Here is a 71,729-nt window from a genome sequence, read left to right on the forward strand (position 1 = left end):
CCCACTTTTTTCTATTCTCGTGGGAAGAAGTTTAGGGGTGACCTAATTCCTATGAGAGAAATCTCAAAACTCACAAGCTATAATCTTGACTACTTGTCCTAAGCGATGCTATAAGCCCAAGAAATGTTTCAAGAGTGTTTTAGCCTGAATTGTTGCAATCTGATAAACCCTTGGACAGGCCTAAAAACCTGACTCAACTCAAAACAGCAAACTTAAGGTATATTCTCAAAAGCTTGGAAACCTCAGAAGTGTTGGGAAGGATTAAGGGTAGAAGGAGGGCAGACTAAGATATACAGATGATGGGGAAGTGGCGATAACATCGTGTTGGAGCCCTCTGAAATCTCAGTAAATCTGGGCCTCTGAGACCCCTTAGCCTGTGGAGATTCTGCCTCTCTCTCTTCTTTGTCTGTGTGTGTGTGTGTGTGTCTCTCTGTCTGTCTCTCTCCCCCTTGCCACATGAACTCTGCCAGCATCAAGTCTCCTGTCTGCTCAGCAGAGCAATCTTGGAGTATGGGCCTCCCCCAGAGTTTCACTCCACACATACCGAATTCCCATGGAGGACGTGTAAGCAGGAGCTCCCTGGGGAGCTCCAGAGGGCTCTGATGCTCTGCCTCCCCTTCATAGCTCTAGCACTGGGCATTAGAAGGGGAAGCAGCCGGCTTTAGAGACAGGAAGACTTGAATTTGAATTCTACCTTTGCCATCCAGTAGGGTTGACCCTGGGCCAGTCGCTCACCTCTCTTAGCCTATTTCTTTATCCACAGAGTGGGCAGACTCGAATGAGCGTGTGAAGAGCACTCTGATACAGGGATGACTGAGCCAACACTTAGGAAGCAGAGGATGGGCCCAGTGCCGGGACACAGAGGGGAGCTGCCCCCCCCCTCCTTTTTCATGTATGGGGGGAGGGCAGCTGTAGAGAAGAGCCCTAAAGGCCTTTCCTTCTCTTTGCTGGCCTCCACGTGCCCCACAGATGTTCGCCATGGCCATGGCGCCGAGTTGTGCGCTTTACGTCTATGCTGGAGCTTCTAGGATTGTAAGGACGATCCTAATTACTACTGCCAGCAATGGGGAATCCCTTGGGCAGCTGGCTAGGGGCTCTGATACCACCGAGCCTCTCACTGGCTCAGTTTCTCCATCTGAAAAGAGGACAAGAATCCTGTTCTTCCCAGCACTATCTCGAAGATTATATAAAAGAATAAATGTGAAACACACTTTTTTTAGAACTCTTCCCTTCCCTCTTAGAATTAATGCTGTGCAATGGGCTCCAAGGCAGAAGAGCAGGAAGGGCTGGGCCATAAGGGTTAAGCGACTTGCCCAGGGTCACCCAGCAGGGAAGTGTCGGGAGGCCAGATTGGAACCCAGGACCTCCCGTCTCTGGGCCTGACTCTGCATCCATGAGCCACCCAGCTGGCCCCTGAAACATACTTTCAAAACGCCTCATGTGTCATTCGAACTTTAAGATCTGTTATTCTCGTTACTGAAAAGGATACGTGACTGGAGAAGTATTTCCAATGATCCAGTATATGGACAGATTGACCAGGAAGGCGATGACTCCAGAGAGCAGCACCATGAGCTGGGAAACAAAGAGAAAGGCATTCAGGCTCCTCTTCTGGGCTCCTCTCAGAGAGGACTCCCAGAGAGAAGGAAGCCAGGTGAGGCCGCCCACAGGTAAACAGGAAGGAGGAGCGATGTCTCCTAGAAAACACTCCCACTCCGATGCCCTCAGCGTGGCTCCCCTCTGGGTGCTCCCTCCTCAGCCAGGATCCCACACAGCCGCGGGGTGACCCTGGGCCAGTCCCTTCCTCCCTGTGGCCTTGGAACCCAGACGCGGCACTGATTCTGAAAGGGAAGGTGGGGTTTGAAAAAAAGGAACCAGGCTTCTGCGGCCAGCCTTGTGGGGAGGCTTCCCCAGCGCCTCCTGTGACCAAAGCCTCTGCAGCATCCACGGCGGCCTCGGGGCCCAAGCCACCCTCCAAGGCCGGAGCCACCCTCCAAGGCCGGAGCCACCCTCTGGGCTAGAGAGGTGGCAGAATGGAAATGTTTTCTGTGCAGAACTCCAGCTGTTTGGAAGGTTCCCCTTGTGCTGTCTGGGAGGCCCTGGCGCGGCTGCTCCGGTTCCTCTCTTGGCTCTCCGTCCCGTCCCGTCTCTCCCCCGAGTGACTGGCAGACACGGCGAGCCTGGCCCTTCTCGTTTAAACATGTAGCCTCGGAGAGGAGGAGGATGCGCTTCGACATGCCCAGAACTCGCCGATGTTGGGTGGGAACCCAAGTACCCCCAAATAAAGGCGCGACTCACCAGGGCAGAGAAGGACCAGGGCCCCAAGATGCCGCCTTTGCCAAACACGGGCTCGAAGAAGGGCACAACCACGAGCAGCATGGCCGACGACATCGGGGCCTGGTAGTAGAGCAGCTGCATGGAGTTCACCTGCAGCTCGTGCTGCTTGGCCCCGACCCACTGAAAAGGAGCAGAGAAAACCCATCAAAGCCAGAAACAAAGAGGGCCCGCCTGGCCCCCTCAGGAGGCCACGGAGACATGTATCATATAGGAAAGCAAGGCGAGTCTTCTGGAGGAAGGAATCTAGAGAAGGCTTGGGCAGTGGCCTATTTTTAGTTTCTAAAGGACAAAAAAGGGGCTTCCGATTCAAACGCTCGTTCTACTCCCTCATCTTCCAAAAGAAAGGGAAGGGCCATGCTGGGACCAAGGATCATTGGAGTTCATGGAAGGAGATGCCAAGACAATGGCAGGGCCAGGATGCCCTTCATTCCTTTCTAAAAATGTCATGGGGGGGCGGGCTCAGTGGGTCAGGAGGACCTGGGTACAAATCTGACCCTGTATGACCCTGGCTAAGTCCCTTTACCCCAAATGCCTTGCCCTTATTGCTTTTCTGCACCAGAACCAACACTAAGTACAGATTCTAAGACAGAAGGGAAGGGTTTAAAAACAAAAAATAATAAAAATGGCACAGGACAGGAGGCAAGAAGAGAGAGCCTGACAACAAATCCATTTCTTAGATCTCCAATGATGGGCTTCTCAATACCATTAGCTGAATAGGATGGAAACAATTTTTTTTCCCCAGGTTTCTACTGTCCCTGCCCTTTCATTATGTAACTTCCTAAGGCACTGGCTGATGAAATAAGATGTTGGAAGTCACTAGCACGTATCTGAGGCACAATTTTAACCCAAGCCTTCCTGGTTCCACGTCCAGGGCCCTACCCACTGGGCCACCCTACTGTCTCCTGCACAAAGTTTATTCAGCCAGGGAGGACCTGCCTGAGCTTGTGTATCTGATCTAGAGATGCTGGTCACCTTTGTGCCACAATGAGGCATCAGAGGAGAGCCTGAGGGGAGGGAAAATCTGCTATGATCATATAAATAAGATCACTTATAGCCCACAAGCTTCTAATGTTCACGGATGCTAAGGCAAATGCTAGTTTGTTTTGGTTGTTATGGAAGCATGTGCTCATAGGAATTGTTTACCTACAGAAAATCACAGGATGAGAAATAGAAAGGTAGGAAACAAATCTGAAATAGGATCTCAAAAGACCTTAACTAATGAACAGAATAACATAAAAGATTCATTCCCTAGCTGTCTGCCAGTTGCTCCATGGTGCTCTGGCTCCTTCCCCTCACCTCCACACCAGCCTTAGCTCCTAGGGGACACCCACATCTCCCATCCTCCCCTCTCAGAAATTATAATGGGATTCAAGACAATTGCCCAATCTTGATTTACACTGAGTTTTACAGGATTATCCCTAGGCTGTAAAAAAGGCAACTTCACCAGGAGGCATTAACTTTTCCCCAGCAAATCGCCCAAGGATTAGCCCTTCCTTAATCTCATCTCAAATCTCCTAACCAGTGTTTTGGCTCCAGGGTCCTAGATAAGCAGAATTCCCGCTACAAACTACCTTTTATAAAATTTAGTTGTAGCCAGTGGCAACTGAGTCACATGAGCAGAAGGATTCTTTAGAAGAAGGACTTGGAAGATAATATTTGGAAGCAGGACTGCATTTTCTATTGGAACAAGGAATGGAAATACTATAGTAAATAAATTTCAGTATTTTTAGCAGATGCTAGAAAGCTTGTTTCATCTTTTAAAATAAATGGCAGAAGTTAAGTAGCTCAGGGGTTAGAGCTAAACCAGGGTTCCAATCTGGTTTCAGACACTTCCTAGCTGTGTAACCCTGGGCAAGTCACTTAACCTCAACTGCCTAGCCCTTACTGCTCTTCTGCCTTGGAACTAATACTAAATATCAATTCTAAGGTTAGTTTTTTAAAAATAAAACAAAAATGAAGATTAAATTCCTAATAGAATTCAATTTACTAGAAGAACAGAATTACCACTCAAATATTTCCAAAATATTATTGTTTTTAAATAATAAAACCAAGCCTCTCTTTAGCAATTGGTACTATACTATAAAGTGCAGAGGAGACAATTAGTAAAAGTATGTAGATGGACTAAAATAAAGAAGTCTGAATTGTACTATCCACTCTGCTTGAGCCCTGGTTTTAAAACAGATCTGCCCCTTTGGGTCCTGGCTATCACACAGCAGTGCCTCGGAAACAATCATCACTAAAAAGGGCATCATTTTAGGTTGATCTCAATAAAGTCTGAACTACAAAAAATGAGCCCATGAGAGCAGGACAAATGATTTCACCAGTAATGGAACTTCCTATATCAATGCTGGCATCTTGGCCCCCTTACCCTGAGGGCCCAGAAGTTAAATGACTCACCCAGGGTCACAGTAAAGACAGTCAAGGAAGGGACTTGAGCCTAGGTGCTGCCTCTTACAAAACTGAAGCTGAGCATTCACTTCAATGTTACACGTTTTGAATCGGGTCCCTTAAACCAGCACACTCATTAATTCCTCTGCCAGTTCTGAGCACAGACACACTTCTATTTCACAGGACACTCCCCCACCCAAAATTCAGCCACTACCCTGTTGATGGAGTGCCTGCTATTACTCAGCATGGAAAAAGTGCCTCCTTCCCCTGCCCTAGCATCTTTCCCAATAAATGCTGCCCAGATACTAGCAGATAGTGGGTAGTCCATATCCTCGTCAGTTTCTAGGCTCTGACAGCTGCCATCCCGGAAGGTGGTCCTGAATCTGAAATGTCACACTATGTGAAATAGACAAAAGCTCGCTCCTTCTGTCTGAGCTGCACCAGCACATCTAGCAATGGGACCTTCCTGCTCAGGTCTCTCTTGGTCTCTTTTCTGGTTTTCACTTTGCATCCGACAATCTTTAAAATTAGAATAGTCTAATCTATTCCCCATCCCTGGAGCTCATAGCTTCAAATAGTAGACTCCGTTAAAAGGGCATGAAAGAAAAAAAATTTACCAACCACTTGATAAAGGGATGTCACTAAGACCCCGAGGGCAGCAAACACCATTCCAAGAAAATTAAACTTCACATCATAATAAGAATTTAGGATGACACCTAAAGTTATGGGAATCTGCAAAGAAAAAGATGGAAATGTTATTTAGGCAAAATCCAAGAGCTTCAAGGTTCATCTTTTTACAGTCTTGTTAGGCTTTAAACGTGTGTATATGAATGCTCAGACACAGAAAATTTAGAACCTCCTTAAATATTTGTCTGAAAAAATGGCCATTTTAATCACCTCGCTTCTTCAAATTAAAATATGCTTCCCACATGTTTTTACTTTTATATATTTTTATTCTCCGCCCCTTTTTAAAACATAAAGTAGAAAGACAGGGCATTACTAAAAACACTTAAAAACAAACAAACAATGGCCAGAGGGAGGGGGGTCACTATAAGGTCCACAGAGACAACTCCGAAAATTCTCAAAGGTCCAAGATATTCCTTTCAGTCCCCATGGAAGGGGAATTCGATGAAGTCCCACACATCATAATTATAAAGCTTGATTCTTGTAGAGGGTGTATGTTATCGCCAAGCTTTGGGAAGCCCCTAACTAACCACTGAGCCGCTCCAACCCCTACTCCCTCCTCAGGAGGTGCTGACAAAGGGAAGATCCATTAGGTGACCCAAGGTCTGAACCTCAATTTCTCAGGTCCAAGTGAGGGGGGAGAGGAGGGAGGCGGGGAGACGATAAAGGAGGTGGGGCAGGGCGAGCCCCCTCAGCCACCCCCGGCTGGAGCTGTAGCTACTCACCAGGGTGAGCTGGATTTTGGCAGAGAAGGTTTTCTTGTAAAACAGGGTCTGGATGGCTATGATCACGGGGGTGGTCATGGCCTTGGCCAACTGATAGGTGCCTATCGTGTTGCTCTGGAGAGAGAGGTTGGTGAAGACCACGAAGCCACAGAAGCTGAGGGCCAGGAGCAGCAGCCGGGACGGCTGCAGGCTTTTAGGGGCAAAAATGTTCAGTTTCTGACAAATGTACAAGCCCAGCCCGGTCACCACGAAGTGCACCAGGGTCAGGCTCATGTTGGGGAAGCCGTGGTGCACATAGATCCACTTATTCAGGAAGACGATGCAGATGGACACCAGCAGGTTGAGCAGGAGCCCGGCCGCTATGCGCCCATTCTCTTGGACCATGTGCACCAGTGATGCCATGATCGCCCGGCTCAGGGCACCGTGGCCCAAGAGCAGCAGCAGCAGCAGCAGCAGCAGCTCCTCTCTGGCCCGCGCCCTTCCCCCCTCCCCTCCCGCTCCTCACCACCCAGCGCCTCTGCGTGCTACCGGGAAGAGGCAGCACCGGCTGCGGCCCGGACCCGGCCGCGCAGCTCACTCATGCCTCTGCCTCTGCCGCGGCTGCCCATTCAGCGGAGCCCAGGACGCCGCACACTGGGCCTCCGGCCCGCCCCTTGCCACGTTCCTGCTCCGCCACCACGTGACTGGGGCGCCGCCGCTTCCGCTCGCTCAGGACCGGCGTTCCCTCCGCTGGACGGAAAGCCCCGCCGCCTAGTCCGCTGCCTGGAGAGCGAGAGCCCCGGGGCTTCTAACTGTCCAGGAGGGGCCCCCGTGATAGATAACTGCCTGGGCGTTCTCCGTGAAGCTGAGGCCGGTCTAGGGAGGCCCCCCGGGCTTCGCCGGGCAGCTCCACGGGGCAGCGCCAACCGAGATCCAGGAGAAAGCAAGAACTGTGGCCCACCACACTGCTGCCAAGTCTTCTGGGCCAGCCAACCTGCAGAGGGTCAGCCATTAACCAGACTTCTACCCGGCATGCTCCGCGCATGCCAGGTTCTACCCACAAAATCCAGCTGCCCTGCCCACAGGGAGCTTCTGATCGGAGTGGGAGACAGTCCTGCATGCTTAGCCCCGGGGGACCTCGGCTGGAAGAAAATCAGTAGTGAGAAGGGTCAGGATGGACGTGGGGAGAACCCGGGGCCTGAATTCAGAGGGCTGTTATTTTCCCAATGACACGATCATTCCCCACAAACGTTTAACAAAATTACAAGATCCAAACCGTGTCCCTCCGTTCCCCCCACTCAGAGATGGGAAACAGTTGGGTCTGGACCTGTTTCCATACTGGCCATTGTTGTAAGAGACACTCTTGCACCACTTGAACCCCCGAATAAAACCCTAAATATCTGCTGGGGAAGACAGTCGGATTCCATCCACTTCCATCTGCCTGCAGCCTTGCTGAATCACAATACCAGACAGGCCTTTCAGGATTATCCCAGATCATTGCACTGCTGGGCATTTGATCGTTCCCCGATATTGCTGTTCCTGTGTATGATGTTCTCTGGGGTCTGCTTCTTTCCCTACAGTTCTTGCAGCTCTTTCTGAAGTCATCCTAGTCATCTTTTCTTACAGCTGTCCTATACCACAACTTGTTCAGCCATTCCCCAACCGAGACACAGCCCTTTTGGTTCCAATACATGGCCACCACAAAAAGCACAGCTCTACATATCTCTGTACCAGTGGGTCCTTTCCCCTTTTCTAGATCTCTTTGGAAATCATTTACACCCTCCTGGGCACCTTTCCTATCAGTTGCCCTTTCTGAATTTTTTGTTAATCCCTACTTTCCATCTTAGAATCAATATGAATTGGCTCCAATTACAGAAGAGTGGAAGGGCGAGGCAGTGGGGGATAAGTAACTTGTCCAGGGTCACACAGGAAATGGCTGAGGCCAGATTTGAACCCAGGAACTCCTGTCTCCAGGCGTGGCTCTTGCATGTAGAAGCTGGTTCCTGAAGTAAACCTGGGATTCCAATTGATTAGAATAAGGAGTGTGTTCTAGGAATGGGAAATAGCCCATAAAAGATGCAGGGTCACGTGGGTAATGGCTGGAAAGATAATCTGTGTAATAAGACTAGAAAGGTAGGATGGAGCCAGGCTATAAAAAAGCAGTAAATGCCAAATATTTGATCCTAGAGGTAATAGGAACCACTGGAGTTTATTGAGTGTGTGTGTGTGGGGGGGGGGAAGGGGGAAGTACCACGCTTACTTTAGGAATATCACTTTGGCACTTCAGTGGAGGATAGACTGGCATGGATTGGCCTAGAAACCATCTATGAGCTGTATTCAGATTTCTTTGCTTCCATCTCTGTAAGTGGAGTCTGAGTGGTCCAGGCAGTGAGCAGCAGAGCCCCAGTGCTAAGCGAGGGGCACAGACAGTGTCTGCCCTTGAGGAGCTGGCCTGGGCAGGCTGGTGGAATGTGCTTGGGAAGTCCTGGTCAAGTGAGAGCCCGAGATGGGTCTAGAGGTGGCAGGGTCCTTGGAGACTCTCTAGTCCCATCCTCTCATTTTACAGAAAAGAACACTGAAGGGGGCAGCTGGGTAGCTCAGTGGATTGAGAGCCAGATCTAGAGACAGGAGGTCCTAGGTTCAAATGTGGCCTCAGATACCTTCTAGCTGTGTGACCCTGGGCAAGTCACTTGACCCCCATTGCCTAACCCGTACCCTTCTTCTGCCTTGGAGCCAATGCACAGTATTGACTCCAAGACAGAAGGTAAGGGTTTAAAAAAAAAAAAAAAAAGAACACTGAAGGCCAAAAGGATTTCTTCAAGGCATTATGTAGTGGAGTCAGAATTTGACTCATTTCCTCTGCCTCTAAATACAGTGAATTTCCCACGACATCACACTGATTTTCAAAGGATGGGCTGTCTTGCCAGGAGAATAAGGAAAATGAAGGACATGGAAGGAACTGAAGAGATGATCTTATTTTCTAGATGAGAAAGCTGAGGCCAAGGGAATGGCTTGTCTAACGTCTCCCAGCTAGTAATCTTGGTACACCTCATCCACCGTCTCTCTCCTCACAGGGGCAATCCAGTGCTCTTCACACCATAATGCCTGTTGTAGACAACAAAACATTCATTCCTTAGTCTTATAATTTAAGGATTTTCTTCATGTACCTCAGCAACTGCCCAACATTAATTCTGTGTTTTATAGGCCTCTCCAGAATGGACAGTGGTTCTAGTGTTTGTTGAATGGAATGGAGTTTTGGCCTTTTCCATTCAGTTTGGGGAAGGATGTTGGCCTAGATAACTTCTAACTCCTTTTCAATATTTGTTGGCTGATTAATCTCCCATTAATGTGTTGTGTGAGCCAGCAAGGTCCACTTTTTCTTAAAATGCAAAGACTGTTCTCCAAGTCCAGAATTTTCTTTCCTCTTTCATCTACTTATCTATGCAAAAGGAAATTTCCCCTCCCTTCTTTTCACTATGTACCTGGAGTGAGTTTCCGGGCATGATCCCAGAAGCAAGGACTGTGTTAGGGAAATCATTGGATAAATTTAGTTATGAGGGCAGAACAACAGCCAGAAAAATGGAGCATGGAAGCCAAGAATATCATGAGACAACAGAGCAATTCCCAGGCACTGCCCTCTGGGTGGCCCAGAAGAATTAGAAAACTAGGGTTGGCTCCTGAGACCTCATTTGTGAGAGTTGTGGGAGGAAAATAGGCTTCATAAATGGAAGCGGGAGCAGAGCACGGGGTCTGGACTTCTGTGGTTGCTGGTGACTGCTCTCCTGAGCATCAGTGTGAGGGGGGGGGGGGGCAAAATGGCGGCCACAGATTAGGGAACTAAGTAACTTTTATATCTCCTATTTTTTCCCTCTTTTTCCTGCTACTACTTTTGATTTAATAAAATTACTAATGCTAAGGACCAATCTCTTAAATTTAATTCTTACCTTCCAAATATTATCCATTTCCAAAGTCCAACAACAGTATTCCCCTCTCCAAGAGTCCTTCTCTGTCTCAGAGAGAAATGTGTTGGTCAATGTTGAACAGTCAACTCTATGGAAAGGAAAGGGTACGCAACATATTTAAAAGTTTAACCTGAATTAGTATTTTATCACTTTCTTAGGGCAAGGCAGTTAATAAAAAAATAAATTACGTCCTGATTTGGAGCATTTGCCAGTCTCCAAGGTGTAAAATACACCGAATATTTAGCAACTGGTCTCAGCTCACATTTGACCTCCCATTCTGTGAACTCCGCTCAGCCCTTCCTGCCTATGTTACTCAGTTGGTGCTCAATTATATCCTGCTTCTTGTTGTTATTTAGCTGTTTAATGTCTATATTTCCTGTCACCCCCATCATATTCATAAGAGCTTGAAGGAAACCTCCAGGAGCCTCTGGCCCAACCCTATAATTCTGAAAATTAGAAAAATGTAAATACCCGACAGTGGAGGACATGCATATCAGAGAATTTGAGAGCTGGAAGGAGCTTCAGTAGCCATCTAGTCTAACTCATGCCAAAAACAAAACCCCTGCTAATAACACACCCAGTGACTGGTCACCTGGGCCCTGCTCAAAGGCCCCTGAGGAACAGGAACCCATTACCTCAAGACAGCCCATGCTATTTTCGAAGAGCTTTAATTGTTTGGAAGCTTAACTGATCTCAAGCTTACATCTACCATTTGGAAATGTCCATTATTGTTCCTGGTTTTGCCCTCCAAGAACAAACTGAACAAATCTAATTTCTCCTCCATATGCCAACTCTTCAAATACTTGATGACTTCTATCAGAGCCTTCCCAAATTGTCTTTTTTTCCCCTAAGGATTAAACTCTCTCCAGCCTCTGATAGAGACTGTCTCATTGACCCTCTCTGTTAGTTGACTCCACCCCTCTCCTGCCTTCTCCAGCAGATTGTTCCCTTTGTCTCTTGCTCCAGTATCCAATCTCTTCCTATCTACTGATTCCTTCTCTTTGACAAACCCTCATTAGTCCAAACCCAAACCCTTCTCCATTTCTCATCCAAACTTCTAGAAGTCAGTACTCATGGTTTCCATTCAATCTTTTCTATTCTGGTTTCTAGCCTCATTATCCCACTGATGATTATTTTCCCAGTGACTATATTTTTATTCCTTGCAAAGTCTGCTGGTCTTTTTTTGTTGCCATCCCTATGGACCTCTTTGGGTCATTTAACACAGGTGACCACTTTCTCCTCCTGAAGACACTTGGGATTTTTTTTGGACACTTCTCACCTGCATTACCTCCTTTCCCCCACCAAAATGTGGTGTCGCTGACCAGCAGTTACAAAATATTCCAACAGTGGGTTGACCCCCTGAAAGGGAAGTTGAGGATTGAGGGACTTTGGGTTGAAGGGTTTAAAGATTAAGGAAGGGAGGGCATAGAGGAGGAATAGAGACACAGAGACGCAGGATATTTCAGCACAGCATTCAGCCTGATGGAATGAGAGGGCGAATTACAGGTTAATACAATTTTTATTGAAGTTCCAAGGAATGGGGAGTGGGAGATAGTTAATCAAACATGCGACATGGTAGAGAATTTAACATCAGCTTGGCAAACCACAACAAGATGAAAGAGATGGAGGCTAAGACAATGTAGTGGCCAGCTCCCAGCCCAGAGGTTCATTTGACCTTTGAACTGCAGGCATGGGGAAGGGTCAAAATACATAAAATTTGAGTCCAAATTCAAGTATCCAGAAATCGATGATTTGAAATATAGTCTGGCTCGGGTGCATCCTGCTCTTAAGAGTCAGCTACTGAATGCATCTAACCCTTTCATGATTGGTAATATCCCTGGAACCCTTCACAGCAATGCTGTGCTGGGATCTCTTCTATGTACTCTGACCTCATCAACTGAGATGGTGGATTTAATGATCATCTCTATATAGAATAGTGATGACTTTGCTTAATTGGATTTATCAAGCTTTCTGAAAATTGGTTTTACCCTCCACTAATTCTAATCAACATTAGCTTTCCTCACAAGACTTTACAAATGAGTTTCTACACCCTGGCTTAGTGTTCCCTTTGGCTCCTCTCCATCTCTCTCTCAGGAAGGAAGCTGAAGGGTGCAAGACTAAAGGTGCTTCTTAGATTCTGCTTCCTTGTTTTGGCCATTGATTTACATTGGTTTCACATGTGTATAAAACTTTTCATCAGTGCTGCCATTTTTTCTGTAAGCTATTTAAAAAAAAAATCAATGATTTGTTTAAATCGTTCTGGATTGGGAGATTTCAGGTGCAGAGCCTATCTTTTGCATCCCAATGAATTTCTCAAAAAAGTATGACATAAAACTCTAAGACTTCTATACAATTTATAATTTCTTCATAGGATGTCTCCAACTCTAACCAATGTTGGCATGTAAGCTACAATCACTTTCACAGTGACCTATTTGAAAATCCTTGCAATATGAGGCGGGATAATCAAATATCTTTTGAAATAATATTTATTGCCTTTGAGCATGTGATAAAAATTAACCCTTGTCAACACCTTTGTTTGACTCTCCAAGAAACAGGAAGACATCCTTCCATTTAGCCACGACTTCCTTTATTTTGGCTTTATTTAAATGAAAAAAATTATGATCAAGTATCCTTCAGTTCCTCCAACAGGATGTTGACAATTGGTGACATGGAAGGAACAAATGCCGAAGTTTGTAGGTCATCTAAGTGTAGGCGCCTCAGCACTATTGTTGCTTTTTCTTACAGTCTCTAGCTACACTGTCACTGTAGAAGGAAGGGACGGGAGAGGATTGAGCACCATTTTGCATGTTTCTTTATTTCATGGGATGCCAAAGCCAAATGTTTTATCAGCAAGTTGATGGGTCAGTGATATTAGCATTGAGCCTTTGTGTACTTGAATAGGCTGGTCCTTGGAAGCAGCCTCAGTTTGTTGGCAGGGCAATGATGGTACCCTTTCTACCATGCTAGACATACACAGCAGAGCTTGCTTTTCTGGAATAGCTTTCCAGCTTTAGACTGATCCTAAAATGTATATTTAGGATAGAAGAATGACAAAGTAAATATTGCTTGAGAAGAGTATCCTGTCGTTCACTTTGCTTTACAAAAATTGTGCTCTCTAAGCACTTAGGACAAAGGGGAAATCACGTGATAGTTTTTAATCCTAAATATGGTGGTGCTCTTTTCCAGTCCCTTTCAACTAACTTTGAAATGCTAACATTTTGACAGTTATAAAATAGAGGAGTGGGAAGGAACTAATTCACTTACGAAGCTTCATCTCTTCAACATACAACTGAGAACGAGACCTTTAACTTTAATTTTCACTGTGGCAATCTGAAGAAAAAATTTTAAACTTTATTAATATACATAATTCAAGAAATACTGTTCTATCACAACTTGCAAAAGACCCCTGCCATAATTTTTATTACAAGTACAAAAAATCCAAATATTAAATTTTACATAATTGTTTCCTAAAAAAGACAAACAACAACATCAAAAAATGAGGACAACAAAGACCACAAACATTTACATTTAGTGAAATTTGCAATGATGATGCTATGAGGGGAAAAAATGGAATCACACTAGGATGGACTCTCGTAACCCAAAGGGTCAAGTCCCTGATCTAAAAGCATTAACGATGATTCTCTCAGCTTCTGTAACAACTTCCTTAGTTCTTCCTTGGAAAATACCTGATGAGAAACAGACAGAAATGAGAAAATGGACCCTAACAAGCCCCCTCCGCTCCCCCCTCCCCCCCAAACCCCGAACTCAAGAGTTAGCCAAGCCTCTAACTGGCATATATTTTCTATGTGTGTGTGTGTGGGGTGCACCCCGCTCCGAAGCCAGAACAAGACTTGGTTAAAATCCTCCAGTTCGTCATGAAACAGAAAAAAAGTTCTTAAGGAAGCCGTTTCACACACTCACCGTGTACAGCTTGTGACGCTCCGAGGACACCATGTCAGCGAGTTGCAGGCACTCCTGGAACTGGTTGGTGCTGTGCAGGATGGTGTGCAGCAGGAAGCACATCATGGGCAGGCAGAGGCGCCTCAGCAGGGCCATCTGGTGGGCTCTCTCGGGATCGTCCTCCGCATCCTCCACACAAAACAAGAGGGGCCGGCTTAGAGGCGGGGCCGGCTTAGAGGCGGGGCCGGCTTAGAGGCGGGGCCTCCCTGCGAGCGGGAGCCCTGGCTAAGGAGAACCCCCAGGAGGGGGGGGAGGAGGGCCAGGCCGGGTACCCTGAGGAGCCTGGCCCAAGCCCCGGCACCTTTGGCAGCTGTTTCCCATCAATACAGGCTGCTCTCAGGCCAGAGTTCCCCCTTTGGCCCGCTGGAGGCCTCCAGCCCGGGGCCGCCCTCACATGGCATCACAGCTTCTCCAGCCCAGGCGGAACAGGCTTCAGGGCCTTCCTCCGCTGCTGGCCACCGACGCCCCAAGTGCGGAGCACGCAGCCCGCTAGGCTTCTGAGGGTGCCTGTCAGTGGGCCACGTAGTGAGGCCCGGCCTTCTCTCCCATCACTCCTGGTGGTCTCTGAATTCAGTCTCCGCCTGCACTCCCTCTTCCTGCACCCCAGAAATCCACCTTCTACCTCTCCGCAGTGTACAGTGGGGAAGCGAGGGGAGTGTTCTGGGGGGCCCTCTAGACACTGGCCAGGCCCAGGAGAAGGAGTCTGGGGGGGCCGCATGAGGGCAACACTCAGCTGCAACACTCCGCACCCCTTGACCCGAAGCAAACTCCTGGGCCTCCGTGGTGCCCATGAGGCGAGGCTGTACCGTGGAGCTCCAGGGCCTGTTTGGTGCTCTCTGGGGCTTTTCTTGGGCTTTCTCTGCCCGGACTTTGTGGCAGCCTCTGATCCTGGGCCATTCTCATCCCCCTCCTGTCTCCTGATCCCCACTTCTCCCACCTTCCCAACCTCTTGTCTCTGGCCTGGGGGGTCCTCAGAGTCCCTCTCTGCCTCCTCCTCCCCAGGGCCTGTGGGCGGTCTGTGCCACGCTGCGCCCCAGATGGGACACTGTTCTCTAGGCCCTGTTCCACCCAGACATCCTTCTGGAGCCTCTCCGGCCATCCTCCCTTTCCTCGCAGCCCCTCCCTGGCCCCCGTGCTCACTGTCTCCCCTCTGCCCCATGGGATGGCCGAGGCCCACTGGACTCTACCACGTCCTCCACACGCCCGGCCTGGCAGCCACTCACACTGCCATTAGCATCTAGACAGCTGCTACGATCTATCTAGACTCCCTCTGTTCAGCCTCAGAGGTGTCAAAGCAGTTTTCTTAAGGCCCCGCCACTGGCGCGTAGCCTCTTCAGCAGGTTCTAATAGCTTATACTATAAGCCTTACAGGATAGTCTAAGTTCTCTATCCTTGGCTTTCGAGGCCCCTGAATAGCTCTTCCTAGCTCTGTCTCTTTTACTCTCCACTCCGGCCAAACAAGACAGCCCAGTCTGGGCCAGACTCGCTTCCCACCTCCTCACTGCCTGTCCCCTGAAGCCCAGCCCATCCCAGCCTCTGAAAACGCTTTCTTTCCCCAGACACCGCGGCTGTGCCAGGCCCCTCTCCCTACTCTTCTCTGTGCACAGCGTCAGCCCAGAAACAGAAGCCCCCCGAGCCAAGCCGCTCCACTTTGCAACGGTAGAGGACAGAAGGGGCTCTGAGGAACACTGGCCCAACTGGACTGAACCGACCTGGCTTCCCCTGGGCAACCTGGCCTGATGGAGTCCCTTTGGAAGAGGCCGTGTCTCGGCACCGCATGAATGCCTGGGCCTGCACGGCGTGCAGCCTGCCTCTGTCCAGGGCCTGAGGAAGCCCGAGCTGCCCGTGGTGGGTCTGGCTTGTGTGCCGGGAGGCGCCTGGGGGAGCTCAGAAACAGGAGGTTCTCCCCAAAGCCCACCCTCCAGCCCCCGCCCCCTTGGGGCTCTCCCGGGCCACTTGAGAGGACGATGGAGGCTGCAGTGCGGCAGGATTTAAGGTCACTTTGCAGAGTGAGGAAAGGAGACCAGACCAGGCCAGCCCCGCCGTCTCCAGGCATCTCTGCCCACCAGCTCTCTGGCTCTGACCCCGCCACAACGGGTCGCTCTGGGCATTGAGGCGGCCTCGTCACGGCCTCCCAACGGCCCTCCCAGCAAAAGGCCCAAACTCGCCTGTCTACAAGGATGCCATCTCTAGGGAGGAGACTGATGACGCGGTTTTATGGCGAGTACTTCTGGTCTAAGTCTGACAAGGGGGCTCACTCCTCTAGAATAAAGAGATTCTTCTTCCCGTGGGGAGACGGACGATCTACACAACTCACCTCTCGGACATCCACCATCCAGCCTCCATCCACAAAGAGGAGGACGTTGTACATTTTCTCTTTTACTTCAGCCGTAAGAGCGTCCAAGTGCCCTTTCCATATGCCGAAGTCCATCTGCAGAAGAAATGTGGGGAAGGCTGAGAATTCCAGGCTGACACAGAGAGGCACTTTGGGGGAGCCACTCTGTAACCAGATTCAGTGAAACGTAGTTATGAAACAAAAACTTAGGATTCTAACTTCATTCATGGATGTTTCCTGACAACAGAAGCCTCTCCCTTTCAGTTTAATTGTTGGGGGAAAAAAGTCAAACAGAAGCACTAGGGAGACCCCTGCCAGCCACCTGCCTGACGGGGCTCAGCTGTCAAACGTAGCCACCTTTTAAAAGAGCTTTTGTTAAACTGAATCAGAAAATGTTATTTCGTTAACAAACCCCACAAGCCCCAGCCCCCATCTGACTTACTTCATATTTCTTTTCCTTGTGCTCATGAGCGACTTTCTCTGTGAAGGAGGGCTGGGGGAGCAAAGCAGGCTTCTGTGGAGCCGAGTTCATATGCTTGAACCACTCATTGAAGGTCTCGTGGGCTTCCTGAAAGGCAAGAAAAGGCTTTCAGAAACCTCTCCTGGGTTGTTTAAGGTCAGCCATCTGGACACATTCTGCAGGGCCCACCTGACCCAAAGCTTCGTAATCGTATTCCAAAGCAGTGGCTTTGGCAGGGTGTCGGGAGATAGTCATCCCCCCAAAGAGCGCCAGCCTGCTTTCTGGGCACCCCAAGAACCTGACATCTGCTGCGGGCCGCCAGCCCAAACCTCGAGGGGGACCAATATAGTCCTGAGGCGGGGCTTCCAGTTCAGAAAAAGGAACTCTGAGGAAAGACGGAAGCGCCGCCCCTTCCTTGCTCGCCATTTGGCCCCTGGTGGCTCTCAGACCTGCTCTGCTCTCTGGGCTCTATTACATGTGTGTTCTCCATCCCAAACAGAGAATCACCAAACCTGGCCTGCGGGGGGCTGCGTTCCCCGAGCTCTGGCTTTCACTCTCCCATCTAACAGGGCAGCACATGGATGTGGGCTAGGGCGCAGGCCATGCCTCTGGGCTGTGCCCCAAGTTCTCGGGGGGTCACGAGAGAACAGAGCCCAGGACGCAGCCGCTCACCAGGTAAGCTCTAATGCACAAGTGCTCCCGGATGGCGTTGTCGTCCTCGGCGGGGAGCGGACTGTCCATCCCGTTCTCTTCCCACTGGTTGTAGATCTCTGCGATGCAGTCTTGGGGAATCTTCACGAACACTGCTTTGGCGGCATCATGTTTCTTAGATGCTACAGAGGAAACAAACGTCAGAGCATTTCACTCTTTACCTAGCTTTTTTCAGCATAAAAATTTATCAATCAATGAAGGCTATAAGAATTAGTTCATTAACAGGAAATTTTTTTTTCCTGATGGGAAAAATGAGACTTGCTTTTGTTGTAGGTCCCAGAAAACAAACATTTAAGCATCTTGTAAACTTTTACTGGATAGTGGGCTGAGGGCTACCTGGTTAAGCACAATTGGATAATGCCAGGCTTGGAGTTGAAAGGACCTGGATTCAAATCTGGCCTCAGACACTTTCTAATTGTATGACCCTGGACGAGTCATTTAACCTCCATTGCCTAACTTAAAACAAAACAAAACCACACACACAAACTAAAAAACAATTTAGGATTTTCTAATCTTAAAGAAATCTTAGGGTTTTTTTCAAACATGACTGTCATTTCCCAATGGTGTTCCTGTTCCCATACAAGGCACTTGTATGAATAAGGAGTCAGACCAAAAAAAAATCATAATTGGTCATGTCTGAAAACAAACATCTTGTTCTTCATCTACAGTCTACGACCTCTTAACTGGGAGGTGGGAGGCTCCTGACAGTGAAATCACAGCGAATGACTTTCCTTTCTCTTAGTAGATAAAGTTTTACATCTAGTCAAGTCATCAGGTGTCATTCACATTAAACAACGAGCAACAGATTTGCCTGCATAGAAAATTCCAAGTTGTTAAAAAAAATTTTTTTTAAAGCTAGGCAATCAGGGCTAAGTGACTTGCCCAGGATCACCCAGCTAGGAAGTGTGAGTTGAGATTTGAACCTAGGACCTCCTGTCTCCAGGCCTGGTGCTCTATCCATTGTGCTACCTAGCTGCCCTGAAAATCCTAATTTTTTTACAAGTAAAGGTAAGTTACCGATGGGAACAACCAACCAAATATTTTTTTTAATAAAAAAAACAAAACAAAACAAAACAAAAAAACACACCTCACCTTCCATCTTAGAGTCAATACTGTGTATTGGCTCCAAGGCAGAAGAGTGGTAAGGGTGGGCAATGAGGGTCAAGTGACTTGCCCAGGGTCACACAGCTGGGAAGTGTCTGAGGCCAGAATTGAACCTAGGACCCCCATCTCTAGGCCTAGCTCGCAATCCACTGAGCCACCCAGCTGCCCCCCAAATAGTTTTCAAGAGCAGTTCATTGTGAAAGTAATCGTTTTTAGAGTACTCAATAAGCACAATGAAACATTAGTAAGGAATTGCTTCCAGAGCTCTTGTTCAGGAGGCTCAGCACAGAAAGGGACATATTTCATTTTCTTTTTAGTTTAGATGGCCGTCGGCGGTCAGGACAGGAAAGCACAGCGAATGTCGGAAGCGGACAGCGTACCCAAGAACTTCCTCATGATGGCGTTGCCTTGCTTCAGCGCCTCGGCCCTCTGGGCGGGGTCAAACACGAGCCAGTCAATCACGTCGATCTTGGAGCGATCCTCCTGAAACACAAGAGGCAACCACTCAGCCTGAGGTCCGAGTTCTGCTCACACAAAGCGCGACTGAAAGTCTGGAAAGGAGCGTCGGGCCGTCCTCGCTCCCCGCCAGAGCCCGAGCCAGCGGCTCTCGTGTCCCTTCCAGACCAGGCGCTCTGCGGAACTTGTTCGACACACGGATCCTCTTCCGGGCTCCACCGCCCGCCTACCACGTGGCCCTCCTTCCTGTGGGCCTTGTTTGTTGTTTTCTACATGGGAAACGGAGGCGCCCACTCGGGGGAAAGGGACAAGCCGGGAGTCAGGCTGCATCGGATCCACCCACCAGGACGGGGCTGTCCCGGCTCTCTCCAGGGCCAAAGGCCGCAGAAGCCCAACACCTACTGGTTCTGCCAACAGCTATCAGCCAACGCCTTCCCATGTGGCCGCCCCCCGTGCCCAGCAGCCTTGGCCTGGCCTTCCACGGCTCCCTCTCCTGCGCGGCCGCCTCCTCCCCAGAGTCCCCCTTCTCATCTAGGCCCGGCCCTGCCCCTCGGGGAGATTCCCCGTCTCTGGTCACAGCAGCTTTCCTAGTGGACACGGTCCAAGGCCCTGCCCCAAACTCAGACTGGGGCCCAGCGTCGAAGGAGAGGGAGGACTTGAAGGGAGGGAAGGGAAGTGTTCAAGGCCAGGCGGAGGAGCGGATCGGAGGGCTGTCCGAGGCTGGGGACCACCATCAGGCCTTTCCCCCGTCTGGGAGACAGGGTCACCTCGTCAGTGTGGGCCATCCGAGGCCAGCCTCCAGCAGTCCCCACGCACAGCCTAGTCCGGCTCTCGGCCGAATTTATCCGCTCTCCGGGCCTGCCCAGAAGGCTCCCAATCTGGGGTCCCCCAAGTTACGGCAAGGAAGGCTCGCCCCCACCTTTACATGCACAACCAGACGTACTCGTGAAGAATGAATGGCTTTTTCAAATGTGGCTACTGATGGAGATGATGAAAACACGAGTGACTCGTAGGCCCCGCAGAACCCCGAACCCCCTCCTTGGCCGATAGGGCCTTTGATCTGGATTCCCATCAAGATCAATATGGCAGAATACAATTTGGCTCCATTTCCTCAACTATAAAATGAGAATAATAACAGAACCTCTAATAATAGAGTGGCTGTGAGATAAGATTTGTAAAGCCCTTGGCCCATAGAGGGACAATGGGGGTCAAGTGACTTGCCCAGGGTCACACAGCCAGGAAGTGTCTGAGGCCAGATTTGAACCTAGGACCTCCAGGTCTGTAGGCCTGACTCTCCATCCACTGAGCTATCCAGCTGCCCCAGGTAATTCTTTTACCTTGAGCTACTGTGATTCTTTTGTGCTTTGTAAAGTCACATGCCAATCATGGCCTAATTCTGTAAGTTCGGCGTATCTGCGCAGCTGCAAAACTTCTCTGTGCTTTTGTGTGAGATGGTTTTGAATTCTACACATTAAACTCGAAGCTGCGTGGCAAACTGGAGCAGCTACGGGCTCACCGAGAGTCTGGCTGTTCTCAGTTCTCCGTTTCTGTTCTTTTCAATCCGACGCCATTAAGCGCCGCCCAAAAGCCCTGGTAACAGAGCTGGTACTCCCCACGGACACTGGGATGCCGGCCACGCCGGGTCTGAGCTGCGGCGCCCACCGTACCTCTGTGGTGCCCGTGTCCAGGGAAGGCGCCATGTCGTGGTGACTGAAGTCGCCGGCATCTTTCCTGCGTGTGTTCTCCACTACAGTTTTGGTGATGGTCGCCACGTCCAGACCTGAACGAGAGAAAACCCAAAGGCTGTGGCAGCCCCGGGCGGCCGCCCCACACAGACCACAGCCTGAAGGAGAGCCGCGACCTCCGCCCGTGGGCCGGGGCGCCCTCCTCACCTGCTTCTTTGGCCAGCTCCAAGCAGTGATGGCGCTGCTCGAATTCTGTCACGCCTTCCAGAAAGGCTGCATACTGGGCGACAGCCAGGTCTTGAGGCAAATGACAAGTATAGAACGCGATGAGGCTCGCATGTTTCTCACATATTAACAGCTGCAAAAGAGAAAAATGCCCCCTATGTACCAATAATAAGATTCTAGGAGCTTTATGGGATGGGCACGGCAAGGAAAAAAATTTCCACAATTTATTAAGAATTACATCCCAATTTCAATGGACTCCTCTAATCTCAAAGGAAAAAACAGCAAATCAAACTGACATCCAAGTGCTAAACAGTCACTGACACGGAACTTTCAAAATGCATTTCATTGAATCAAGTTTCAAAGGTGAGATTCTTCACAATTACCTGAATGTAGGCCTTTAAAACTTCCACAGACACTTCTTCCTTTGTAGGGGGAAAAAACAAGCGATCAGATTCAGTGACAAATCCCCAGAACAGCTCACACAGCTCAGCAAACAGAAAACATGGACAAGGATCACGAGACTCTCACCAGGACTCTATCACATACGTTAAAACAAGTACAAAATAGGATTCAAGTACCCTAGAGAGCTACTTCATTCGAATTGGGCTTTACCAATCTAATCACTGTAGTGAACTCAAATTCACTTTGTCAGAATCAGGGTTCATTAGCAATCAGAAGCCACTTAACTCCCTCTCTCCTCTGGCTAGAGGTCACTCTGCAGATGTCCTAAGAGTGACCTTGCTGTGAAAGACGCCCCTTATAAACCTGCCATCACGGACAGATCTCCCAGCGCATCCTACTGACGCCCGAGGGCACACATCGCAGGAGCTGTGGCAGGGGCCTCGAGGGCAGTTAGCCAGCCTTCACTAAAATGACTTGGGCAGGGTGTCCGCGGTGATCTCCCTCAGCCCCTCCCTCCAACCTCCCGCAAATTGCTCCCCCACTTTGGATCACCAAAGGCAACCTCCAGACTCACTTCGAATCCTACTACTTTTCCTCCTTTTCGTTTCCCACAAGATCCCAAGGATTGTCATCTTCCATCTCTCTCCTTTCAACGGCTCTTTGCCTCCTCATTCCAATAAGCTCAGGCCCCCCCATTCTAAAAAGGTTTCCAATGCTATGAGGCAACTAACCCACAATCTGTACGCCTGCCATAGCCAAGATTTCTGAAAAAGTCGATTCCTCATCATGCCTTCGCTGCATTCCCGAGGCCTTCCTCCACCCCTGCTGCCCTGGCTCCGGCCGCCCTAGCTCTGGCTGCATGAAGGTCAATGACTGGAGCCCGTCGGGGCCCATCCTCCGTGGATGCTCTGTTCAAGATGTGGCCCCTTCCTGCTTCTTCTCCTAAACATCTAGACCCCCCTTAGTCTAAAGCACACTCGCTGGCTCCCTACAAGTGGCTCTCAGCTGTCTTCTGTCTGAGTGCCCAAATTCAGTCTGAGCTCCAAATCAGAGCTGCCCTCACACAGGAGCTCCCCGCCTATCACACCGACTTTACCCCAAGTCCTGCCTCCCCCAGACCTGGCCGAGCTCTCCGGGGCTCATCCCCCCGAACGTAGGCTCCTCCTCTAGTCTGCGCTCATTCCCAGCAGCCTTCGTGCTCTGTGGCACGGATAGGCCGCTCCTGTCTACACACACCAACCGAGTCTGCCTTGAGTAAAATGCACAGCAGCCTGTGCCTGGTGCAGAAAGAATGATGGGCTGCCTTCCCCCTCCCACACTCAGCTTCTGTGCTGCTCCTCGTGCCTACCCTTCTCTTGTCCACGCTAGGACCAGTGAATTCTGCCCCATTTTCAGAAGCCCCACAAGGGAGGCCTCTTTCTCAGGCCTTTCTAAGGAAAGAGCTGAGGGGAATGTAACAGTACCCCCCAACTATCCACGTGTCCACCCATCGTCTGCTGCACAAGCACCACAGAGAGAGGGCCGAGTCTTTCCGTGCTCTGCACCCCTCTAGTGCCAACATGCTGCTTCAGCCTTGGGACACACAAGACAGACAGACTAGCCAGTTATGCTTACTTTGGTCTGTATCCCCAGAGTGCGGAAAAACAAGATGAGATGCGTCATGAAGCGGAGAAGGTGTCCCGGCAGAACATTCTTTCCTTTGGAAAGCCATTTAATAAATTCCTCCATCAGACCTATAACAGATTAACCAAATAGTTGACCTTAGTGGTAAAACCAAGAGAAAAGACATAGTTACCCCAAAAAATATTTAGAGCTATGTTCCTACTGACTGCTCCAATAATTTACCTGTGCATTGAACACCTTGTTAATCTCTTGAAATGTTGTTAGAGGTCTTAATTCTTTAAACTTGAATTTCACAAAGTTACCTATTTTTCTGTACCCCTTGGGATACAGAAGTATTGATGAACATACAGCTAGAAGAAACTCGACATTGGGAATCAACTGGGTTGATTTTTTTTTTATAAAATTTTAATGATTTTGCCACATAGCCTTCCACTCTTAATAAAAAATATTATAAAAAATGCAATGAAGGGGGCAGCTGGGTAGCTCAGTGGAGTGAGAGTCAGGCCAAGAGACAGGAGGTCCTAGGTTCAAACCCGGCCTCAGACACTTCCCAGCTGTGTGACCCTGGGCAAGTCACTTGACCCCCATTGCCCACCCTATGAGACAATACACCGAAGTACAAGGGTTTAAAAAAAAAAATGCAATGAGAAAATCACATAAAACAAAATAAAGACTTAAAGCTTACCATCAATGTCTCCCAAGATAAGGAATTTTTGAATGACATGGTAGTGCTCTTGATTTTCCTCTAGAACTCTCTGAAAAATAACAGACATTTCCCATAAATCATTCACTCATTTAAAATGTGCATTCATCAGTATAAGATTCATCGACCTGAAGGAACTTAAATCAAAAGAAAAATGAAATGACAAGGACCATCAGATGACTTAAAAATGAAAATAAGAGTTGTTAAAACATGGAATATACAAAGTTCATAAATTCAGTTAAAAAAAAAAGCCTACAGTAACCCACACCACAACTTTAAAAGTAGATTTCTAGAAAGGACATTTGAATTAAACTAGATAGCTTTCTCCAATTATATGGGGTAGTGGGCAGAGTGCTAGAGTTGGTGGTCAGAAAGCCCCAAATTCAAATCAGGCTTCAGACCCTAGATGAATGGGCAAATGATTTCCTGGGCAAATCATTTAACCATTCAGCCTCAGTTTCACCATCTGTAAAATGGAAAACCAAATGAAGTTCTATTTATATAAAGTATGTCTGCAAACTTTAAAGTGCAGTATAAATACCAGTGATTAGTATTTTAGGACCTATTTAAACAAAAGTTCTTTTTGAAAATTTCCCTTTATTTATCCTGACACATCAATGGGAAGAAATGGCTTATCACATACAAAACACCTTTTTAAGATGTGAACTGTATTCAATAAAAAAAGCAGTATAAATATTAGTCAAATTACTACTAAGTCTACATCAGAGACTTGGGGCTAAGAGGGCAGGAAGCAAGAGATGAGAGATCGGAGCTGTTAGATGCTTTTGTGTGTGTGTTTTATTTTACCAATTACACGTAATAACAAATTTCTATATAACTTTTGTGAAGTACTATGATCCAAAACATCTCCTTCCCTTCTCCCTTCCTGGGCATGGCAAACACTTCAATCTGGATGCCCTAGTTTTTTGAAAGTAGGGACATGAAAGTGAGGATGGGAGAAAAACCGAGCTTCTAATTTCTGCCTTTCCGCAAAACCTCTATCAGCATTAGTTTCGACCTGATTTTTATCCGAAGGTATAGTTGAAGAATATCCACTGTAAATATTTACCTTTTTATCTGTAGCTTGGAGCTCTTCAAAAACTTTTTCCAAAGTCCAACTTTGAAAGAAAAAAAAATAGTGGCAGGGAGAAAATGTCAATAATCTTGGGGAAGACTACAAGATACGTGTCAGAGAATAGAATTTATTGTAGAAAGAAAGACTCACTTTGCTTCCAAGTGTTCTCGAGGCAGTTCTTCAGTTTCATCTAATGTTACAACCGAGGTCCGAACTTCTTGCTCCACCAAACTGTCCACCATTACCCTAAAGTAGGCCCATACCGTATCTTCCCAGGTTTCACAGACAGGTAGAAGCTTTTTCCCCAAACCAAAAAGAATGCAATTACAAATACACAAAAAAGACATCTGGAACATATTTTGCCTAAAAAATAAACTGTCATCAAATAATACCAAATGTCAGAGAAAATCAAGTTTTTCATATTATAAACAGCATCTTAGAGGGATTGCAATGCTAAGAAATCTTCCCTACCGATTTTACAACACAACGCCCTTTAAAGTTTTATTTCAAATAGTTTAATACCTCCCCCAAACAAGAAAAAAATCCCATCCAAATCTAAACAGACATCATGAATTTATTTAGTGTTTCTGAATATAAACTAGGATTAATATGTAGTTTAAAAAGGCTTTCTAACAACAATAAAATATTATTAATCTTCAGGGATAAATTCAAATAGGGAGATCACTTATTACATGACTGTGATAATAAGATAACCAGTAAGACACTGGAATATTCTACTGCAAATATCTCTTATTTTTCTGCTCACATATAATATGGCCTAAGTTTATAAAATAAATCACGTATGGGTCACTGGAGAATTTTATGTGCCCAACTTTGATCACGGAAAAACACTGTGGACTAATATGAAAAAGGTTTACCTACTTGTTTGAGATTCCCACTTAAGGCAGCATAGATTGCTCTCTCATATTTATTAAACAGCTCCTAAAATACAATGGGCACAAACAAATTTAAATGATTCAATTTCTCCTAATTTGTTCCCTTAAGACCAAATTGGAATTTTATATACTTTCCTACATGATCTTTATTCAATAGTTTCCAAATAGCATATCTACCAGAGTAATTGTCTGGTGGAAAAACCAACATCAAAAATTCCAATAAATATAAAATCTAAATTTGAAAGTGAGGAAGTGATTTGCGAATAGTTAATGATTATTTATTCATATTCTCACTCGGAGTTAGAAGTCTATAAACAGGATTATTATCAGTCAAATGTAAAATGAAAATTTCTATATAGATTAATTAAATACAACCTCAATAATGAACTATATTTTTAAGAAAGATGTAATGAGGATGACACATTAAAGACTTCTTATTTGGATCTTTACATAGCATAAAGCTCAACATGTTCTTTCACCTGACCCCCATCTGTTATTCTTTGTCCAGACTTCATGAATTCTAAGAAAGGAAGCACCATTGTCCTAATCACCTAGACTCTGAAATCTGTTATATTTAATTCTTTAGTCAATTATGAAGTTCTGTAAATCCTTCCTAACCAAAGGCTCGTATTTGTCCTTTCAGCCCCCTCCTAAAGACTTCTGATATTTTCCTTTCAATTTGTGTTATGCTATTCTCAGATTAGTCTCCTTAAAAAAACTCAACAACTTTCAGTTGCTCCTCCCCAACTCCCCCAATCTCCACCGAAACCCAAACTCTCAAACGTGGTACATGCAGCCCAATTTCTAGGTATTTCCACCTTTATAGCCTTCTTCCTTCTCACGTACAAGTTTCTTCTTCAGCCAAACATGCTTGGCCCTCTCCTGTGTCCCTGTCTATTTCTGTGCTCTTCCTGCCTGGGTTGCCCTCTATCACCTATCCAAATTCTATTAAGAACTATCTCAAGTCCCTTCTTCAAAAGGTCTTCCTAGCACAAAGTAGCCAAAATATTCTCTCCTTCCACTGACCTCATGGCAGACTAATGTCATCCATTCATTTAAGAATTCATCATTTCTTGTGACATCTACTAGATTATAAATTCCATTAGGGCAGAGAACACATTTTTATTCTTTCTATATTAACCACAGCACTAAAAAAACAGTGCCTTGCATATAACAGAACCTTAAAATCATCAAAATTATCTTTTGGGGGCAGCTGGGTAGCTCAGTGGAGTGAGAGTCAGGCCTAGAGACAGGAGGTCCTGGGTTCAAAACCTGGCCTCAGCCACTTCCCAGCTGTGTGACCCTGGGCAAGTCACTTAACCCCCATTGCCCACCCTTACCAATCTTCCACCTATAAGTCAATACACAGAAGTTAAGGGTTTAAAATTAAAAAAAAAATTATCTTTTGGATGAAACAAATCTTTCATTGATAATTTTGTTTTGAGCTTTAACTTTCTAGGTATTTTACACCTTGTCTCCTCCCTGGACTTAGGGACAACTTCATGGAGAAGATGGCGTTTGAGTTGACTTTAAAGAAGGAATAAGAATCAGGGCAGCTAGGTAGTTTAGTAGATTGAGAGCCAGGCTTGGAGACAAAGAGATCCTGGGTTCATATCTGACCTCTGGCAAGTCACCAACCCCAGTTGCTTAGCCCTTACCACTCTGCTATCTTGGAACCAATACTTAGTTTTGGGTCCAAGATAGAAGGTATAGGTTTAAAAAAAAAAGAATAAACAAAAAATTCAATAGGTGAAGGGGACAGAGAAGGCATCAGAAGCACAGAGAATAATTCCAATCAGACAAAGAGTGGGGTTGAAACAAAGTAGTTTTCTAGCATGGCTGAAGCCCTGAGTTCATGGAGAGAATAATATGAAACAAGGCTGGAAAAAGGGAGGGATGCTGAATTATTGAGGGCCTTGAATACCAGGCAAAGGAACCTAAACTTGCCTCTGTAGGTAATAAGGAATCATTTAAAGGTTTTTGAGAAGAGAAGATTTATAAGGTAAAAATACCACAAGTATTTAATATTAATGTTAATTACTCATAATAAAAATACTAGTGCAGTAACGGCATAATAGAATATTTGGAGGAAGCAGATTGGAAGCAAAGAGTTTTATTATGAAGTGAGTGATGCGGGCTTATTCTACAGTGGTGGCAATTGGATCAGAGAAGGAGCAGATAGGAAAAATGTAGGAAAGGGACTGATAGAGCCTGGCAAATGAAGTCCAAGTTCTAAAACACAGGAGACTCAGAGGAATGGTGCTGTAAGAGGAGAAACTAGATATTTAAGGTATGGTTGCCAGAAATCGGATTAACTCGATTTCAAATTAAAATAGACCCAAGTCAGGATGGCTTTTATGGAAGTTTATTTACAATTAGGAAGGTTGAAGGTAGGGAAATAGAGAGAGAGAGAGAAACTCTGGCCTGGATCAGAGGTCCGAACTGGATGAGAATTTAGAGGCCCCAGCAGAGGAGCACAGAGGTTAATTAAACAAGGCTTCTAACCACAAGGCCTTTTACAATTAGAGAGGCAAGAGAGGCCTCCTTGAGGGTAGAGACTCCAGAAAAGTCAAGGGAAGAGAAAGGAAGTCAGCCTAACTTACCCAAGTGACAATTCAGAGGGAAGCCATCTGAGGTCTCACCAGAGATCCTTCAGCACCAAGTTCAAAGCGCCAACTGCCTCCACAGGAAGTTACAGCATATTTAAAAGACAGCAGCTTTCCTCACTTCCTGCATCCACCTCTAATTCAAGTGGACAAATGGCAGCCTTGTTCTTGATTTGTTACTTATTGTCATGTGTGGGTGACAGACCTTCCCCTCCCCACTTAATTCTAAGTTGGGGGGGTGACATTATTTCTGATGGCTAGAGTCTAACAATGAATGAGGATGAGCTAATTCCATTTACACGGTGCTAACACAGGAAGAGTGAAAGCATATTAGTCTGTATTCAATAAACATCTGTTGGTTAAATTTCTAACACCTTTAAAAAAAACGACTTAATTTACAACGTATCAGTATTAAAAAGTCTCCATTATTATAGATTGTTTAATTATATCTTACATCTTCTGCCATTCTCCAGCAGCTTATTTTCCAAATGCATCTATATGGATTCCCTTCTACTGGTTCTACTTCTGTTCCTAGAATAAAAGCAGTAAGGGAAAATAAGTGGAAAGCAATTCATAATTCTAAAGTCTCCCCTGAGACACTGCCTCTTCAACGAAGGCATTTGTGAAATTCTCATCACCTCCATTAATGTTAGGATCGTGATATAATTTCCAGCCTTCGAGTGTGGCCGCTCTCCACGCTTGACCGCAACGTTTACAAAGACGCTGTGCCTACAAAAACGAGAAAAGGACAGTTAGCCAATAAAAAGAGGATTCTTTTCCTTTAAATGCTTAAAAAGGGCAAAAAAAGGGGTACAATAAAGAGCACTCAATAAATGTTCCGTAACCTGCCACAATTTCCTGAAGCTCTTCAAAGTGTCTCCAAGGGGGAAGTGTGCAGGGCAGGGGGCTTTGGAGCACAGATCTGGGGCATCTCTGGAGCTCAGACCAGACTTCTGCCCCACCAAAAGCACCTCGTGGGTGAGGCAGGGACCACAGGAGGGCACAAAGAGCCATGGGACGAGTCTCTAATGTGGGACCTAACGACTCTCCGCATGAGCAGCGGCCCCTAGTCGAGGCGGTGTGGAAAGAAAAGGGCAAGTGCAGGGGAGGCTTTTCCTGGGCTCACCTCATCGGTCATCCCAGAACGGATCAGGGTGAAAAGGTACTTAAGTAACCTGTTATCATCTTCTCGATCCAGATCATCGAGCGGCATCTTCTGTCTAATGGGAGCATCGGGGTCCTGTAACAAAGAGTTCACCCAAGTCCCGTCATGCGTATCCCAGCGGCAGCAGGCCAGCCCGGGGCGTCCCCGGCCCACCATTGCCGCAGCCCCCCTGGGAGGCAGTGAGAAAGCCGAGCTGGGGAAGGTCCACTGGCCGGCCTTCCCCCGTGGGGGCAGCCCGTAGGCGGGCCCTGGGCCTCCAAGGCGGCAGGGCCTGGCCAGGACCCTACAGAAGCACTTCTGGAAAGGCGAGGCGAAAAAGGCCCTGTGTGGCGCGGCAGTGCACAGCTTCCCAAGCAGACAGCCCATTTTCTCAGGATTTTTTCTCCCAAAGAGTTAGATCTGTCCCATAAACGAGTGCACAATGCCCGCCCTGGGGAGTATTTATCTAAGTCTGGCCACGAAAGACGCCGGAGACGAGAAGCGCTCAGGCTGTGCTCCCATATGGACGGCCTCCAAGGGCACACTGTAACCAGGCCGTAAAGAACGGGGCCCCAAAGACACCAAGAGTCCCTTCCAAAAGCTAACAGGAAAAAGCAGGAAAAGTTTCTTTCAGAAATTCTATTAAATCGGGAAGCAGGCCTTTAATGTGTGCCCGGCAGCTGGTCTCCAGATGTTACGGTCAATCCGCCCGGGGCTTTGGCTACACTATTGCTCGTCTCCCACCTCAGTGCGCTGATGCCACACTGCGCAGCCTCCCCTGAACATTTACATCTTGACTGCTACACACGTGCCCTCTGTCCTTCCCGGGCCCCTTCTGTCCGGGCCCTCCGCCTTTGTCGCCTCCCTCATCCTACACTGGGCTGCACTCAGGCCCCTCTTCTGCGTCCTTGCCTCCCCTGGCTTTCTCTTGGGCTTGGAATGAGCCGCCGCCTGCCCGAGCTCAGCCCCGGATTCCCTTCTGTACGGAGGCTTCTTTCCGTAGCTTCTCTGGGTCCTGGAGCCCCTCCTGCTCTCCCCGAGTCTGTCTCCGCTTACTCTGCAGGACCCAGGACGGCCCCGTTTCCCCACACGCTGTCTCCCCATTAGCCCGGAGGCTCCCGGGAGGGCTCTTCTGTACCCGCTGCGCCCAGCACCCAGCAAGCCCCTAAGAAAGGCTCGTTCCTGAAGCGTCTATTCCGGCTGCCTGGCTGGCCTCCCATAGCCGTGTCTGGTGAGAACACCCAGGGCGATGGCAGTGGCTAGTGCTTTGTCCACTGAAGAGACCAAATGATTTTTCAGATGAAACACTCTGATCTCTTATTCGATTCTGGGCCTCACTCACTGTGCCTCCAAGTTGGGCCACGATAAAATTTTTGGAACCAATTTGTTTCCATGATTTGTTTTGTGTTTCTGTGGATTTCTGTGAAGAAGTCCAGAAGTGTTTCCAGAAATCAGTGTTTAAGAATATGTCGTTATCTGTAATCAGGGACATTTGAGGACATGGTCCTTGTGACTCCTCAAACTAAAATTCTCTTCTGTGGACCCCTAATTCCTATGGAGGTGGTGAAATCCCACTTCAGGGCGTCAGCAATGCCTGTGTCTGTTCCCAGGCCAGATTTGCCTTCTCAAAACTAACTCTTCACGCTCTCTGACCCTAACCTTGTTGGAAGAGAATTTCTCTCTCCATCATGTCGCCTTGCTTAACATCACCTCTCGGTGAGATGTGGAGGTACAGACAGGCCCTCAGAGAAAGGGAGTGAGAGGACCAAGAAACCAATGGGGCAGGAAGCCGATCCCACAGGCCCTGCCCCTGGACGGCCCAGGCAAATTGAGAAACTATGGTTGGTTCCTGAGATGCGGCGTGGGAAAGTCAGTGGGTAGAGAAAACTGCTTCTCTAAGGGGAGATCCAGCAGGAAGTGAGGGTCTTCTGGCTGGAGGGGTGGAGGCTGAATGAACTCTTGTTGGTGGCGAGCTTCAACCCATCATGGTGGCCAATAGAGTAGGAAGCTAAGTATTTCTCTACCTTTTTCCTAGCTTTCCCTCTCTTTACTATTACTACTTTGATTTAATAAAGTTAGTAAACTACTAGTAGCCTGATAATTTAATTATTACAACTTTCAATGATCATTTCCCATCCTCAAGTGGTCATATTGTCCCATGGGCAGTAAAACTGATGCCCAGCTGGGAACTCCTACTTTTTAACTGCAGGGGAATAAGGAGATTTCGATTGGGTGATATGAAAACGTGAAAAGTATATTTTTCCCTCATGGTGATTAACTGCCTTAACCAGTATATTTACATGTTATGGCTTGTCAGAAAGTAAATCTGGTAGTTAAATTCAGTGTCCCATCACTTCGATGGGCACATGCTGAATGCTGGACACTCATTTTTCATAATCATGAAGAATCATAATAATGGGTATCAGTAATTCAAGAATCCACAACAAGGTCATAAAGGAAAGAGTAGACAGTAATGAAAAAAGAGAAAAACAGGGTTTCAACTAGTTCCTGGAGATGGAAGAAGCAAATGAGAAAAAAGATGAGGGAAAGAATCTATTAGTACAGGATATCCTTTTTCCTCCATAAATAAGGATTCTCTTTCCTTTTGTTATACGACCCCATTCTTTCCAAGTATTATCTTTGCTACTTATTCCTCTTTGAAATATCCTTTCTACTTTTGAGCTTTTAGTAGAACCTTTAAAAAAGCTATTTTAATTGACCTCTTCATCAGTATCGCTACTAATATAAAGCTTGTAACTGAAAACCTGATAATCCTGATATATGCATGCATCTAGTTTGGCAAGAAGCATTATTATGCATTGTTAAATAATGATGCTTAAAACTATTTAAACAACATATTTTCAACTATAATTCTTGCAATATAACTCTTATAAAAAGAAGCAAATTAGAGTTTCATTTTAGGCAGCTGGGTAGCTCAGTGGTTTGAGAGTCAGGCCTAGAGACTGGAGGTCCTAGGTTCAAATCCGGCCTCAGACACTTCCCAGCTGTGTGACCCTGGCAAGTCACTTGACCCCCATTGCCCACCCTTACCACTCTTCCACCTAGGAGCCAATATACAGAAGTTAAGGGTGGAAAAAAAAAAAGTTTCATTTTTACTGTGCTCAAATTTAGAAGTGAACCAAATACAACAAGGAACCAAAGAAAAGAAACATTCTCAATCCCCAAAACATCTATTACATTTTTTTAGCAGTCTTTCCTTCAGGCAACACTTACCAATTCAGTAACGAGAGGACGAACACTTCCAATAAATGAAATTAATTGTCGCTGTTTCAAGGTGTGCAGAGTATTCTCCCTGAAAGCAAAAGCACTTGAAGTTATACTTGAAATATTTTTTCCTATATAATTTTTCGTGCTGCTAAAAAATTTAACCAATCTTACAAAGTCACTAAAAACTTTAAAAGACCTGGAGTTCAAAAAGGTTATTTGGCCTTTTATACCAATAATAAATTTTATAAATAATTTTACTGAAAAAAATTTTTACATAAAAATCATGTAGATTTACAAGGTGACACAAAAGCGATCCTTTAACATTCTGCTCCAATGTATTATCACATTGTGGTGATGGCCGTGGGTTCTCAGGGGTAATGCTATTAGCTATGCTAGTAAGGTCTGATCTATCACCCTGGCAACAGATTGTGTCTGCTGCATGAGAATCAGCTTTGATAAGCCTGGAGAAACTGATACCAACAGGACAGCCACAAGGTTTATCAATATTTTGGCCTCAGCCACCCAAGTCTCAGAGAAAAATAAAAAACTGACTTCAATCCTGTGTGGCCCTTTTCAACTGTCTGTAGAGACAGTGGCAGAGAGTAGGAAAAGCACAGGAGGGCTAAGATCCAGATTTCAGACAGTCTCCAGGCTGTTGATTTAGGTAAAAGATCCCTTTGCCATTCCCAGCAAGTGATCATACTATTAGGACAAGTGAATCATAGCAATCTTGAAATTCTTTCTATAAATTAAATTAGAAATTGCAGCTACATTGAAGCTCACAAGCTCTCCGTGAAGAGCCAAAGAGGAGTCAGCAAAAATGTAGCACATTTAAATCTTGGAATGAATAAATAAATAAATGTATTGAATGAAAAGGATCGTCAAGAGTAGATTCAGCTTTCATTGCTACTAAGCCGCGGCACTGGCTCCACTCCTCCCCACTTACTGAAGGAAACTGATAAAGCACATTCTATGTGCCCTGCATTTTGTCAAGCCCCAGGATACAAATGTTAAATGTTTCAAGAGATCAAGAAGAGCTTCCTTTCTAGAGCCAGGGCACCCAAAGAGGGGGGAAGGCACAGCCTGGTGAGTGGGTCACAGGGGAATGGATGACACCCTACATCCAGGAACAAGGGCAGAATTCACCTCATCAAGGTTTACAGTTCAAGAACTGGGTAGGAAAAGGAATAGGGGAGGGAAAGACCTGGGTGAGGTCGTGGGGGAGCTCAAAGACACACAGCAGCAGCAGAGGGCCCTTCCTTTCCATTACGACTCAGTAGTAGTGAAGGGTCCTTGGGTCTCAACGAGCACGGCACTGTCACATGGTAAAATCACCCAGTAGGAGGAGTTTTACTGATTTTTGTCTTCCAGAGGACATTATTTTTTTTTTTATTTTGCAAAGAAGGAAGCTAAAAGTACAATACAATTAGATGTAGAACCTCTCAGAGCATAAGTTGGTTCTCTAAACAGCTGCTTCCTGGTAGGAACAGGAAATTGGGACATTTCACTAACATCAAAGGGCATAAACAAGTCTATATGGTCTAGTCTAACTTCACTTATAAGCCACATAAAAGAATGCAAATTTATATAAGTAATAGCCAAGTTGGAAACAGATTACACAAAATAGACAAACTGCAGACTTTAATTCATGGTGAATAAATTCTTTTTTTTTTTTTTAAACACTTTCCTTCTGTCTTAGAATCAATACTGTGTATTGGCTCCAAGGCAGAAGAGAGGGAAGGGCTGGGCAATGGGAAGTGTCTGAGGCCAGATTTGAACCTAGGAGGATCATGGTAAATGAATTCTTAACAACAAACAAATCAACCACCAAACCAAACTCTGTGTTCTATAAAAATGAAAGGCCATCTGAGCTTTAAACAATTAAAAAAAAAAATTAAGTCATCTTTTGGTAAGAGCAGAGGAATGTGAAAAAAAGTAGTCAAAAGTGATAGATCACTGGAGATGTGCTAAAGGCCTTGACTTGAAAGCTAAAACACGGCCCACTTGTCAGCATGCTGCACTTGCTGTGCTCAGGAAAGGGGCTCCTCTACTTCGTTAAAAACACGAGGATGATGAAGAATGCTTCCCCCCTCCTGACACAGAGGTGTGAACTTCATGAGCAGAAGGAGACATTTGGGGACACAGCCAACATAGGGCTTGGTCTCGTCTGTGCAACCATTGCCAAGGGTTTTCGTATTTCTCCCCTCTCTTTGTAGGGGGTGGGTGGGCTGTGGAGGAAAAAATTTTTGTTAATTAAAAAAACTTTAATAAAAAATAGTGCCTTCATTCTAAGAAATTGCTTCGGCTACTAAGTTTATAAGGACGAGAAGCCAGAAAAAACGTTAGCAGTTTTTACTGCCTGGATGGCAGGCTTTATGGAGTCCAAGGCAGAATTTAAGATTTTCAGATATGGTCCATTCATGATCCACTAACAAATAGTTATTTCAGAAGTATATGACAAAGATTATGTTTCTAGAGTCCGGAGCAATGGTCCGGCTAAATAACACCCACAAATACAAGTTGTTACTCAGTTGTTCGTCATCACGAGGCTAACGATGTCCCTTCTCACACAACAGTGACAGGACACAGCGAGGGCGATGGGTCCCTTTAGACAAGACCAGCAGACGGCAAGGCCCGGCACATCCTGCCAAGCTGGAGAGCTTCCCCAACGAGCCCAGGGTGAGGTCTGCTGGAGGCCGGGCCGGCCAAGCTGAATGGGGAAGGCTCGCCCGGTGGCCAGAACGTCTTTCCTGGCTCCCTGGTTTCCTGGTGTGGGCACTGCGGCCACTAAAGCAGGCCCCCCGCATCTCTACAAGTCGGCAGGGGTCCTCACTGGATTATTCTGCAGGCAAAGGGCTAGTGGGCGCCTCAGATTTAGCCAAACTCGGCTGCATTTTCATGCCTGCCAGCTTACTGCGGCTTTCCTAGAGGTGCGAGCTGGAGATGCTGGTGTGTCTCTTTTATCAGACATTTTACAAAAGCGTTTTCACATGACTTGACATCTCATTTTCAAGGAGGACTAGCTGAGTAAAGCACTGAGCGGGGCTCCGGGAACGGGAACGGCCCCACTCTCGGGGAGTTCACGTCCTCATGCTGATGGGAAGCTCCTGCTGTAAGTCAGAGGGAAGCCCCCCAGCACAGGCAAAGCAAGCTCCACTTTAATGTCTTTCCCGCTAAATCCCACTGGCTTCTGGTTTTGACCCATCTGGCAGGGCCGAGGCCTCTGGTGCCAAGAGCCTTCTTCGGGGCTGCCTGGTCGCTGGGGCACCCAGACGAGCAGGATGACAACTGTTAATTGAAATTTGGGAAGTGCCATTTAAAAGTATATATATATTTTCTATGGACACGTGGGAACTATCAAACTACATTTCCCGTGGTCCAACGGGTTTCCAGTTCCGGTTCTTTGGGCGTGGGGACGCCTGCGTCACCACGCAGAGGACAGTTTAAATGGGAGGAGAATCCGAAAGGAAGCCCTCTCAGCTAGCAGGCGCGGGAAGAGAGGAGAGGTAACAAGAATGGCAGAGGCGGCAGTTTTGAATTCTTACAGGCGCGTGGCCTAATGATTTATCCCTATCAGCATGGCTTTAATTAAAATACTAATTTCTATATTTATATCAGTCTTTATCGTTTTTAATCGTAACACAACTGAGGGTCCTGGGGGATGGGTGGCAGGATCGGTTGTGTTATAGGGAAATCAGAGAGAAAGCAGAAGTACCAAGACAGAGGCAGAGAGAGAATTCCAGAACTCTGGCGACTGACTGAGGGGACAGTTGGTTGGACGTTGCTCTCTCTGGAGGAAGACCGTGTCTGTGTGGACTTATCTTCAAGCCTTTTGCCTGCTAGGAAGTGGCTGAGTTTGGTTTAAACTCCACAAGTGGACTGTGTGAGTAAAATCCTTACTCCCCTTCCTTTTGGATTTCTACCTGCTACTACTGTGATTTGACTGGACTCCTGCCAAACCCAAAGGACGACGTTTGTGAGTTATCTCCCTTGTTGACCCAATGGAACTGTGCACCTTCCAGCTCTGCCTTACTCTGAATTATCAGCAGGTAGCTGGGATCTGTAGGTAGAGATTTAGTGTTGTTAACATCTATTTGAATCCTATTGGACTTTGGTTGGAGGAATTAGTTAGATCATCCCACTCCCTTTCCCCTACTTGTCCCAATTTGAATAAAACCCTGATTTACAATATAGGGGTAACTTGTCAGTTTCTGCCAGGAAGCCATCCCAAACCTAAGGACTTCTGATAACTGGTCCTAAGGACTATTTCATCGAAGTGTCTAGAAATCCACCCAAACCTTACCTACTACATTTACATATTTATTTCAGTTGGCACAGGCCGCCTCTGGTTCTTCCTTCAGGATACCCTGAAACCCTTGCTCTTCCACAGGAAACACAACACACTAAGGTAAAGAGCAGCAGCAACTCAGTGGCGAGAACAGCGCCCACACCAAGGAAGTGATGGATCTGTGAGTCCTGAGAGTCACGCCGTGCCAGCCACTGGCTCAACACCCAGCAACAGCCCCCTGCCGACTAGGGAGAAACCTCAAACTCCCCCTGCCAGGCACTGGCGTCTCCAGACCCTTCTCTTCCACTTTTATCACCGCCGAGCCCCACAAATCCCAGTGAGGGACTCATGGGTCGTCTGCTGTACCAGCCCTGAGGTTTCCTGCCTCTCTCTCACTTACTATCGTCTGTGGCCCTAAAAGCAGCAATTCCCTTTCAGTCGACTCCTGAGATTCTGCCTTAGACTTTTTGTTTTATGATTTTGTAGTAGAGATATTGATATATGGGGGCCAGTACCCTAGGGCAGAGGGTATCGAGTGCCAGGCCTCAAGTTGGCAAAGATTCATCTTCCCACGTTCAAGTCTGGCCTCAGACACTGACTAGCCATGTGACTGTGGGTAAATCACTGATCATCTGTAAAATGAGCTGAAGAAGGCAAACGAGACTGAGATCTTTGCCAAAAAACTCAAGTGAGATCAGGAAGAGTCGGACATGACTGAAACAACTGAAGGACAAAAACAGCCATCCCTCTACTGGATTAGAAGCACTTAAACTTTGTATTTCCTCCAGAACCACACATAACACTATGAATGTGGGAGGTACTTAATACATGTCTGCCGAGTGGAATGTTCAGTGACTTACCAGTACACTGATTTTGCATAAAACTCGATGTTATCTGAGAAATCTCCAATGTCATCCTTGGCAATACTCTCCAACCAATCTACCACCAGCTGGAAAAGAAAGTTCATTCTATTAACCACAATTTCAAGATCTAGACGTCTCTGAAGTAGGATTTCCAACAAAAACATGGCAAAAAGATTTAAGTTTATCTAGGCATGACAAATGACCACGGGCAACGCTCCCAAGAATTTGTCTTTGGTTCCACGAGCACGGAGCCGGCACAAAGGCGTGTGCTCTTCAGCAGTAAAGGCCACAAACACAGGCCAGGGCGTCCTGTCTCCTTCTGGAAGAAACGACACCCAGCCGGTCCTAGTACAAACAGGGAGCGAGTCAGGCCCTGCCTTTTACTTCAGTCCAACCAAGAACATTTACACACAGGGAAGGAGGCCGCTTAACCGCCTTAATCCTACCCAAGTTGGCGGTAGTTTTGTAAGATAACTGAACATTTCCCCCTCTATTCTAAAAAATGGAAGTCCCAACTCATACCTGGCTTTGTCGAATAAGTGAATCTCGCTGGAATAGCGTATCCACCACCGTCTTCTCACTGGCATTTAGAGACTATTTAAGAACAAACGTTGTCATTAAAATAAATGCTGTTATAGCATTATAAAACAATAGTATGAGAGCAAATTTGAGGGTATCTAGAACCCTTAAGTTATTCTCTATGGCCATAATGGTGAACCTATGGCACAGGTGCCCAAAAGGGCTCGCATAGCCTCTCTGTAGATGTGCCTGTCATCCCGCCAGAGGACTGCGGAGGAGCTGCCCCCCTCCCCCTCTCCATGCGCCCCAGGACGCTCACATGACCCACCCCTCTGCCCAGCAGCCAATGGGAGCGCTCCCCCTCCCCTGTCTGGGGAGGGTTGGGGCCCTGGGCAGGGGCAGGCCGGTCCTCCTCTAAAAGGTTTGCCATCACTGCTCAAGGGGGACCTAAACATTTATAAAATGACAAATACTCATCTGTATTTCCTTCTTGTAAAAACTCATTGTTAGGAAGAGCTCTCAATAATCTGACTACTGAATCAGCTCCCCGGTGAGTAAGTACTATTAAAGGCTTCCTACGTGCCTAGGCACTGGGTAGAAGAAAGAAAAGGAAGCAGACCTGCCTTCCAGGCGCTGGAGCTCATGGAGTCCATGCAAAATATTTATAATACAAGGGAATGGGGGGGGGTGTAGTCAGAGCAATCAGGAAAGGCTTCCTGGAGAAGGCAACACTTGGGCCCGGTTCTGAAGGACACCAGAAGAGCAGTGAGGAGGGCGCTGGGGTGAGACAGGCTGCTGAGGGGGGAGGGGAGCTGGGGTTAAGGAGGTCCTACAAGCCACCCTCCAAGGGATGCCGTCATTGGGGGCAATGAGAAATGGGAGCAGAGAGAGCCTCCAGGGAGCTGCGCCAGGATGTCGGCTGGACTGGCCAAAGGAGGCTGTGAATGCCAGTGTGAGACCGATGATGGCGCCTCTGGCCAAAAGAGACATTCAGAAAAGGGATGGGAGGAAAGCTGAGCGTGTTAAATGAGCCACTGATGGGACTCCCCATCAGAAATATCCAATATAATGGAGATACACGACTTGAGCTCAGGAGGGGAGCACAGGGGTCTCTCCCAGATATGACTAGAAACAGAAATAGAAGGGAATAGCTATGAAGAATGTATGGATGAGTGTCATCTACAGAGATAATGAAACCAATGTGAGAGAATGGATGTAGGCTGGCTTTTCCTTAAATTCTATTCAAATTTTAAAACATCTAATTGCCCCCAGACATTACAGTAAAGACCTCTTATTGCCAACTTATCGTCCCCCTTTACAATAGAAGGTGTTTTATAACAAAGTAAAAACCCCAATATTCTTAACTTACATTTTATTGAATTTCTTTAAGATCATGACACTGGACAGGAGCTGAGAGTTCAATCCCTTCATTTTAAAAATGAGGAAACTAAACCCCAGGGTGGGTAAATGATGAAGCCAAGCCCACAAAGGCTGGCTTCATTAGAGGTAGGATTAGAACCCAGCTCCTTGGACTCCAGAGACATGGCTCCTTTCACTGTACTCAAAATAAAAATTTAAATCCCATTGTCATTGAGAAACACTTTCCCCCAATTTGAAGGTGTGAACAAAAGAAATTGTCATCAAAAAATTTGTCACCATTCATTACTTGATACCAATTATAATGCTTTAACTTCATACTTACAGTAATTCCAAATGCATTTTCTTCTTCTAGTACAGATTGTATTCTGTCTCTACAGAAAGGAAGCACAAAAAAGGAAAAAAGTTTATAATTCATACTCACCCAATAAAACATGCAATGGAAACTCTTTAATACTTGTATAGGTCATATATATATACAGTATGTTAAGAATAGGAGATATTTACTTAATATTTGGTCTAACCTAATATACATTAATGCCCAAGAGCAAGACTGTTGACATTTTATTAATAGCATACACTGGGGGCAGCTAGGGGGCTTAAGGGTTCAAGAGCCAGTCTAGGGATGAGGGGTTCCAATCTGGCCTCAAGACATTTGCTAGCTGTGGGACCCTGGGCAAGTCACTTAACCCGCCTAGCCCTTACCACTCTTCTGCCTTGGAACCAATACATAGTATTGATTCTAAGACGGAAGGTAAGGGCTTAAAAAAAAAAGTAGGCAATGAAAAAACAAGAGATAAAAAAAAATTTTTTTTAAATAATACCAAAATGAAAACGAATAGCAAAATCTTTTCACAAACTCATCCCTACTCATTTTAAACCTAAACATTCATGGCTTATCCTTTATTCTACTTGTAACTATGACTTCCACATCACTTTACTTGTAAAGAGAGGCCAGCAATCTCCACGTAACCATCTCCTGCTGAAGAAGCCACAGCACACTGGCGGTTTTGGAAAACTTCTGTAGTCCAGGCGTTGCTCTGCTCGCTATTTTATTTAATATATTCACCTGAGAGAAGAAAAGAGTTGTTTGTCAAGATTACACCAATAAGAATTTCCTATTATTCCACATGCACACAGACATTCCTAAAATACTAACTTCTAATTCCATAAGTATAGACTTTACAACATGTGCCCAAGCTTTTGTGTCGCCCTTAACTTAAATAAGATCTGGGCTGATACCTAACAAATACGAGTCTGGGATAGAGACCTTCTTTTCCTGATGCACACTTAAGACTATATACTCAATATCATATAAAAGTCCTAGCTATTTTTTTCATTTAAAAAATTATTTTTAATGAAAAAATGTGTCTTCTTTCCTTCCTATTCCAACTAAGAATGAAAGTAAAATAAAACACACATTATACAAATATATAGTCAAGCACACAAATCCCTGCTTTGGCTACGTCCAAAAGACAAATACGTGTGTATGTATACATACACGTAACACATTTTATACATATCTATGTTTCATTCAGTGCCTCTGTGTCTTCTCTCAATCAGAAGGCAGGTGTCATGCTTCCTCCTTAGTCCTCTGGAATAATGGCTGATTATGAATCTGCTCAGAGCTCCCAAAGTCCCTCAAAAGTAGCATTTGAATTTACATACTGTAAATTTTGTCATTGTATAAACCAGTGATGGGCAAACTACGGCCCACAGGCCAGATGCAGCCCTCTGAAATGTTCTATTCCGCTGTAGACATTATTCCTAATCTGACAAATATACTGAGCAGGATACAATACAATGAAACTTCGAAAGAGTTGCCTTAGAAACAGACTGACAGATGAGCATTTCCTTTCCTTTGGCCCCCTCTTTAAAAAGTTTGCTCATCACTGGTATAAACTGTTCTCTCAGCTATTCACTCCACGTTGGTGCACAAAATTCTCGTCAGATTTCTCAGGAACCATTCCTTTCCCTTCACCATTCCTCTTTGCACACCAGCATCCTCAGATCCCTACGACTGTGTGTGCTCTCTGCCCGCTTGCAGCCAGTTCAGAGGAGATGAGGTTCACAGGTCAGCCCCTCTTCCTTTGTAGACATGCCAACTTTCAATGTCCTGATTATGGGGTCATTTCCCCTCACCTTCCTTTGCTCTTCAGGCAGCATACTATTCCTCTTTCCCTTTCTTTCCATTTTTTTGTGAAAAGATGATCAAGCTCTAACCAACAAAACCATGTTCAGGTCCTTCAGACTATTGGGACTCCCTCTGACTCCAAAGTAAAAGGTTTTTTGTCCATTTTGATGTCCTTCATGCTTATATTTGAATTAAAGGGACTCAACTCTCATGCTTGAACAATCAAGTTTCTACATAGCACTAGTCTTTCCAAGTCCTCTACTTCATTACTAATCTAGTTTTCCCTTATAGAATTATACTCAGTTTTGCTGGTAAGTTATTCTTGGCTGTAAGTGCATGCTCTCAGCCTTCTGGAATATCCTATTCCAAACTCTCCTCTCCTTTACAGTGGTGGCTTATAAATCATGTGTGATCTTGACAGTGGTTCCTTAGGACTTGAATGTTTTCTTTCTGCCTGCTTACAATATTCTTTCCTTGACCTAGAAATTCTAAGTGTTGGCTCTCATATTCCTAGAAGTTTTCATTTTGAGGTTTCTTTCAGGAGTTAGGTATATTCTCTTTCTATTTTGCCCTTTAGTTCCCAGAGATCTAATAAGTTTTCTTTTAAAATTCTTTTGAAGATCACTCTTATTACAAATATGAATAACATGGAAATAGGTTTTGAACAATGACACATGTATAACCCAGTGGAACTGCTTGTCAGTGCCAGGAGGGGAGGAGGAAAGAAGGGTGGGAAAAATCATGAATCATGTAACCATGGAAAAATATTTTAAATAAAATTCTTTTGAAATATGATGTGAAGATGTTTTTGGTCATCAGGTAGTCCTGAATTCTTTCTTTTTCTTTTTAAAAGATCCTTATCTTCTGTCTTAGAATCAATAGTGTTTTGGGTTCCAAGGAAAGACCATTAAGTGCTAGGCAATAGGGGTGAAGTGACTGCACAAGAACTAGGATTTTGCAAATTTGCAAACTTAGTAAAGATATGAATTTGCAAAGGAGGGTCTAGTCATATGCATGGAACTGAAAGGGAGTTCCAGAATTTGGGGAAGAAATAAAACCAAGGCCCAAAGACTGTTGAGGGTCCGTCCATTTTTCTCAGTTGGACAAGAAAGTGGAGAGAGTTCACTTCCTATGGCAGTCTGTAAGAGACTTGCCTTTCCTGATACCTGGAGGTCCTGTAGTCTAACCAGTGAGAAGATTCCTGAGATCCTGTCTATCCCCGTTTCCAGTTAACATCTCCCAGATATATTGTGAGTTCCTGATTCCTGAGAGGTTTCCTGACTGAGTGTGAGACCCAGACTCTCCTTTGCTAACTCATGCCTTTGCTAAGTTTGCAAAGTTGCAAAAGCCTAGTTTCTTATATCCCCCCTTACATCAGGTAGTCTTGAATCCATCCATCCATCCTTCCATCCTTCTTTCTCTTTAAAGACCTTTACCTTTTGTCTTAGAATCAATAGTGTATTGGGTTCCAAGGAAAGACCGGTAAGGGCTAGGCAATGGGGGTGAAGTGACTTGCGCAGGTCGCACAGCCAGGAAGTCTGAGGCCAGATTTGAACCCACGATCTCCTGTCTCTGGATCTGGCTCTGGCTCTCAATCCATTTAGCTACCCCACTGTCCCAAGACCTTGATTCTTAAAATTTTATCTTTGCTCTTTTCCAGATTAGTTTTTTTGCTGAGATATTAAATTTTCTTTTACTTTTTAAAAAGTCAATATTTCTTTTCATTACATGAAGTCTTATATTTGGTTTTATAATTTTCAGAGACCCTGCTTGGGTCAGGTTTTGTATCTATTGTGCCAAAACTGCTAATTATATTTCCAATTCTTTCTTCCATAGTTCCTATTTCTTTTCCAATTTTTTTCCTCCAATGTTATAATTTCAATGAATAAAAAACCTTTTTTTTTTTAAAACTTATCTAATAAAAGGGAAAAAAATCTCTTGCTTCATCTGCAGCCAAGGATTCTAGTTGAGGGAACTTTCTTCAACCAAAGTAGACAAGAATTGTTCTGGAACTTCAGTCTTACAAAAATCACCGAGGCATTGAGAGGTCAGATGAACAAAAACCTAGAGCTGGAAGGGATCTCAGAAACCATATAGTTTAACCTTAATTTAAAAGATTAGGAAACTGAAGCCCTGGGAGATTGGAGAATAGGGGATTCAGCCTAACATTATACAATTGGGATGCATCACATGTGGGATTTGGGTTAAATGATTTGCTCACTGTGACATAAAACCAAGGTCTTCTTCACTTAGACTGACCTTTATCCACCCTACCACAATGCTTCTCTCTACACATTCTCAAGTTAGTTTGGAACAAGCCTCTTATCTAAAACTATCGATTGCATTAGCCCAAACTCCTTCTCATAATATATTGTGAAGAATAATGTCATCCTACCTAGTCAATCATGCACTGTCTTTTCCTAACTCAGAAGTATTCATGTCATTACAGAGTATAAAATGTAAAGTCCTTAAGGACAAGGATTATGCTTTATTAATTTTTGTAGTTCCTTAGGGAAATCACAATGTCTCTCACACAAAGATGCTTCATGAATATGTTCAACTGAATTGGTGAAAAGTGTCTCTCCTGCAAGTCGTCTTTTGATAACATTCTTAATCTAAAAAACTAATTAATAAAAACTTTATTTGTTATACTCATACTTAGTCACAATGAAGGTGATGAAGTTATTAGTTGTTTCAGATATAAATCTAAATGAATTCTCAAAGTAACTACTTTGTAATTGGCTTAAAAAATAGATGAACAGGCAATTAATAGTTCTCATAAATCACAAGTTAGTCTCTATTAGAAGTTGACATCATCAAGTAACCTTATATTAAATTATAAGACTTCAAAAATTTTCCTAAGTTTCATGTCAAACTTTTCCAAAGACTTATCTGTAGGAATTGGGGAAGGAGATTCCCTTCCTTACCTAATGAAAAGGTAATGGCAACATAATCGTTTTTTCCCTAAGGTGCTTCCAGGATTATCTGAAATATTATTCTAATGTTCTAATAACAAAAGTATTAGACTTGGTTAACAGAAGGGTAAAATAGCTTACCTGGCTCTCACAAATATTCTCATACTCTTCTACAAGTTCAAAAACTGTATTTGAAGCATGCTTCAGAAAAATGTGCAGGAAGTCAGAATACATACTCATGGTTGCTAAAATATATCAAAAAGAAAAGGAAGAAAACAGTGCTGAGTGTCATGTAATCAGGTACTCCAGTTTAGTAACAAGAAAGCTTTATTGTTAACAATGACTTACTTATCCTGGAAATATCAGGTAACCTGCTATTTTTTTCCTCTCTTCCTGACACTGAAGTCAAGAAAACCTGAGATTGAGTTTTTAAAGTCTGAATTTATGATCTATTTTAACCATTCCAAATCAGAAATGCTTAAGATATTTGAGGAAACTCTATGTCCTATTAGAAATCAAAGATACAGTGAAATATCACATTGCAGGACAAGATGTCTAATTCTAGTTATTCTTAGGGAAAATGGACAATACAAAAACTGTAGATGATATTTGCATAGCTGTAAGAGTTTAGGAAATAAATATTTGAAGAGGAAAAACTAACCATTCATTAAACAAACACCAAAAGTGAAGTTTACTTCCTTCAAAATAAAATGACAATTAACCTAAGACCATCAGGTTAGTGAAGAGGAAGCATTATACGGACGACAAGTTATTGGACTGGTGTTGGAAGTTCTAGTCTCAGCTCTGTTACCAAGTGGCTCAGTTTACTCAGCTATGTGATGAGGCTTAAATGATCTCCAAAAACCCTTCTAGCTCCAGGTTCTAGGATTTTAAATTTATTTGTGATACAGAATATAAATTTAAAAAAGGACAAAAACGCCATTAATTAGTAACAGGACAACCCATCATGCAAAGATTATTTATAAAAATATTCTTAGAACTTAAAACTAGAAAATTAATAAGTTACTTTCAAAATGAATGTTTATTAAGTTTCTAAAATAGGGCAGGTAGTAGGTGGCTCAGTGGATAAAATGCCAGGCCAGGAGTCATGAAGACTCATCTTTCTGGCTTCAAATCTGGCCTCAGACACTTACTACTAGCTGTGAGGCTTTGGGCAAGTTATGTACCCATTTGCCTCCATTTCCTTATCTGTAAAATGAGTTAGAGAAGGAAATGGGAAAACTATTAGGTATCTTTGCCAAGAAAATCCAGATGGGGTCATGAAGAGTCATAGGTGATTGAACACCTAAGATGTTTTGTTTTAAAATACAATTTTATTGATTTTTGTTTTTATATGATCCTCATTTTCTACTGTATTCCTGTCCACCTGTTCCAGAGTACTAGCTTTAATAATAATAATTTATTTTTAATAATAATAATAATAATAATAAAAAATGGAAGAATAAAAAAAGTTAAACAAAATTAGCCAAAGTTTAGAAAAAAAAATGAATTATATGCAATGTCCCACATCCATTATCCCCCACCTCTAAAAAGGAATGCAGAAAGATGTTTCCACTCCATTTTAAAAAAAGAATACTTATTGTCTGCCTTAATATCAATTCTAAGATAGAAGAGTAGCAAGGGCTAGACAGTGGGAGTTAAGTGACCGGCTAGGAAGCACCTCAGGCCAGTTTTGAACCCAGGACCTCCTGGCTCTAGGCCTGGTGCTCTATCCACTGTGCTACCTCGCTGTCCCTAAGATGTTTTTTCATCTATTTTCTTTGGGGCTAAGCAGGCCGACTAGAATTCTGAAGCCTTCAGGGCTGACTGGTCTGTGGTGGCCACCAGTGCTATGTACGTATTACACGTCTTGGACATAGCGGCATGGCCAGCAAGATGGATAACGAGTCTGGAGCCGAGGCAGAGCAGGCTGGCTCGCCTGTCAGAAACTGTGCTGCGCCTTCAACCATCTCAAGCTGACGGACTCATCTTTTTAACAGGGGCATTTTCCCAATGATGCTCTATAGGTGGGATTTGCTGAATCACACAGGCTCAAAAAATAAAGATCACTCGAAAAGCAGTGCAAAGGGCTGGGCCGGACATGGAGCAAAGCAGAGAGAGAAGAGACAGCCACCTCCTTCTCTGGGGGTAGCCAGGCACACAGGGTTAAAGGAGCTGCAGCAAACTCCCCGCGAGCAGAGTGAATTTTGAGGATAAGAACCTGAGGGAAGGTAAAGCCAGACCTGGGGCAGGTGCGGATGGGTCAGAGGCTGCAGTTTGGAGGGAACAGCGGATCTATCAAAGCAGAAAACTTGTCTGGCCATCTTCCATCAAGGTAGAAAACATGGTAAGACCCAGGCTTCAAAGCCTCAGAGAGCTTAATAAATGCCATCACCTTAAAGTCTGGATTGTGTTTCTGTTCCTTATCAGATCCACTCCTGCCTTAAGCTCTATGGTAGCAGAAGCCCTAGTATCAAATCAAGCCTCTCCCTCTACACTAGCACACCTCTGCACAAAGCAGCTGCTTAAAAACAGTCTGAAGTTTGGGGGAAATGAAATGAGTTTGATTTCATTAGTGGCTCCTAAGAAAACCAAATCAACATGGTCACAAAGAAAAGTGAAATCACTTACCAGCTTCTCCAGGATCATCCTCACGAAGCATAACGGCACTAAGAGTGACATCTTCTGTCATGTTAGAGGGGTCATTGTTCACGAAGAGCCCTGCGCGCTGTGGGGAGAAGGTTGCTGTCCAGTTACTCTCATCTAAATTAGTTATCTTAAAAAAAAAAAAAAAGAAAAAAGAAAACAATTTAAGATAACATAGTTGAGTGAAAAGAGAATTGCAGCTGAGACCTACTAATGACCTAGAATGAACATTTGGATTTTATGTTTTGCTTTCAAAACTTTTATTCCACACAGTATTGGAAACACAAATTGAAAATGCAATGATAAAGAACAGCTGTGAGAGGAATTAATATAAGAAACAAACAGCCCAAAATATTTGCTACTGACATGAAAAAAAGTATGATTGGAGATTAATTCACAAAAACTATTTGCATTCTTATTTGCTAAAAATAGATAAGAAAACAATTTTAATAAAAATTTATAACAAAAATAATTTAAAAAACTTAATAATGTTAAGAATTTAATAATAAAAAAGAAAACAATAAAAAATGTAATAATAAAAGAAATTCACATGACCTGTGAATGTGCAACTATAAAATTATGATGACTGAAATAAAGGAAAACTCAAAGATGTGGAAAGACATTCAATGAAGAACGAACTTCTTTTTTTTTTATCAAAACAAATCAGTATTTTATATACAGTAATGTCAAGGAATACAATTCCTCTTACATTTTCCTGAATGATTTAGTTACTGGAATAACAGAAACAACTGATATTGAAAATTGCATACATTACCATAAGATTCAAAATACTAAACAGTGATTAGCTCCATCAGAAACTTCTGAAATAACTGTAGGATAACATTTGATCATCAGAACCATGCTATAAATCTACTTTAAATCAATGAAATAGCATTGATATTTGAAGTTATTTAAGGTAGGAAAATGGCTAAAGATACTCACTGATGCTCCAGTCTTACAACTACCTTAGCTTTGTCTGGAGAGCATCAACAGTTAGCTACAAGGAATTGAGTCTAAGGCTACAGGCAAACTACGAAACTAATGGCACAACTATCTATCTACCTTATGTTTAGACTGAAAAAATAAACTTACATTTTGTCTTAGAATAGATACTAAGTATTCATTCCAGGCGGAAGAGTGGTAAAGGCTAGGCAAAGGGAGGTTAAGTGACTTGCCCAGAGTCACACAGCTAGAACATATCTGACACGTTTGAACCCAGGGCTTCCTGTCTCTAAGCCTGGCTCTTTATCCACTGAGCTGTCCCATGCATATACTTCTTTTTTTTTTTTTAAAACCCTGACCTTCCGTCTTGGAGTCAATACAGTGTATTGAGTAAAAGGCAGAAGAGAGGTAAGGACTAGGCAACTGGGGTCAAGTGACTTGCCCAGGGTCATACAACTGGGAAGTATCTGAGGCCATATTTGAACCCAGGACCTCCCATCTCTAGGTCTGGCTCTCCATCCACTGAGTCACTCAGCTTCCCCCCCATGCGTATACTTCTAAAATGATCTTTCAATGGAAGTACAAAAGTATGATGGAACCTATAAGAAAAAATGTTTTTGCCCATTTATGAAGGATCATAAGAATATATGACAGGTATATGTCATGGATTCATTTTCCATACATTCAATCAAACAAAAGGGCAGCTGTCTCACACTTTGTAAGAGTCAAATTCGACAAGGTCTTGCAAAAATAGGACAATTTCACAAATGCTGCAAGATTTTTCAGAAGGCACAAAAATGACAATAATGGCTGACAGCACATAACATTTGAAAATTATTTCACATACATTAATTATTTCCTCTGATCTACAAAAAAGACCTGTGAGCAAGATGTTCCAAGTATTATTTTTCCCTTTTTAATGACTAAGAAATTGAGGCTTAGAGAAGGAGAGTGGCTTGCCAAGGTAGTCAGGACCAGAGGAAGGATTTGCACCCAGATCTTTCCTGAATACACATCAAAACTGTTTGCTCCTATGTTCCTTTCAAAACATGTTCAAATATTGTTTAAAAAAAATACTACAGGGAACAGCTGGGTAGCTCAGTGGATTGAGAGTCAAGCCTAGAGATGGGAGGTCCTGGATTCAAATCTGACCTCAGATACTTCCCAGCTGTGTGACCCTGGGCAAGTCACTTAACCCCCATTGCCTAGCCCTGACCACTGGTCTTGGGGCCAGTACACAGTATTGACTCCAAGATGGAAGGTAAGGGTTTAAAAAAAAATACTACAAATTTGTTCTGCAGTTTTATGGTCAACATTAACTTCAAAACTATTTTTTTTAGGAAGTACAAAAGTCAATTGCATTTGCTCAAAAAAGCCTTTGTGTAGCTGTATGACCCCAAGCAAGTCACTTAACACCCACTCCCCAGCCCTTACTGCTATTCTGCCTTAGAATCAATATTTGGACAGATAACAAGGATTTAAAAAAAAAAAAAAAGATGGGGGGGGGGGAGAGTATCAGCAAAGCCAACCAATTTATCTCCCAAATCTGGCAATACAGGAAACGTTTCATAAAATGGCCAAACAACTCCCTCCCCTCCTCTAGAGTAAGGGGAGATTCTCTTCATTGGGGGCAAGGCTATTCTTTGTAATTTTGCAATAGCCATTTCAATTAATTTATGCTCTATATAACACTTCCAGTTCCACTGTTGCTGTCATTGTGAATGTTGTTTTTCTGGCTCTGCTTACTTTACTTTGTATCAGTTCATGGAAATCTCTCCATGCTTCTCAGCATTTTATCATATTCATCATTTCTTACAACACAGTAATACTGTGTTACATTAATATGCCCTAATCTGTTTGGCTGTTTCCCCAGCAATGGGTATTTACTCTGTTTCCAGTTCTTTGCTACCACAAAAAGTGTTCCTATAAAGATTTCGGTGTCTTTGAGGCCTTTTTCTGATCAATATTCTTACATCTTTCAGAAAGTATTAGGAAAAGTAAAAGACACGCCTCAAAAGCTTTCTTTAATTCAGACACTTTGGAAATGTCATGTGGGCTTGTCCTATTTTGTCTCTCACTAAGTGGGTAAAGCACTTTGCTCTGTGCAAACAGCGGTTGCAGAGACCCTCCCATCCAGCGCCCTTCCAGCTTCTGTTCTCTCCCTGGTGCACCCTGTTTCCTCTTCTCATTCCTTTTCCTTCTTTTTTTAAAACCCTTAAGTCCTGTCTTAGCAGTCAGGTTCAGTAACCTGTGCAAGGTCACACTGCAAGGAAGGGTCTCGGGCTACATTTGAGCCCAGGTCCTCTTGACTCCAGGCCCAGGGCTCTATCTCTATCTCTATCAGACCATACTGCCCTGCTCATTTCTTTTCAATGATACTCTTTGTTCTGCTCTAAGCTTCCACGCTCGATGGTTGGGAGGTCAGGTTTTAATGCCATCATTAACTTATTTTCTTCTGGTCAGCAAAATAATGGACTCTCTGACTTGACATCCGGCTATTAACGGCTCTGTTCAACTTCATACCTGTGATTTCTCAGCTCTCCAGGGTAGGCCAGCCTGATTCTGGACAAATGAGGTGTGCTAATATTCATACTATATATGAAGTTACTTGGAAATGACATTTCTTTGACAATGAATTTTATACTAATTCTTAAAGGATTCATCCTTTGAATCCCAAACTCATAAAGATGCAAATATGGACCAACTCTTGCCTCTTACGTACCATGGGTAGATTTCCCAAGGAGGATGATAAAGGAGGCAAACGAGGGGACTTTGTTCCTGTTGCAAGAATGGCAGAAACATCTGGCTGCTTCAATAAACTTCGAAACACTGAAGTAACAGAAGAGGAAAAGTGCTGGTAAGATCATTTTAAATTACTGTTCATTTAAGTTTTTGGAGGTTAGAATGCAGTTTGACTCCCCCCCCCCCCCCGCCCCCGCACTCCCAAGTATTTGAGGACCAAGCAGATTTATTTGCCTAAGGGCTAAAGGGTTTCCTGTGAAAATGTGTATCTACCTCTAGAGGCTTACTAAAAATAGAGATGTTTGCTTATAGAATAAAAAAAGTAAAAATGGTGCAAGAGCTTATGTGGTCTTAATTAGCACCTATATGGTTAGAAAATTATTTTTAAAAGAAAGAATCTTACAAGTTTGGCAGTGTGAGTTAGGAGTTCGAGGAATCATTTGATTTTTTGGTGTAGCATTGGCCAAAATATCTTCTTGAGGAGTCAAGACTGGTAGGTAAGTTGGTCAAGAAAAGCTATTCATTTAGATGGAAGAAGTCATTCAAGTTGTAGTTTAGTATGTTTGGATTATACTATATAAAAATATATCTCTCCCCCCTTTCTTCCCCAAAGGGTAAGGGATTCCTCTAAGTCAAGAAATACACAAGAACCAAAATTTAAAGCAAATTTAAATTTAAAAAATAACAAATCAACTTAAATTGAAAACTTAAAAATTTAAAGTGAACAGAGTACTGTGCTAGATCCCAAGTGAGACAAAGTTATGAGTATATAAATACAAACTGTTATTTTGATAACTTTTAAAGCTGAAACTATTATTTTGATAACTTTTAAAGCTGAAAGGATACTAGACACTCTTTTATGTGCACTTTGTCTTCGAGCCATCCGTGTCACCTCCACATCTCGGACCACAGGGGAAGCCAACTCCCCAAAGCAGCTCCTGAAAGAATATAATTGAGTCTATGAATGCATAAAGTGCTAATCAAATTTTGTTTCATGGAAGTATTCAAATTGGGGCAATCTTCTTCACCGGCCAAGGAATACAGACTCATTTCCCAATCTATAACATTCAAAGGAAATTTATCTGAGTCTTCTTGAATGTTTTCCCTCTCTTGAACCTTGGCCTTTAAAGCCTAACACAACACCTTTTCTCCATGGAACTTTCTTTGCTGAGTACCTACTAGGCGAAAGGGAGCACTTTATGGTCTCTAGCATAGTCCAGTACTCTGATTACTATATTGGAATCCCAAATTTACTTCAAAGTTCAATCTTAACTCTAAGCCCTACAAAAGGCCTTTCCTGATTCATCCACCAAGTGATCTTGTCCTCTTTGGAATTACTTTTATCTCTATCTTAACTCCACAGGAATTACAGACTCTATTCCTAGAATCCTGAGCTCTAACAACTCTGTCTTCACCTCATCTTGCTTGGAACAGGCACTTTTTCCAGACCACATATAGCTTAGCACATAAGAGGTGGCAGGTAAAAATAAGACTCAGAGATATAACTGAGCTCCAAAAGAAGGGAAGACAAAAAAAAAGGAGCAGTGACTTACTTTACTCCTTAAGTTATTCCCCCTAATAATTAAGCTAACTGTGCCTTACTTTATCAACATTGGGCATTCTGGGGGCAGCTGGGTGGGCTTAGTGGATTGAGAAAGTCAGGCTAGAAACAGGAGGTTCTGGGTTCAAATCTAACCTCAGACACTTCCTAGCTGGGTGACACTGGGCAAGTCACTTAACCCCCATTGCCTAGCCCTTACTGCTCTTCTTCCTTGGAACCAATACACAGTACTGATTCTAAGACTTAAGGTAAGAGTTTAAAACCAAACAAAATCAAAAAACTGTGGGCATTCCTCAATCCTTGCTTATTACCTATTTGTGAGTAAAGGTCTAATGCTACTGTCTCAAATTCAATGCCCTCAATACTGGAAGTCTCCTCCTTTCCCAGTTCTATCAGATAGTACTTTCTTTCCCATAATCTAAGCTCTGGCCGAAAGGGACAAATCTCTGCACCCTGGACACATACTAAACTTTTCTACATTCATGCCTTTTCTTGCATGGTTCCCCATGAACAGAAAGTCTTTCCTCCCCCTCTTCGAATGTTTCATGAGCAGGCCAGGCTCAGTGAGTGTCACAAAGGATACAAGTATCAAAAACGAGACCTCTTTGTTCTCAAGGATTTCACATTTTGCTAGCGGAGTTTCCTGACAGAGGTTATGCAAGTGCACAGACATGGAAACATACCCTAATGAGGCTGGGTGGAGAGGCAACTGGGATAATCAAGAAAGGCCTCAGAAGGAAATGGTTCTAGGGGAAGCTGGGCTGCCAGAAGGCAGAAAGGAGGGGGACATCATGTGAATGAAGGGGGGAGGTGGAAGTTCTCCTTTCATCTACGGAGCAGCGAACAGGCCAGTTACGAGTATAAGAGAAAGCAGTTTGCAATCAGCTTAAAAAGGCAGGTTGGAGCCAGCGGTTAAGCGTGTAAAATGTCCAACACCTCTGGGTAATGGGGAACCCTGGGAGCTACTGGAGCAGACATGTTGCCTGGCAACAGCTGCTGCAAGGTACCACCAAGGAAGAAAAGTTCTTGCCCCCCTGGCTGGCACTGTCCACCCGCTCACCACCAGCAACACTTGATTTTAGCAATAGAAATGGAATTAAAAGCTGCACTTTAAAGAGCGCGGCTCTTCCGATTCACTAGCCACAAAATGCTGTGTGCGGTCCGAGCGCGTCTTAAAAGCTTGCTTCCTTCATCCATTCTGAAGCGCCAGAGCTTCTGGGCACCGGGGTGAGAGGAGCTGTTAGGAGCTTACCCGTTCTGCTGAGCCATCCCCACCTCCTCACACGGATCACGGGGCCTCCCTTCCAGCTCCCCCGCGGTTACACATCCTTCTAGCAATCCCGGGAGCATTTGCCCAGTATCCCTCTGCAGTCCTGGGCACGCGACGCTGGGCGCCCCGGGAGGGACCTTGTCCATGGCGCAGCCTGTGCAGTTTGCTCTGGCTCCGGCCCCAGCACCCTACACGGGCGGGGCGGGCTCAGAGGTGAGTCCAGCTCCGGGTCTTCAGCCCGAGACCTGTCCATCTCCTCTGACCTCCGACCCCCTATAAGCCCTGGCCTTGGCCCGAGGCTCAGCGCGCGGGCTTGACAAAATCAATCATGTCATTTACACCGGCAAGACTGAAGGGGTGGGGCGCGGAACTCGGGGCCAGGTTCTCGGGAGAATCGACTCAGAAGCTCCCGGGTCCTCAGTTTGCTTCTCTGTAGAAGGGGCACGCCGGGCAAGAGCCTTTGGCCTCGGAGGCTCGGACTGTGCACAAGCCCTCCCCAAGTTGCCACTAACCTCCCTGACCACCCGCACTCACCCGGCATCCATGGCTGCTGCAACAGCCCCAAGGCAGCGACCAGCTGGGATACTTAAGAATCCACCGACCGCGAGGCAAGCATCCCGCCTTCTAGAAGCGTAACCTCCGACCCGGAACTACTTCTCTGCCAGGGCCGGAATCTAAAGACGGGGAAGTTTGATGTATGGAAGAATGCGCACGCGCAAACGCAGGGGCTGCCCTCCATTAATAAGATTCCTGCTGCGCTTGCGCAAAGAGGCCGAGGCGAAGCCACGAGTGACGCGGAGGAATCGTGGATTATTGAATTCCCCTCAGTCCCCATTGGTCGGGGAGGTGGTACGCTAAATGGGGTGACCAGAAGAGCATCAAGGGCCCAGGAGCGAGGTGGTTAGAGTCCGTCCGCGGAGGGCGGTGGAGCGTATATTAGACGTTTCATTTAATTTGGAGGTTTTCCTGTGTGGGTGTTTTGTTCTGTTTTTTTTTGAGGGGCAAGGCTGTTCTAGTTGCTCCGCTTCAGAAACCAAATAAATAAAGGTCCAAGTTTTTTATAAATAGAAAAATTAGGGCGATTAACTTCCGAAAGGAGACAGGGAAGCTTGGGTTTGAATCTCGGCTCAGACACTTGACTAGCTATATGACTCCGCGCGAGGCACCTGACTCCTTCTTAGCCTTATTTTACCCGCTTAGCATCCACCTCATAAGACTTAGGAGGATCTAATTACACACTCACAGTGCTATCATTCCCTTTATGACCAAATTGGGAGGTTTTTCTCGCAAAAAAAAAAACAAAACTTATGGAGTGGTTTGCCATTTCCTTCTCCAATTCATTTTACAGAGGAGGAAACCGAGGCTAACAGGGTTAAGTGACTTGTCCAGAGCCACAGCTAGGAAGTGTCTGAGGCTGCCTTTGAACTTACGATGAGTCTTCCTGTCTCCAGATCCAGCACGCCATGCACAGTGCCACCTATCTGCTCAGCTGAAGGCAACGATCTAAAACAGTTCCAAAATAATCGTGAGGAAAAAAACGCTATCCACTTCCACATCACTTTGTTTTTCTCCCATGTTTTACCTTTTGCAGCATGACCAATATAGAAATATGTTTTGCATTGTTTCAAACATATAATCAATATATTGCTTGCCTTTTCAAGGGATGGAGGAGAGATGCGACAGAGCTAGAGCAGTGGAACTCAATTTTTTTAAACAAATGTTAAAAAATTTTTAAGTGTAAGTGTGAAATATTTAACAAAATACATTAAAAATATTTTTTACTGTTAATAAAAAAGAATTAAAAAAAGAGAGAGGTAATTCCTCCCCTTTAGAGCCTTTTCTTCCCATCAGCTAAGGAAGAGGCTCTGAGCTACTTAGGGATTGGAAAGAGAGCAGCGAATTCATGGCTTCTAAACCTGTTTCTAGGATGGGGCTACCTCCTGTTTGTGTCTCCTTTCCTTTAATTAGGGCCTCAGGGTGTCCTTATTTAATGGAACTGTTGCAGAAGCAGCTGATAGAGAAGGGGGGTTTTGTTCCACCCCTGATTCAAGTTTATACTCTGGATATTTTTTTTTACCCCCCCCCCCCCATTACTCCCTAAGGATCTCTTAAATTAGAGACCAAAATAGAATTGTTCCTCAGGAATTTGAGGTGGGAATGGAATTGGAGCACTTGGGAGCCTAGTCCCCCTCAGAAAGAATACAGACATAAAGAGCCCATTGAGTATTGATCAGGCAGTACTATACTCATTGGAGGTGAAATGTAAAATAGCTAATAAGCTGCTCTTGTAAAGAAGCTGTTTGCAAATATTAAATAGTTAATAAGTAGCTCTGATGAAAGAGCAGTTTGCAAATGGCCCTCCAAGACTTATGTATTAGCTTCTCTACAGATCGTCATGATTCAATGATTTTTTTTCATTGCTTAGAATTCCCATTTCTGTGTATGGAAATAAAACTGCCTATTGTAAACCTGATTTATGCTTTTACTCTGGGCACATTTTTTTTCTCCTTCTTCCTCCTTAAACAAGAGCCAAAATTAGAATGTGCTTCAGGATCTGAGGTGGGGGTGGAACTGGAGCACAGGGGAGAGGGAACTCTGGTTTTCCTGTTGAGGAGAGAGAGGAACCCCAGAGCAAATAAACCCCCAGCAAACCCTGGAGGGCAGGGACTGGCAAAGACTGTCAACCCCTATGGCCTCCACCAAGGTATGGGCAATCATATTCTTTTGCAAAGCAAAGAAGCCAGAGAGGGGTCACCATACCTGTCCTCAAGTGATTTTCAGGCTGTCTTAAGAAAGAGGTATCTGGTTTAATGTGCTTGGCTTCAGTGGGGAAGAGTTAAATTCCAAAGGATCAGATCTGGACTGCACATAAGGAAAACCTTTTTAACGATGAGAGGGACCCCAAAGCAGCAGGACAAAACAGGTTGTTTCAGGAGGTAGCAGGTTTCCTATCTTTGGAGGTCATCAGGTGAAGACAGAAGAACGACTTGCCAGGGAAGTTGCAGAGGTCAGTCAGGTATCAGTTGAAATAGATGGTGGATGAGCTCCCTTCCAATTCTGAGTTTCTTTGACTGGTTTTGGGATCCATGCTACCCTTTCTTTGGTGCCCTGTAACTAAAGAGTAGAAGCCCCTTTACAAAGGGAAGGACAGAAGACTACACAGACTGCCCGCAATTTCCTTCAAACATTTCACGTCCAAAATGTTTTCTTTAATGAAAATATCCTTTTTTCTTGGGCTGGAGGCAGGGAGTGGGTAAGGGAACATTAAGTGCTGTTACAAATTCCTGAGAATCCCCCAAAGTGGTCTCATTATTGAAATTCATATTGCATATTTCCTAGAATCATATTTTGCATAACCAAAACTTTGAATAGGGAGATTAAAATACATATTACCACTTCAAGGGATTCATTATTTCTACTAATTAGGACCTGTCTATATTAGCTCATTTGATCCTTCTAACCACTCTGGGAGGTAAATGCTATTATTATCCCCATTATACAGTTGTGGAAATGGAGTCAGACAGAGGTTAAGTAACTTCCTGAGGTCACACAGTACATGGGTCTGGGGCTGGATTTGAACTCAGATCTTCCTGACTCCAGGCCCAACAATCTATCTACTGTGTCACTCATCGCCCAGAAATAAACTGTCACCAACCGTCAGCCACTCCTTCTCTGGCTCCTTTTGTCCCTTCACCCTTGCACAAATCCCATCCTTACACTGTGTCACTCATCGCCCAGAAACAAAGGGGCTGAACCTGTTCCAGGTATACACAAATTGATTCATAATCCACTAAATAGCAATAATAGTTACAAAAGCAAATTTCTTTGGATTTCTGAAAAAGAAGTCATTAGTAAAGCTATTCAGCATCCCATGAGGAGAAAAAGCGGTAGCTCTTGCTTTCTAAGGGGCAGTAAGGTGACCTAGGGAAGGATATAGCATTGGTCTCGGAACCTTAGAAGAATAGAGTCTCAAATCCTGGCTCAGACATTTATTAACCTGTATGACCCTGGACAAGTACCTTAACCTCTCTGGCTCAATTTTCCACATCTATAGAAGAGAGATGATAATAGCACCTGCCTCATTGTGAGGACTACTAAAATTATATATTAAAAATATATATACATATATATATATAAAGCAGTCTGAAAACACTATACAAACCTTAGATATTATTCTGTCAAATTTTGCTAGTAATCACTTTGCCAGTCCTGTTTATAACATTTTTAGAATGCATCCATTCTATTTTCTTTATTTTTTCTATATTTTAAATATTTTTATTAGATTTGTTTTTTCTATTTCATCTGTTTTTCTGTTATTTTTAATACTAACTTGATAAAACTCTTCATTTATTCTAGAGAAGCATGCATTAGTAAGATTATACATTTTTATTTTAAGATGCAGCACTCCAATCCCATCCAGCATGCATTTGTCAGGTACATTCTACTATCCAGGATAATGCCCAAAGTGATGCAGAGGATTAACATAGTGAGTAGAGAGCCAGCCTTGGAGTCTGAGAAAGACCTTGGTTCAAATCCTGTCTGGTACATCTTACAGGCTGCCTGACCCATGACCTCTTAGTGCTCCAAGCAATTCTCTAAAAGGATAAATTGCGGGAAATTGCTGGTTTGCATTGGTAGAGAGGATTTTCTCACCAGGGAACAAAGACATTCCATCTGTGTTAAACCAGACTCTTGGGGCTGTGCCCCTCACCTGGAATGCTCTTCCTCCTCATTTCCACAAATGTGGCTTCTTTCAAGCCTCAGCTCAAACCCCACCTTCCCCAGGAAGACTCCCCCTAAATTTTAGAGGCTGCCTGTGGATGATTGTTTTCTGTTTCTCCTGTCCATCACTTGTTTGTACATATTGCTTGTGATTCTGCCTATTGGATCAGGAGCTCCTTGGAGGACAGAGCCTGTCTTTTCCCTTCTTTTTAGTCCTAGCCCAGAGCCTGGCACCCAGGAGGTGTTTAATAAAGGAGGTCCTTAGGCTGTAGTGTGATAAATAAAAAATAGGCTCCCCAGAAAAACAAAGGAAAGGGCTCCAGCATCCCAGTCCTTATGCCAGTGGCTCTCTAAAGAGGCTCTTTGAATGAGCTGGGGGCACACTGAAGGAACCAATTAGAGAGTGAGAAGCCAGGGGGTCCAAGGGATAGAATGCTCAGCCTGGAGCCAGGAAGACTCATCTTCCTGGGTTCAAATCTGGCCTCAGATATTTCCTAGCTAGGAGACCCTGGGCAAGTCACTTCACTCAGTTTACCTCAGTTTCCTCATCTGTAAAATAAGCTGGAGAAGGAAATGTTGGACCGCTCCAGGATCTCTGCCAAGAAAACCTCAAATAGGGTGACAAAGTGTTAGACAGGACAGAACATCAACAAAGATGGGGATGAGCTCTTGTGAAGGTACTAACTTTTTATTTGTGATAAACACCAAAGAAGGGAGGAGCCTGAGGACCAAAGGTACGGTATACTGTATTATCCAATCAGCTAAAAATGGAGCTAATTGTTGTAATAGGGTGTGGTAGATTAAATTTCCAGAGATTAAGGGGTGGGGAGTAGAGAAAAGACCCCACCCTGGGGAGGAAAGGCCAGGAATGGATTTTTATGTCTTTCCCCCATCCCGTAGGGAAGGGGATGCAGTAATGGCTATCAAAAGTGCCCATCACAACAACCCTCATACCCACTGGGTGCTTCAGGTAGATCAGATTAGACATCGCAGGCCCTGTAATAATGGTGGAAAGAAAGAAGTTGAGTGTGGGATTAGAGGAACTCCCTTCAAAGTCACATTTGATTTTTACTGCCTTAAGACTTTGGACAAATTTGTTCATTCAGTCAGTAAATATTTAAGTACCTACTGCGTGCTAAGAGCTGGAGATAACAACTTTTTTCTAATGGAAAGTTTCACTAGATTTTGAAACTATGTTAAAAATAGAAGGGAAGGGGCAGCTGGGTAGCTCAGTGGAGTGAGAGTCAGGCCTAGAGACAGGAGGTCCTAGGTTCAAACCCGGCCTCAGCCACTTCCCAGCTGTGTGACCCTGGGCAAGTCACTTGACCCCCATTGCCCACCCTTACCAATCTTCCACCTATGAGACAATACACCGAAGTACAAGGGTTTAAAAAAAAATAGAAGGGAAGAAGAAAATCTACTCCATCAAAAATCTTTGCAATAATAACTGAGTAGAATTGAAAAATTAATATTGTGATTAATAAAGCATGATAATATACTTCTGTTTTGAGCTATCTAGATCTTTTGCAGTCACAACAGCCATTATAACTAAATATCTATGTAAAATGAACTTAAAGCCATCTAAGGGTACATATTAAATAAATAGACATCTATTTGGGGTGTGTATTCAAAAATCGTTTTTGAAAAAAAAATTGGGTTGCACAATCCAAAAAAGGCCCACTGGCTTATATACTACTGACACGACAGATCCAAACTAAAAGGGGAAAAAAAGAGTCCAAGATGCTGTGCTAAGTGCTGAAACATGATCAAAGAAAATGCCTGTCCTCAGGACACTTATATTCTGCTGGCCATAGAAATAAAGATATAGAAATTAACTCAGAGCACAGAGGCATCTCAATACAGTCATTTTTAGCACTAATCAAAATTCAGGGGTGAGATGTTAATAAGAAAAAAAATTAGCTTTTGGTTTCATGGGAATATATATTGCTTATATATAATGTATATAAAATTTATATTATACATATATTTAAAAAACCCTTACCTTCTGCCTTAGAATCAATACTATGTATTGGCTCCAAGGCAGAAGAGTAGTAAGAGCTAGGCTATGGGGGTAAAGTGACTTGCCCAGGGTCACACAGCTGGGAAGTATCTGAGTTTAGATTTGAATCCAGGCCTGGCTCTCAATCCACTGAGCTATCCAGCTGCCCCCTATATTATATATATTTCTAGGTAATTGAATCAGCTGTGCAGAGCAGATCTGGTTCCTCTCAAGACAAAACTGCCTGATCAAAGACTCTGACTTATTCTTGAAAGAACTGATAACAAAGCTGAGCTCATCTGAGATAGGAATTTTACACTTGATCCAGACACCAAAAGGGTTAAGAAGTCCCCAAGCTTTCCTTTTCACATATTTTATAATCCAAATCTGTAGGGTCACATAATCAGTCAACTGCATCCATCACATGCCTTACTCATGTGATTTTTTAAAGTCAGCTCCCTGACAGACGATTGGAAATCCTGGTTATCTATACTTTAAGGTCTTGAAAAGGTAATAATACCAAGTTCAGGAAACCGGAGATAATGGCTTTTTTCATAGATGAATAGATAGGACACTCTTACACAGAAAACTGACTCACCAGCACCCATACATAAATTATTCATTTAAAACAGTGTGTATGTTCCAACATAGAGACACTTGGCAGCTGCTAGAAGCATTAATATTAACTTTTTATCTAATGCTTTTGAAGTAGCAACATGTGGTAGGGAGCATTTCTTAGAAACAAAAACTGAAAACTGAAAACTAAAACCACAAATTAGGCAGAAGAGAATTTTAAGTTTGCCTTGATGGCATTTAGATATTTCTCCAAAGACTCAAGAGAAAGGCCTCTAAACAATTCAATCTCAAATATCTCTATCATCTATCCCTTGCTAAAAATAACATTTAAAGAAAAACAACAGTATAATCCTTTGTAGTAACACCACTCAGTTATTATTCTTGTTCTACAAAAGCGTCTCTGTGTCTCTCTCTAAGGTTACCAGAACCAAACTTGTCCAACCTGTTTTTTCACTTAAATTAAAAGGTGACTCGTGCTTCTATTCCAGAGGGGTCCTTTTCTCTCTTCTCTATTTCTTCTTGCTCAATTCTCCTTAGTTTGATCATCATGTCTTCATAAGTGACTCCGAAATAGAGTAACCCTAATTTTCCATCGCTTACTGTCTCTTGGATTTATCTACTTGAATACCTAAAATAAAATTCAAAATGTACTAAATGGAAACTCCTTTTTCTTCTCCCTATCCCTCCTACTAACTTTACTGTTTATATTGAGGATACCACCATCCTTTCAATCACTCACATCCTCAAACTTGCACTTATCCTTGGGTCTCCTCTTGTACTCACTCCCCAAAATCTAATTGATGGCCAAAGCTTGAAAATTCTATCACTGTGACAACAACCCTTTCTCCTATTGTTATTCACACAGCCACCAGCTTAGCTTGTGCCTTCATCACTTCCCACTGGACATCCCAATTGGTCTTCTTGTTTCTGGCAAAACTTTCTTCAATATCTTCTCCACACAGCCCCCAGAATCATATTCTTGAAGCATAAGTCTGACCACATCACTCCTCTGCTCAACGGTGTTCAGTAGATTCTTTTTCCTTCGAGGATAAAATACCATCTTCTTAGTTTGTCATTGAAAGATTTTTATGGTCTTGCTCTAGCCTCCCATCCAGATTTGGTTCACATAAGTCCTCTTCATAAATTCTATGTTCTGGCCAACCTGGTCCATCTGATGTTCCTTGAATTCAATTCCCTCTTCTCTCTGTGTATTGTGTATTTGCACAGACTCTTCTAGATGCCTAGAATGTATTTCCTCCTCGCTTCTACCTTTTAGGATCATTAGCTTTCTTCAATACTTAACTCAGACATTGTTTCCCATAAGAACCCTTTCCTGATGGTCTCCTAGTTGTTAGTGCTCTCTCTTCTCAAATTATCTAGCATTTGTCTGGAAAATGGTGTCTCCTCCCTAAAAGAATATAATCTCTTTATGGGAAGAGAATGTTTTTCATTGTAATCCTTGATCCAAGGCTTCCCCAGGATTGCTCCCACATAATTTAGATCTAATCCTGTAGGCTTCCTAAAAGTGCCATTTCCCCCCTTTTTAATTTGTTTTACTTCCACATAGAATTTTACTCTAGAAAAATATCTAAACATAGCTTAGGGATAGCTCGTGTATTGGTAGGCACTGCACATGGTGATTTACTGGATTTACTGGACAGCATTGCAAAGAATGACATTCACTACACTTTAGCATCCAGGAAAAGACTTTTTATGGGTGTAGGAGTTATCCATGAGGCAGCTGTCTGTGCCCATACAAATGTCAGAGCTAAAGTCAGAATTTGTAATAAAGAGAAAGAACAGTAATGAGAAAAAGATACAGTGTATAGTGAAGAAGATTTAACCTTGAATTGTTTAAACAAGCCTTTGGAAATTTTTAAAAAGGGAAAGGAACATGAGTAATGACATCAACACCAATGACGATAATTTCATCCAGAAGTTAAAACAATGTAAATTAATTGCTACAAGGAGACTAAAAGAGCCCAGAAAGTATCTTAGTCAGCAAACATTTACCTTACTGGCCACACAGGGAGAGATGGCCAACTAGGCAATACCAGTTTAGAGTATTGTTATGGGAGGAATATTTCCTTTTGGAATTCATATGGTAGTTAATTGCTGACAAAAGAAATCTACCACAATGAAGAAGTTATAGAGTTAAAAACCTGGATTTGGTTATACTTAAATGCAGGTTCAGAGGGGTGGGAAAACAACATCTGAACAATTAGCAGGATTCTAGCAAGGATTCTTGTAGACAAAATCACATCAGAGCGATAGAGAAATAGTTATTTTACATGTTGCAATCACATACATTCTTTTGGGCTATAAAAGTTTTAAAAAATACATAATTGCATCCTTCAATGTCATAAAAATTGAACATATTTAAGTAACAAAATCATAATCTCTTACATCCCTTAAGGAAACAAACCTAGTTAAATATACTCTGTAAACTAAGTCGGGTTGGAGATTACACTACATTTAGGGGATCCACAATGGGCTGATTGAGAGAGGAGACCTTTACAGGCCACCAAGATAGTCAAAAAAATACTTGACATCAAGGAAATTTTTACACATTTAGCTGGGTGTGGGGGAGGCTAACAAATAACTGAATCATTTTGGGGAGCTCAGACTCCCTTGGCTTCTATCTGAGGAATGTCAATTTTTCCTTAACACTATTATTACTGAGTCAGATGAGGTTACTATTAACAGAAGATGAGGTTTCAGTTAATCAAAAATTGCAAGAGGAATGGCTCTGAGCCCCAAATAACAATCAATAAAAGGAAGTAAAAAATTCTCCTAACAATTTAAACTAACATATACCATTTTATAAAGAAGGATGATGAATGATTATGAGATGTATCATCTCATATATCAGAGAGAAGCAGTGGAGGATAGTCAATCTAAAAAGAGCCTATACATACTCAAAATAATACTTACAATAAAGCAAAGTCACCCCAAGGGTATCTGAGGATTAAAATGGGAGAAGGATTATAAGCAGAAGAAAATGGAAAATGTTTTCAAAAAACATTACAACAATTTTCTCCCTCAAAGAGAACAGAACAGGAATATTTGTAACGCTAACATCAAAGTCTTCAAGGTGCTCACAGAGGAAGTAGAAATGGCACTGAAGAGAAGAAAGGAAGAAGAGCCAGACTGAGCAAGTATTTAATTGTGAGAGCATTGAAGGACCCACACACAAAGACCCTAGAAGAAGAGAATATACCAAGACGTTGAAAAAATCTTGGACCTTATTGATTCCCAAAACATGTGAGGAAACACCAAAGACTTCAGACTTAACTATAAAAATATATCAATGTACCTCGATATTTCTCTCTCACTAGTAGATCTATCTTCTCTCCCATCTCTACAAAATCTTAATAAGGATCATCATCAGTACATGAACTAAGGGCATCCTTGATAAGGGTATTAGTAGTGAACAAGCAGGCATTTGCAAATGATATTCAAGAATGGGCCATATTTCTACCATAGCAGAACTAATTAAAAGATGGAGAGAAAGTAAGATCACATTGTGGTTTGAGATGACAAAAAAAGAACATTTAAGCTATGTAGAACAAAATATTACCACCTCCTAGAGACGCTTTTAAAAAAGTTCTACCTATTTTTTTCAAGATCATTCAAGATTCCATGAGATATGTAACAATCAAAATAACAATAGAAATAGTGACCCTAATAATAAACATCAAGGCATAGAATGGATAATTTAAAAACATATTATTTAACCCAGCAATAGAGAAGGTCCAGGATAGAGTCCAGGTTGAGAAAAGATTCTTTATGGAATCTAAATTCCATTAGATTGTGAGCTCATTGAGGGCATTTGTCTGTTGCCTCTTTTGGAACCCAGTGCTTAACATAGTGTCTAGCACATAGTAGGAATTTCATGAATATTTATCGATTGTCTGTAGTTGGTGAGGTCTTTTAGAGGTGCCAGTTTGCAGATAACATGGCATCAAGCCCAGGTTTTTAAAGAGATTATTGGAAGAGATCTGTAATTCCTCAATGGAACCTAATCTGTCAGTTCACAAAGGAAAGATTGAACTCAAGAGTGAAGAGGGAAGAATGTCTATTGCCTGGATTTCAGGATCTCTCTGAATGGACAGTCATAGAGTCTGTCCCACAGTATGCAGGTGTATCTGTGACAGATGGTGCAGATGGACAAGGAACTGGCTCCAGAACTGAAGAGGAGGAGGATGGGCTAGATCACTTCTGGAAACTTGCAGAGCACTTTTATGGACCCCAATTTTTTTATTACAGCAAAGCTCGTCTTTTCACAAACATTTTACCATTATGGCCTTGGAATACCACTGGCTTCGAAGAGCTAAAGAGAAGCAGTACTGAGAGGGCAAGAAAAAAAGCATATGGCGGGTGTGAGTAGACACTAGAGATCTGACAGGGAAATGGGATGTAGAACCCTGAGAGAAAGTTGGAATCATTAGGGCAGAGGGCTGTGCTGTGAACTCTAAGCCAGATTCTTGTCCAAGAAAACTGTGTGCTTTATTTATTTTAGGGCCTTAGATGTTTCTGTTTGTTTGTGGGTGGCTAGGCGGCTCATTGGATTAGAGAACTGGGTCTGAATTCAAATCCAGCCTCAGACATGTATTAACTGTGTGACCATGGACAGGGCACTTAACCCCTATTTGTCTCAGTGTCCTCATCTGTAAAATGGAGATAATAATAGTAGCTACCTCCCAGGTAAGGTAAGTGAAGATCAGACAAAGAGTTTAGGAGTAAAAAGAGCTCAGTCCAGTGCCTGGTACATAGTAAGCACCATATAAATGTTGGCTATCATTATGGTTATTATTATTTTGAATATATTATGCATTCTCAGTGTCAGTTTTAGGGCTTCTATAAATTCTTTCCATCTTGTACATTATCCCTCTCCCTTACCATACGACGAGGCCATCTTCTCTTTTTGTCCCATAATTTGATGACATCAATGGCTGTCACAGCTGAAAGAGATATATAGCTCAAAATGGAGAATGCATTGGCTGCATTTATTAAATCATGATGCTCATTTTTCAATCCTATCCAACAAATATGCAAAATTTTTATATAATTTAGCTAGTAAATTTCATCTTCCCTTAAATTTTTAACAAGTTGAGATATGAACTCATCTAAACATCTAAACTCATGAAATTTTTAAAAAATAATTTTTTTCAATGAAAAAAACTTTTCTCTCCCTATTCCTGAAAAGAAAACCCCCAAACCTTCTAACTAATATGCTTAATCAAGTGAAGAATAATGATAACATTTAGCACTTTAAGGGTTGTAGAATCCTTTAGAAATATTCATTCAGTTTTTTCTTACAACTCTAGGAGGTTGGCATGACTACTATCCGCATTTTATAAATGAGGAAACTGAGGTAGAGAAGGTCAAGTGAGTTACCAGGTAAAAAAATAGCTGGTAAATGTCTGAGGCTGTATTTGAAATCAAGTCTTCCTGATTTCAGTCCAGTGCTCCAGCCACTATACCGCCGAATATATCTCAGTCTATACCCTGACTTCATTTCTTCTCTGTCAGAAGGTTAGTGGCATGATCCCCTGGAAAATTGGTTGGCCATCTTATTGGAAAAATTTTAGTCTTTTAAAGTTGCTTCTTTTTACAATAAATCTCATTGTTTTATGAATTGTTTTGTTTCTGGTCACTATGCGTCAGTCCACACAAATTTTCCCAGGTTTCCCTGAATGCATCGATTTCATCTTTTCCTAAGTCACAATAGAATTCCATTACTTTCACATGCCATAATTTGTTCAGTCATTCTTCAATTGAAGGGCAGCTCCTTAATTTCTAGCAATGTTAGCTGTTATAATTACATAAATATCATGTTATCTATTTATATATTATGTTAACATGATGTGGTTATAATAAATAACATTATATGCAATATATAACACATTATATATCAATATAGAAATATCATTATATAAAATGTGTAACATTAAATATAATTTTTTCTATTTAATTTCCAACACTTTCATTTTATAAATGGAGAAAGTGAGATTCTGAAAGGGCAGGAAATTTACCCAAGACACCCAAATCCTGGCCATCTGATTACTACTACACTATCTCCAATAACATCTAACTGACATTTATAGGAACTTTAAATGTTACTAAGGATTATTGTGAGTCAGGATCTGCCAGATGCTAAGCCCGTGAATCTGACATGTCTCTTTCTGAAAACAAGTGGATCTATTCTGAACGAAGCACTAGGGTGTGCGTGGTCTTAAACCAAACAAGGAACAAAAGTCAGACTGCTTCAGGGTCTGACTACAGTGGGTAGATTTATGATGGAGCTATAAATTTACTGAGCCAATTTTTTTCCCCTGATGAACTCAAAATACTTTACAAATATTTTCTCAATAACTTCATCGCATTTTTGTATCGTGGAGAAAACTAAGTGCAGAAAGATAAATTGATGATCTCCAGACCAGGGACTTGAACTGAACTGAACTATGAATCATGTCAGATGAAAACAACACGAATTTGACGAATGATCAGGTGGATCCAATTTTTTACAACCAAAATAGGAACCAACGTTTCCTTTTTAAAGAACTGATTTTGGTTTCATTTGACATGATTAATTCTATATAACATGCTTGCAAGTCACCATGAAGGGAACCTTTGGAAAAGATTACATTTAGAAGTAGCAAGCCAGGCATGGTGGCATATGCCTATAATCTCAGCTACTAGGACAGCTGAGACTGATTGATCCCTTGAGTAGCAATGAGCTGAGCAGATCAGGAAGGAGACCCTGGGAATTGGAGTCTCCCAGGTTGTTTTTCCTCTTTCACATGGAGTCTTCTTTTTCACCTCAAGTCACTTCTTCAATTTCTCAAGTCCTGCCAAATTTCTCTGAAGATATTTAACTTTCAATTCATGATTCTTCTCACAATTTCGAAGGTTTCGAAATCATCTTCACAATTCCTTCTCTTTCTTGAGTTCATATTCTTCTGCCCCCATTTTTACATAATCTCTTTTGGAAATAAGTAGGAAGAATGGTTCCAAATATTCAGCTTCCCTGTGACACGATCTGGTTAAAACACCCAAGCTAGAGTGGGACTGGGCTGCTGACTAGTCATTGTACTTCCAGCCCGGGCAAGGTAGGGAGATCAAGTCTTAACCCCAATAACAATAATAGTGGGAGAGTGAAAGTAATTCCTATGGTTTCTTTTTACTATTTTAACCTTGAAGCAATAACATGGGTGTTATGTATTTATATCTATGTCAATGTCTTAGAAATTCATTCATTTAATGAAATGAAAATGAAAAATGAAATGAAAAATGAAAAAACTTGTTTAATGAAATAATTCATTCTTTAAAGAAAAAAGGGGGAGTTTGGGGAGTGACCTTTATTTTTACATCACTACCCTCTCCCAAGAATTTCATCTTCCCTTGTGACAAATGGGAAAAATGACTCGTATAATAACTTTGACCATGTATACGCCGTTCCGACCCCGTAGTCTTAGATCACCTTTCTGCCCAGAGGAGAGATATGTTTCACTGTTCACTGTCTGAGACCAAGATTGATGATTAGAATGACTAAGAATCGGCTTCTTTTTAGGGTTCTTTTCCTTTATGTAGTTGTAGGCATCCAATATTTTCTGTTTCTGCTAAAACCACAGTACAACAAAGTCTTTTTAAATAAACATCTTGTTTCATCATGATATGAAACCCTAGTTTTTGCTTTGACATCTCAGTCATTTCTAGATATATTTTTCCCCAACGTCTCTCCCTCCCCTCAAACCACATATGAGGAAAGATGGCCTTCTAACAGAGGAAGATGGTTCAGGACAATCAGCTTCCAGAGCAGCCCAGCCTGACAGGGACAGAGGATGCCATAGTCCATCCAGAGAATGCTGCTTCGGCACTGAGAGGCTGGAGGGCCATGTTCCCATGTCTTCCCCAGGTCTAGATTTTGGTTCTTCCACGTACACTGAGTCTGCCTTGAGTTGAATGTCCTCGTCACTGACATCGCTGTCCCTGTGTCCAGGATTTCCCCAGTCTGGTTTCACCTTGAATCAGTTTCACACACATCTTCCTCCAAATAATTCCTTCCTCATACAAAATGCCCTGGGCTGTAGCCCTGTAATTCAACAGGAAAATAAAATATTTTTTATTATTGGAGCTGTCTTGGAAAAAAATGGGCTATTTGAGCATTTTTTCCCTTTTTTTTCCCTTCCCCCCCCATCTCTGGCCCTTAGTATACTGTTTAGTAGTAGTAGTAAGCCTTTAATAATAAGCCTGTAGCAACATAGTAAGCCTTTACTGAATGCTTCTTGACTGCCTGACTATATGAGTTCTCCATCACTGGAAATCTTCTAGCAGAAAAAAGAGATAGGCTACCTGTCAGAGATATTGCCAGAGGAATTATTGCTCGGTAGGGGTTGGCTTAGATGGCCTTTTCTCCTCTGAGATTCCATATATCAAACACAGTATGCCTTATCCTAGAGAATCAAAGCAGTGGAAGAGACAGAAAAAATAATTTATTAAGCGCGCCAGGCCCTTATTTCTCACAACAACCCAAGGAGGTAGAATCCTTATTTTACAGTTAAAGAAACTAAGGCAGATGGAAATTAAGGGACTTACCCAGGGCCATGTTTGAATTTAGGTCTTCTTACTCCAAGTCTAGCACTCATCCACTGTACCACCTAGCTGCCTTGTATAGGAAAGTTTTTCACTTTCAAAAACACTAGATTTTTGTGTGACCCTGGGCAAGTCACTTAAACCTAATTGACCAGCCCTTAACCCTCTTAGTATCAATTCTAAGACAGAAGGTAAGGATTTTAAACAACAAACAAACATTAGATGTTTATATTAATTGAGAATACTTTAATTTAATTGACCAAAATAAGAACAAACCCATTTCAAAATAATCTGTTATTCTGTTTTTTGTTTCCTGTTCTTCATTTTTTCTTATTACCTATTTAATGTCCCTTTGATAATAAGTCACTAAATCTTACAAATGGACTCTAGCTAGGACTTGATGTCAATATTTTTTCATAAAAACTGAACCTATATATTTTTTAAAATTCAAAAATATTTTATTTTCCCAATTACATGGAATAACATTTTTTGACAAACATTTTCTGAAATGATAAGATCCAAATTGTCTTCCTCCCTCCCTTTCTGGAAATGATAAGTACTTTGATTTAGGTTATACATGTATTAATGTGCAAAACATCCTTCCATATTGGTCACTGTTTTAAGAGAATACTCCTATAAGATCCAAACTCCAAAATAAAAACCCAAATAAACTAAAGTGATAAATCATAGGTTTTCATCTGCATTTTGACTCCAACAGTTCTTTCTCTAGATGTAAACAGCTTTCTTTGTCATCAGTTCTTCAGGATTTTCTGGATCATTGCATTGCTGAGAGTAGAGAAGTCTATCTCAGCTGGTCATTCCACAATATTGCTGTTACTGGGCACAATGTTCTCCCATGAACCTATATATTTAATTTTAATTTTTAATTTTTTTTCCATGGTTCCGTGATTCATGAGCTCGCCATCCCCTCTTCCCTCTCCCGGAGCTGACAAGCAATTCCACTGGTTTATACATGTCTTATTACTCAAAACCTATTTCCATATTATTCATTTTTGTAAGAGAGTAATCTTTTAAATCCAAAGCCCCAAATCGTACACCTGAATCAACAAGTGATAAGTCATATGTTTTCTTCTGGATTTCTACTCCCACATGAACCTATATTTTTTAGAAGGAAAAAATGGTAGCTCATTTACATAGCACTATTGTATACAGAATGATTTTCTTTTTTTCCTTAGTGTATTTTAAATAATTTATTATTTACTTAGCAACCATCAACAACCAAAACCATTTAATCAAACAAATGCATTAACAAATTATGTGCAAAACCACAATTGCCAAATTGTTTATGATTTGTTTAAAAATAGGTGAATTATCTATGTGTACTAATAGAGACATCTGCTTTTTAAAAATGTTTTATCTTTATTTTATTTTAATAACAAATTTCCACAAAAGTTTTCCAAAGTTGTACGATTCATGTTGTCTTCCTCCCTTCTTCCCGACATCCTCTGCTTTTGAGGGCCTTTTGGGTTTGTTTTACTTGGACGCTTTTTTCTCTTGATTTTGTGGCTTTCATTTTTTTGGATGTTATCATAATATGTCAGAGTGCTCCGTTTCAAGAATATAAATATCTCTTCTACCTTCAAATAATGCGGATTCTGTCAATCTCCAATTTGGAAGTGGGTCCATCTTCAACTTCCAGGGTCTTCCCCTACCAATATCCAAAAACCAGAAACACATCTTTCATTCATGGACATTTAGATTTCATGTAAATCTCTTCCTTTCTGTTTATTTTAGAATGTTCCAATAAATAATAATGGCTAGCCTTGATAGGACACCTCCTGAGCACTCTTTCAAATAAGATTGGATCCTCCCACCAATCCTGGGAGGTGGGTGCCATGATTATCCCCATGTTATTGCCGTACAACCAGTGA

General features: G+C 43.3%; 2 protein-coding genes across 3 annotated transcripts in view; both read right to left on the reverse strand.

Moving 5' to 3' along the window:
* Positions 1 to 6,533, reverse strand: part of SLC35E3 (solute carrier family 35 member E3) — an 8,850-nt gene extending 2,317 nt beyond the window's left edge. Inside the window, exons 1-4 of one of the 2 annotated variants that reach the window (XM_044678263.1) lie at positions 6,132 to 6,533; positions 5,344 to 5,454; positions 2,296 to 2,454; positions 1,490 to 1,572 (exon numbers count right to left, since the gene is read on the reverse strand). In XM_044678263.1, coding sequence (XP_044534198.1) covers positions 1,490 to 1,572; positions 2,296 to 2,454; positions 5,344 to 5,454; positions 6,132 to 6,533 — 755 coding nt within the window. The remainder of the gene's footprint in view (positions 1 to 1,489; positions 1,573 to 2,295; positions 2,455 to 5,343; positions 5,455 to 6,131) is intronic. The other variant, XM_044678264.1, reaches the window with a different exon arrangement.
* A 6,002-nt stretch (positions 6,534 to 12,535) lies between these two features.
* Positions 12,536 to 54,495, reverse strand: NUP107 (nucleoporin 107). The gene is made up of 28 exons (XM_044678240.1): positions 54,477 to 54,495; positions 51,958 to 52,049; positions 51,515 to 51,601; positions 51,092 to 51,198; positions 47,413 to 47,557; positions 44,923 to 45,026; positions 40,674 to 40,801; positions 40,058 to 40,106; positions 38,359 to 38,430; positions 37,834 to 37,922; positions 32,692 to 32,770; positions 29,440 to 29,553; positions 28,952 to 29,042; positions 28,768 to 28,844; positions 25,694 to 25,753; positions 24,962 to 25,107; positions 24,806 to 24,854; positions 23,719 to 23,788; positions 23,025 to 23,143; positions 21,392 to 21,430; positions 20,991 to 21,141; positions 20,766 to 20,878; positions 19,023 to 19,125; positions 17,500 to 17,660; positions 16,810 to 16,935; positions 16,350 to 16,463; positions 13,994 to 14,161; positions 12,536 to 13,758 (listed from the first exon to the last, which is right to left on the reverse strand). The coding sequence occupies exons 1-28, from the start codon at positions 54,485 to 54,487 to the stop codon at positions 13,651 to 13,653; spliced, it is 2,772 nt and encodes a 923-aa protein (XP_044534175.1). The 5' UTR covers positions 54,488 to 54,495; the 3' UTR covers positions 12,536 to 13,650.
* Positions 54,496 to 71,729: the final 17,234 nt, after the last annotated feature.

Source organism: Gracilinanus agilis, chromosome 5 (genome assembly GCF_016433145.1).
Source record: "Gracilinanus agilis isolate LMUSP501 chromosome 5, AgileGrace, whole genome shotgun sequence".
Classification (NCBI taxonomy): Eukaryota; Metazoa; Chordata; class Mammalia; order Didelphimorphia; family Didelphidae; genus Gracilinanus; species Gracilinanus agilis.

What these genes read in the sequence shown, in the direction of transcription:
- NUP107 (XM_044678240.1), bottom strand. An exon ending in GGATGATCCTGGAGAAGCTG is followed by an intron (nt 45,027 to 47,412) that starts GTAAGTGATTTC and finishes GATATATTTTAG; the next exon opens with CAACCATGAGTATGTATTCT. An exon ending in CGAGAACACTTGGAAGCAAA is followed by an intron (nt 24,855 to 24,961) that starts GTGAGTCTTTCT and finishes TTTCTTTCAAAG; the next exon opens with TTGGACTTTGGAAAAAGTTT.